General features: G+C 29.8%; 6 protein-coding genes across 9 annotated transcripts; 4 read left to right on the plus strand and 2 right to left on the minus strand.

Annotated features, from left to right (window-relative positions):
- Window positions 1-271: 271 nt before the first annotated feature.
- Window positions 272-6122, minus strand: LOC109795763 (uncharacterized). Of its 2 annotated transcripts, XM_020355299.3 has the most exons (8): window positions 5858-6122; window positions 5173-5618; window positions 4068-4251; window positions 3722-3946; window positions 3514-3630; window positions 2666-2899; window positions 2028-2219; window positions 272-440 (listed from the first exon to the last, which is right to left on the minus strand). In XM_020355299.3, the coding sequence occupies exons 1-8, from the start codon at window positions 5918-5920 to the stop codon at window positions 423-425; spliced, it is 1479 nt and encodes a 492-aa protein (XP_020210888.1). In that variant the 5' UTR covers window positions 5921-6122; the 3' UTR covers window positions 272-422. The 2 variants fall into 2 exon arrangements, with proteins under 2 accessions (XP_020210888.1, XP_020210887.1); XM_020355298.3 differs by lacking the exon at window positions 272-440 and having other exon boundaries at window positions 1787-2219; window positions 5858-6115.
- A 10360-nt stretch (window positions 6123-16482) lies between these two features.
- Window positions 16483-23504, plus strand: LOC109797677 (GDT1-like protein 5). 2 transcript variants are annotated; one of them, XM_029270751.2, is made up of 13 exons: window positions 16483-16681; window positions 16776-16844; window positions 17379-17438; window positions 17576-17623; window positions 17858-17946; window positions 18051-18087; window positions 18173-18220; window positions 18709-18777; window positions 18863-18907; window positions 18978-19039; window positions 19305-19377; window positions 19750-19835; window positions 23467-23504. In XM_029270751.2, exons 1-12 carry the CDS (start codon window positions 16664-16666, stop codon window positions 19819-19821), a joined length of 690 nt encoding a protein of 229 aa, XP_029126584.1. In that variant the 5' UTR covers window positions 16483-16663; the 3' UTR covers window positions 19822-19835; window positions 23467-23504. The 2 variants fall into 2 exon arrangements, with proteins under 2 accessions (XP_029126584.1, XP_020213374.1); XM_020357785.3 differs by lacking the exon at window positions 23467-23504 and adding an exon at window positions 20382-20608 and having other exon boundaries at window positions 16484-16681.
- SPD1 (P-loop containing nucleoside triphosphate hydrolases superfamily protein) lies at window positions 21635-26526 on the plus strand. Its single transcript, XM_020357784.3, has 9 exons — window positions 21635-22787; window positions 22872-23086; window positions 23467-23617; window positions 23702-23893; window positions 24027-24189; window positions 24285-24526; window positions 24717-24893; window positions 24978-25139; window positions 25986-26526. Exons 1-9 carry the CDS (start codon window positions 22383-22385, stop codon window positions 26274-26276), a joined length of 1998 nt encoding a protein of 665 aa, XP_020213373.1. The 5' UTR covers window positions 21635-22382; the 3' UTR covers window positions 26277-26526.
- A 4610-nt stretch (window positions 26527-31136) lies between these two features.
- LOC109796677 (glycine-rich RNA-binding protein RZ1C) lies at window positions 31137-36364 on the plus strand. 2 transcript variants are annotated; one of them, XM_020356423.3, is made up of 4 exons: window positions 31137-31294; window positions 31392-31517; window positions 35108-35601; window positions 35830-36272. In XM_020356423.3, the coding sequence occupies exons 2-4, from the start codon at window positions 31407-31409 to the stop codon at window positions 36065-36067; spliced, it is 843 nt and encodes a 280-aa protein (XP_020212012.1). In that variant the 5' UTR covers window positions 31137-31294; window positions 31392-31406; the 3' UTR covers window positions 36068-36272. The 2 variants fall into 2 exon arrangements, with proteins under 2 accessions (XP_020212012.1, XP_082916426.1); XM_083060300.1 differs by lacking the exon at window positions 31137-31294 and adding an exon at window positions 32703-34119 and having other exon boundaries at window positions 35830-36364.
- Window positions 36365-51409: 15045 nt separating this feature from the next.
- LOC145950108 (uncharacterized) lies at window positions 51410-54195 on the minus strand. The gene is made up of 4 exons (XM_083061041.1): window positions 54055-54195; window positions 53786-53908; window positions 53028-53246; window positions 51410-51988 (listed from the first exon to the last, which is right to left on the minus strand). Exons 1-4 carry the CDS (start codon window positions 54193-54195, stop codon window positions 51410-51412), a joined length of 1062 nt encoding a protein of 353 aa, XP_082917167.1.
- Window positions 54196-60856: 6661 nt separating this feature from the next.
- Window positions 60857-62866, plus strand: LOC109797557 (protein NUCLEAR FUSION DEFECTIVE 4). Its single transcript, XM_020357629.3, has one exon. The coding sequence runs from the start codon at window positions 60991-60993 to the stop codon at window positions 62746-62748; it is 1758 nt and encodes a 585-aa protein (XP_020213218.2). The 5' UTR covers window positions 60857-60990; the 3' UTR covers window positions 62749-62866.
- The last annotated feature ends 3766 nt before the right edge of the window (window positions 62867-66632 follow it).

Consider the following 66632-nt stretch of genomic DNA (forward strand, 5'->3'; position numbering starts at 1 on the left):
GACTCAGAAAAACTATATACAATATTTTACGCTAACTTTGGCCAATCCTAACTTCCCTCAAACTCAGGAAGAAAACCTCAAATTAGAAATCGTATAATTCATGCATTTATACACTTCAAAGTTTTTCCTTCTACTTCTTTTTCTCATATTTCATTTTATCGCAACTTCGATATCAAGTATTTTGCTTCTATAAATACGTAAAAAAATTATTATTTTTTTATTTTAAAACTACTGCGGTCAACCTTATATGAGAAGTTGTTTGAATATTATATATAAATAACATCACATGTTGTAATATTAGTACAATTTTCATTAATAAAAAATTGAAAGACATAATTGTGAGATTGATTCTAAAGTAGTACAATCAATCTTATCACCTATTCAAACATACCACAGAAGTTTGCAGCTGTTGCGTGCAGATATCAAAGCTCTGTCTGATTCTGAATAAAGCCAAAACACTGTTTATAGTAAATGATAATAACAAAACTGATATAAAAATGGGAATCATTTTGATCAAAAAGCGCGTCATATTAAAGAACCTTCTAAAAGGTAAAACAAATTCTTTATTTTTCAACTAAAAGAAAAAGGTAAAACAAATTCTGTATTTCTCAATCATGGACCACATATCAGTTTTTTTTTGTTATATATGTTTTTGAATGGCCAATATAGCAGTTGGTTCACTTCGATCAGGAAGTTGACTTGGGCTACTGGGCTAGCCTACACAACTAAAAGAATATGTAAAAAGCAAAAAAAAAAAAGTCTAGAAAATTTGCATAAGAAATATTACCCACAAGTTGACTTGGGCTAGATTACATTACACGACTAAAAGAACGTGTAAAAAGCTAAAAAAAAAGTCTAAAAAATAAAAAAAATTAATAAACAAAATATCAAATTATGTTGAAAACCATCATTTTAGACTAGTCATTTTGTGATAGAAAAAATAATTTTGTTTATATAAAAAATATTATGTGGATTAAGCAAATCGACTCACAAACTTATAAATCAGTTTAATTCATAGATTAAATTGGTCAAATCATTGAAGTTCAAGTTTATATGGACCAACACTTATAAAATGATGAGTTAAGTTAGCATGTTGAAATAACCCATTAAATTGGTCCCTTTTTTTTTCTTTAACTTTTACCTATTAACATTGACTCGTAATATTGTAATTGTGGTTCATTTGTTTTAATTAAAAATTATTTATGATTATTTATGAATTTATTTTATTATTATTAATGGACTTTATTTTTTATAAAATTATGATTATATTATAGACTTATTTTAATGTTGTTAGACTTACTTTATCAATAACTTTTTAAATATATGTCATATTGAATATGTCAATCATTACTAGTTTTATATTATTTTTGTCTCTTTAGCTATATTTAATCAAAAAATTTGATAGTTATTTATAATTTTTTAAACACTTGGTGGACCTAACACACACAAATTGAGTTAGCTTGAGATTTTTAACTCGAAGAAAAAATACGTCTAACTCAATTCAACCATAAGTTTCTACTGGTTAAAAACAAGACAAGTTAAATTGACTCAATTGACATTCCTAATTTCCAAAATCTTTTCTCAATTTTACATCTATTTCTGATTTTCTATGTTACCAGTGTAAAAGTAATTGTAAAAATTGTTTCAGTTCCAAATTTACAAAGCATTAAAATCTTTTTTTTTTTTGTGATTTCAAAATTTATAATATAGGTAAATGTTAATTATGAAATTGAAATTTTCAAACCAAACTCAACAACACTCACCCAAAAATTATGTGCCAGAAAAATATCTCAATACTGTAAATGTTATTTTATTTTTTGCCAAAAAAAGCTGTACATTTTGTAGTCTACACGTATCAAATTCATCAACGTTGCTGATAGATAACCACACTACGACCAGAGACTTTACCCTACTCCTATTAAATATTAATTTAACTGAAAATATGAAATGAAAAATATGGTTGACATGTAATGGATAAACAGACACAAAGTGTTGTAGCACCCTCAAATAGAAGCGTTTTGTTGTACCAGGTCATGAAGTCGATTGTGGGCTAAAACTTCCCTTGCTCGAGCACTCCTATATTGAAGTCGCTGATGAAGTGTCTCAGACATCTGGTTGAAAAATTCAGCATCCCATCTCTGAATCAATAAGGGGTCTTCTGCATAGCAGATATATATCGATGTAACAGCACTTTCCACCACAACCATTGCCAATCCAACCTGAATAGTTACATATTTTAAGTCACTTGTTCAACAATATACAGTATTGACTGACTCCCATAGTCAACATACCACAGAAAAGTAATATACCACCACTATTTAGATGTCATACATAGCTATAATTAAAATTAACATATTCAACATTGCACAGCTTGAATCCTTCTCATGGTCAACATTATAAGCCTTTTGATTTATGGAAAATGCCACATGATTCAAACTCTTGACAACTTAATTAAAAGACACAAATTATTATCACTCTTGTTCTTGTAAACTAGTGTTGGCACTAAAGCGATTATATTGATATGATCCAATTGATCAGAAGTGGGTTATGAACAATAACTTAACAATCATCACCATTTTTAAAGAATAAAAAGTTTAACAAGTAGCTTGTAATCCAAGTCCCAAGAACAAACTTTAAACAAGGAGAATGCATATTTTTAACTTACCAGTACCATCCCCATCAGCATGGACGTAGACCCAATCATAATAACTCTGTCCCCCCATTTAACCCATGCCCAAACACCAGAGCAAGTTCCAGTTATCAGTCCACCAAAAACAGTGCCCATTAGAAGGACAGCACCAGAACAATCATAGGCCACAAGTGCTTCAACCCCAGTTGACTGGAATAACTCCCATGCATCTCTAGCTGAGCGGTTAAAGCTTTTACCATGAACAGCAATCTGTAAGGGACATTACATAACCATGAAACATGTCAAAATTTTCCAAGAACTTGTACATTTAACAAACTTCAACACAAGTTGTCTACTGTTTTTAAAGATCCACAGTTTATAATGAATCTGGTGTTGGAATATGCCCCGCGCAGATCTTTATAATCATTCAAGAAATGCATTATCTTTGTCTCCTCTTGCAATGCTGAGTGGTGTCAGAGCATAAATGTTTTCCATATCTTTATAAACTTTTGTTTATTACTCGATGTTTAACCACTTTATATCCTTGACTTAGCTAAAACAATTAAAATATGATTTTGGATGATAATAAACTGATTAACTTGGACAACTCTGGCAATGGCATTTCCTTAGGAAGCACCAGAAGTCACATTTGATCCCCCGTTAGTCTCACAATAAAAGAACCTCACCCCAGTTGAACAGATAGCTGAAACTGAAGAAGATGCTGCAAAGAACCTCATTCCAGGTATTTTAACATATTCCTCATTTGTAATTACCAAAAATTAAACTAAATGTAAATCCACAATATCCCATATTTGATTGTCATATAGAAGATGTAATTTCTACCAAATAGAGGACTAGTTAGTGCAATGGACTCAGAAGTGAACCTGAACATAGGCATACTTGTTAAAGAAACGAACAAGAGTCTCCACAAGATGGAAAAGAAAATCAACCAAGCAAAGTAAACACTCATTATTGCCGATCTTTGACCGAAATCCCCGTATCTGAAAGACAATTCAAAATTTTAATAGAAGCAAAAAACGAAAAAGAAAAGCCTCCATAAATGACTTCAAGTTGGTCATAATGATTGGTTACCTCCCACCGCAGTGTCCTAATAGCTGCAGTAAATAATGAACCATAACAAATGCTGCCAAAAGATGTTGTTAAAGCATACTTTAGAGATTTCATTAAGGAGTTAGCTGGAATAGAAGCTGCATCTCTACCACCATGAAAAAGAACAAGAAACACCATCCCAGACACTATAACATGTACAGTATTACATAGTACTGCACCTGTCCAGAATAAGCTCACAGAGAGAACCTGAAAGCATGAAATGCAATATCAGTGTAATCAGATGAGAAAAGCTTTAGTAATCTGATGCCAAACCAAAACCAGCCCAAACAAGAACATATAGAATGAAGAGCAAAACTTGCCAGCTCACCACAAGAAGCCACCAGCGGCCACCATCACCCATGCTCGAAGCCACAACACCCGCTGCTCCAAATGACCATAAGGCCATCCATAAAAGCACGACAAACATAAATGCATATGCCACTCTCCTAACCTCAGGAAGATTCCAAACCATCTTCACAGCTTTTTGCAGAACCAACATCGTAAATGGAAGTCTGGAAAAGAAAAGAAGCCACAAGAAACCACCTCATGGACTCGATCAATTAAACAAAAAGCTAAAAAGAAGCAGCAGAAGAAACTTAACCATAAAATTATAAACTTGCATCATTAACCTGTGAAGACATACAAAGAAAAAACAATCTTCAAAAACTGAATGTAGCAACTGTTTATTTTCATTTCCAGGGAAGGGAGACTGTTGAAAACATAGGATTGGATGGCAAAAAAAAAAGGGAATATATTCAAACTAGGACATTGTATAACAGTGAAATTGTCCTATAAAATATACCAATCAACCACCACTGTTTAAACCAAGATGCTTTCTTGACTTCTACATAAACTTATATAGGCTCAATTTGGATAGACTTCTCAACAAGTCTATATAGAAGAAGCAAAAAAAAGGTAAAATGAGTCAATTTTTGGAGAAGTTAAATGAGAGAGGCAGGAGCTTTTATAACCAGCTTATGCATGAATTAATTTTAACTTATCGGAATAACTAACTTAAAGTGATTCTGTAAATCAACTTATGCATAAGCTAATTTTAACTTATAGAAAAAGCTAAATAAAATACTTTCTACAACTCAGCTTATGTGCAGATTAATTTTAATTTATGAGAGAAACTTAATTCATTTTACGTTATTATTTTCTTCTACAATAAGTGTTTATTGAGACATTAGAAATTTATCAAAACAGGACCATACTCGGAATAATTTGCTATTCCAATCCCATTTGCTGACATGAAAAACACACATTTTTTCCAGTTCTAAAAGAACAGTGAATTTCACAAAACACTGACCAAGTACCCGTACTCATACTAACATTCAAGGTCAATATGCACGTCCAGTGTCTCTACCAGTCATATAACAAACTTTATGCTACCAATCCAATACCTTATGTAAGAGAGAATTTGAGGCCAATACCTGTCTATGACTGATATGACATAAAGGAACTGGATAGAAGCTCCAATAGCAAAAGCAACCCCCCAGAAAATCTGGCCAGCCCAAAAACACAAAACACTGATGACAGCAAGGTAAGTGGTGAGTATGTGAACAGAAACCTTCATCATTTGGGTGGCCTGGGAACCCAACAACACCAACCAAATCCATCCAAGAACAGTCCCAACCCCACCAGCAGCAGCATACAGTGGCCAGTAAGTCTCAGTCAACCCGGATTCGTTCTCAGAAAACCGGGACGTGTACTTGTCAATGTTAAGCCTATTCTCTTTCTCAAACCTATTAAGGCCAAGAACCCCCAGAAGGAACCCCAGCCCAATCAAATGGATCAAGAATATTCCTAACCAGAATACGTCGTGCCACCGCCGTGATTGCTCCGCCGCCGCGCCTTCTCCGCCGCTCCGGGCCACACTCTGTCACAACACAACAAAGCAAGTAAACAACAACCCAATTTAGAAACTTTCCAACACTTCAAAAGAAACCAAGTGAGGTAGAACAAAACCAGTAATTGGGGTGTACCCAGATTAAAATAATAAATAAATAGTCCTTGCTGCCAGATAGAAGAACAAAGTCAATAAAAAAATGGTTTTGCACCCACTACCCAGATAGAGAAAAGGAGAGAACATGATTGATTCGAGAGAAAGGGAGGTACCTGATTGGCGGTGGCTATGGAAGCGAACTCGGAGGAGGAGGAAGAGAAAGAAGGAGAATCCATCAGTGGGAGCAATGGAGAAACATTGTGCTGTGTATCGTAATGATAAATGAAGAATTCGGTAAACGTGAGGAATGTGGTGAAACCTTCGAGGGAACAAGGTCAATGGGTGGGTGGAACCGGAATCGGAGGAAATGTAGTTGTTTTATTTTATAGGATTTTCATTTGAACACTTACACTGCTAATAATATTTTATGCTCTGTCAAACGGAAACACATGTACGGCAAATAGAAATGGATCAAAAATTCGATGAATTTTAAGAATGTTTAGTTTTAAAAATAAATAGAAAGATTATTTTGTAGTGTTCGGATGAGTGCCAGTAATATTTATAAAAACATTTTAAAGCAACAAATAATTATTTTGTAGTGGATTTATCATAATTTTGTATTTATTATGATTTCTTAACATAAAACCAAACACACTATAACCATGGGACAATTGATCATATATCATTATAGTTAAAAAAAAATAGTTGTTAATTGTACTAAGGGAATTGATTATTGTCAAAAATAATTAATTAGCATACACTTTGAAGCTGTTAGTTGTTACTTATAAAACCATCTCTATTTTTTTTAAATCTTTCCTTTTCACTTTTTTTTAAACCAAACGTATCATATAGAATTCAATAATGTTATAAAGAAATAAAAATATTTGTGGAGAAAAAAAAAGGTGCATGTAATTTTTTATTTAGTCTTGTTTATAATATGGTAAAGATGATGAGATGAATTGATGATTTTTGGGCTATTGATCTCAAAGAAATACTATTATGTGGTTATTTAGATTTGTAGAAGAGAATGGAAGTGGGAAATGAAGAAAATGGAGATGAAACTGAAAGTTAACTTCAAACAAAGGGAATGATTTATGATTTGGAAAGAGATGGGAGAAGACGTTGACTACGGCTAATTTTCTACATAAACAGTGTTATTCGGTGGGCTTTTGAAGACCAATTACAGTGAAATTTATCTGCGCCCCTGGCCCCTGGGTATCATTGTAGGATGTCACAAAACAATTCCAAACACATACTTGCAGATAAAATTTGTTCGAGGTAAAAAATAAATATTATGAATAAATATTTAAAAATAATAGATATGACTATTTTTTATATTCACATATTTAATGATTCCATAAAATATAGTGATTGTCACAAATTATTAAAAAATAATATTGAAAACCGATTTGATATATCTTAAATATTTTAATTTTTATTTATTTTTTAAAGTGAAGTAAATATAAATTTTCAATTCTATCTAAAATTGTAATTTATAAGTAAAGTCAAACTCATTTTTAATCTTAAAATTGTAAGTATAAAAAGTGTTTACTTATAAAGCTATTATCTATATAAATATTATATATATATATATATATATATGATTATAATTTTTTAAAATTAATAATTATAAAACTGAAAGTGAAACAAAATTTCATATACTTGTTGACAGAAATAAGTAAAGTGAAAAGGGATAAAGAGTTGACGAGCTTTTTATTTTTTTCAGATTTTTATTTTAGTAATGCTTTTAATGTGAAAATAGAAGCCTTATGATTCGAATATTGGATGTATTTATCTTTTCCAACACAAAATCGTGATTAAATGATCTTTTATAGAAAAAGTTTGTGGTATTACGAAAAAACAGATAGTACAGATTGCCGGCACCGATTTATAAGGCAGTGCATGTTATATTGTCTATGATGATGAATGCTATTTCCCCCAAATGAATAGAATTATCCAAGTGCTATTATATGTCTTTCATACCAAATCTATAAGTAATATATTCAATAGGGACAAGGAGATAATTCTTCGTGTCAAAATAATTTAATTCTTCAAATAATTACTATGGATTTCTATATTCTAAGCTATATACAATTATACATATATAGGGAACTATATATAGTATAGAAAAGGATGATTATCGTAAGAATATTTGGTTAATGTAATAAATAAATATTTATAAATATAATATTATATTATATTCAAATTATCAAAAATAAAAAATGCATACAACTTTAAGTAGTCATTTAATAATTAATTAATTTGTATTATTGATTAATTATATAATTCTATGACTATGACTCAAATTTTCAATTCTTATTATTTATAAAATAAAATATATAAAAAGTCATTTCCGATATGTGTGTTCGACGATTGGATTATTATATACTAAAAATTTATTAGTAGCTCAATTTTGACCATTAAAATTTGATTAAATGATCTGTATTTCATCACATTTTTACAAATACCATTGATGGTGGCCAACATTATTTAGTAACAACCATGTTTTTTTTTCTTATATATTTCAATTTGCTTCAGTCACTTTAATTTAAAGTAATAAAAAATAATAAAACGAAGGTCGATCCTATTAAAAAAAACGTGGTTTAATTGCAATTTTTTCTCCTTATCTTTCATATTTTTGTGATTTTGTCGCATCTTTTAATAATGTACATTTTATTGTTTAAATTTTAAAATTTTGTCATCTCATCTCTAAAAAAAAATATAGTAAATAATAAATTGAATTGTAACTTTAAAAAATATTAGAATATAATTTTAGACATAACTCATCTTATATATTTAACTTACAACATAAAAATTATCTCCACTTATATATTTTATTTTATTTATAGTTACTGTAATTATATTTTTTCAATACAAATATCATGTTCTCTGCTATTGTGTTTGGTGTATAACTCTTTTAATAAATTTGTGATATGATTAAATTCATTAATTAAATTTGACTTTATAAAAAATTATTGATTGGATATAACTTAAATTTAATGAACTTTATTATATTTAATGTCAAATTAAATTGATTTCATTAATATTATTTATTATACGATATTAATAAGTAAAAATTAATTTTATAATAATTTTGATATTAATAACATTATATTTTTATATAATGTTGATATTAACAATAAATATTACTACCTCTATTTTATAATATGTGTTTAGGGTTTATAATATGTCATACTTGAAAAACATGATTTAAATATATTTTTAATTTCTTAAATTTAGGATAAATTTATTTTTTATTTTTCAAATTTAAAATTTTTGCTTTTAGTTTATGTCATCTCAAAAAATCTTATTTTAGTTCTTATATTGAAATTTTGTTAAAAAAATGTATCAAAATTATTGTATAAAATCTATCTATTGGTATCCTTATTAGTGAAAATCACATTAAATTTAATTGATATTGCATAATCATCTTAATTTGTCACTTTTAGATATATTATTAATGATCTGAGAGATTAAAATAATATTTTTAAAAATTACAGGACTAAAAACAAAAAAATTCAATTTGAAGAACTAAAAATATATTTATTTAAATTTGAAGGACTAAAAATATATTTAATTAAAAAAGTTTAAATAAGTGTTTTTGTTAACTTTTTAATGTAGCATTAATTATTTTTTATTTGTATTTTTAATAATATTTTTAAAAAAATATTTATTATGTTGCACTTTCTGATAAAAAAGAATTGAATTATAAAATGAATTTTGTAAAATTGTTTTTTTTAAGCGCGTGTAAAATAACTTAATAACACTTATCATGATAGAAAGGACTATATTATTACTTTGATCATCGTTACACAGAAGTTACGTAATAGATTAAGTTCTTTCTGATTTTCACCGTTTGAACGTAAAGAGAGAGGATCGATCCACCTTAATGAAATTGTTCCAAATGCAAACATCCACTTAGTTACATGTTTTGTGCTTGTACATTCATCATTTTGATGTGTTCACACTTCTCACAAGTTCTTGAACGAGCATTATTTTGTTTTTACTTTTTATTTTTCACTTTTGTTTGGCGTAATTCTCTGTATGATTTTTTTTTTTCAAGATAAACTTTGTTAAGGTTGTGGTACTTTTAACTTTTCCAGCATTAAATTAATAAATTGTACTTTGAACTGATCAAAATGTTTTTGGGCCCAAAGTGAATAGCGGACTAATTAGCCATCAGACTTAGCAAACTTGGTCTATAGGAAATATAGTCCAACAATAACAAATTTCAAACTTTAATCAACAATAGCCTTTTTTTTTTTTACTTTACATATATAAAAGCAGTGATTTTTTTATAATCATATTATTTGATAAAAGTCCAATTCCATTGTAAGGAATAATATAATTGGATATAGATGTACTGCAACCTTGACATGCATTATTAAGTCACATGTGTAGTTAGCACACTAGCTATTCATAATGAACCATACAACTTTTCTAATAATTACTTAATAGTTGTAGTCTTCGACTTCACACTTTACTCCACATTGATTAAAGACCTAAATGAGACTTAACAAAATTTACTCAAAGAAGGTTTTGAACAATTACCCTCCTAGATTGCCAAAATAAGGTTCCCTTCAACTTTCTAAGGCTGATTGACTATTGTAGGGTAGTTTTTAAAATAATTTATATAAATGGGGCTCTTTTGAAACTATTTACACCTTTGGAGCAGTTTACAACGATGTCGCTATGGACCATGGCGATACCAGTGCCACGTGTAATTTTTTTATTTTTAAGAAGTCATGAACGCCACATTATTAAAGTCGCTACAGCCAGTAGCGACACAAAATGACTTCATATAAAGTCACTGTAGCCTATAGCGACACTAATTAATTTTATTTAATTAAAAAATTTATTTAAAACTGTAGCATATAACATGTTTAAAAAATATAATTTATTTAATTTTGTCATAGTGTATAATTTATAATTTATAATAAGATATAATATTTTTACAAAAAAATAACTGAAGCGAAATAATATAAAAAAATGGAAAAGGAAAAAATATGTAAAATTGATTTTAAAAATATATAAAATATAAAAGAAAAAATTAAGTGAAGAAAAAAATGTAAAAAAAAAAGAAGTATAAAATATAAATAAAAAAAGATACATTAAATATGGAAAAAGTAAAAGGGAGGTCGCTATGACCCATAGCGTCTCTCGTAATCCATAAAAAATATATAAATTTGATTTAAAAAAATATATAATATAAAATATAAAATTAACTGAAGGAAAAAAATGAGAATAAAACGGAAGAAAAAAAGAAGTATAAAATATTTTTTTTTTTTAAATTGTAAAATGCAGTCACAGAAAATAAAAAAAAATATATATAATTTTTAAAAATATATATATAAAAGGAAAAAATAACTGAAGGGAAATAATATAAAAAAATGCAACAGAAAAAAATTACAAAATTTTAAAAATAGTAAACAAATATTGTTAAAATATATCTAGAAAAGAAAAAAAAAGGAAAAATATAAAAGAAAAAATAATTAAAGGGAAAAATGTAGAAAAAAAAAGAGTTACAAAATAAATTTTTAAAAAAAACTGGTAAAATAAATCTGGGGAAAAAAAATGACCCAATGACCCAAAAAACTAAAATTTTGAAGAAAAAAACAAAAAACTAAGGTTGCTATAACGACTTTATTTTTTTTTTTTAATTTTTCAATTTTTTTGGTCTACCTAGAGTCGCTATGGGTTATAGCCACAAAAAAGACTTTATGGCCCATAGTGACTTCAGTTTTTTTTTCTTCAATTTTTTTTTTATTTTTTTGGGTCATTGGGTCATTTTTTTTCTCCATATTTATTTTACCATTTTTTTTAATATTTTGTAATTCATTTTTTTTTTCATTTTTCTACATTTTTTTCCTTCACTTATTTTTTCTTTTATATTTTTCCTTTTTTTATAGATGTATTTTAACAATATTTGTTTACTACTTTTAAAATTTTGTAATTTTTTTCTTTTGCATTTTTTTATATTATTTCCCTTCAGTTATTTTTGTCTTTTATATTTTTCATTTTTTTGTTTTCCACTTGTATTTTAACAATTTTTGTTTATTATTTTAAAAAATTTGTATTTTTTTATTTTGTTTATTTTCTCTGACTCAACTTTTATTTCAGTTTTTAAATTTAATAAAATATTTTAAAAGATCAAATCTTAAAATAAATGTATTTAAAAATATTTTTTTATACGAAAATAACAATTAAATATAATTTTTCAAAATAATATATAAAATAAATATAGAAATACTTAAAATAAAAAATAAAAAAAAGAGGTCGTTATGACGCATAACGACTTTGTGTCGCTGTGGGCCCTAGCGCCTCCAAGAGATATATAAATTTTATTTTAAAATATTTTGTTTTATTGTACAAAATTATTAATATATTTTTAAACATCAAGTTTTAAAATGATTATATTTTAAATTATATTTTATATTTATTAAAAAAATTAATTATAAAATTTAGTCATTTTAAATTGTTTAGGAGCCTATAACAACACTACCTAAGTCGCTACCGGCTGTAGTGACTTCTGCGTGGCTAAATTTAAGTCGTTTTCAATTTAAAAAAAAAAATTGACACGTGGCACCGTAGTCTCTATGGGCCATAGCGACACTGTAGAAAACAACCCCAAAGGTGTAAATTGTTTCAAAACAGCCCCATTTACGTAAATAGTTTCAAAAAATTTATGATTTTTCAGGATTCGTCACTTAAACTAAAAAAGTTCAATTCCATTGTCATGAATAATATAATTGGGTATAGATGTATTGCAACCTTTATTAAGTCAGATGTGGAATTAGCTCATTAGCTATCAGCAATGAACCACACAACTTTTCTAATAATTATTTGAGAGTTGTAGTCTTCGACTTCATACTTTACTCCACATTGATTAAAGACCTAAATGAGACTTAACAAAATTTACTCAAAGAAGGTTTTGAACAATTACCCCCCTAAATTGCCAAAATAAGGTTCCCTTCAACTTTCTAAACAATACATTCTTTTATAGTCCTAAGTCAATCAATATGTTTTAATCTCTGTAACATTCCTAACATCAACACCTCAACATGCATTTTCTATACACATTATCCAAAGTCAATGCATACAGAGATCAAATCACACAATCATATATAGTATACTAATGTTTAACACCTAAACCAAGAATAACATACCAATGTTCAACAATTCATCAAAGTATAACACATCAATGTTGAACATTTCATTCAATAATAACATACCAATGCTCAATAATTCATTTAATAATTCATCTAAATATAGCACATCAATGTTCAACATTTCATTCAATAATAGCACGTCAATGCTCATTCAACACTCCAACCATGCAATTTATAGTATATCAATCATACAAAACATATCAATGTTCATAACCATTTCAACTATACAAATATAGCATACCAATGCTTATTATCACCACTCCACACACAACATATTCATCATCATTTAGCCATAAAACAACTCTAACAATAACTGTTCATCACCTAACTCATCCATAAAGTAAACAACCAACTTAATTATAAGGGAAACAAATTTGAGTGAGTCCTCACGTTGAACATAGAATCTCACGCTCAGTCTTGGACTTCCAAAATTTTCAGCATCGATGAAGAATATCTCAACCTCCGGATCCTCTCAACTTATGCAATAATCCATGCATGCAACCCCAAAATCTTTTCAATTTTAACATCTAACTATGAAATCAAAAGAGAATACACATGCATCAACAACACCTTAAGAAAATCATCAATTTCACAACTTTTCATCAAGAACACCAAAACCCCAAATCCCTCTGTCACCCAATTCGATTTGATTAACACAATCATAAATCTCAAGGAAATTCAAGCAACATACACAAACAAATCCATCAAGGATTGTGTTATAGCTTCCTTAACATCGATTTTGAGCTTCTAAAGTGAGGAGAAGAAAGAGAAAAAATGCGACTTTAAGCTTTTGAAACCAGAGAATAAGAAGAAGGGGAAGAAAGGAGAATATAAGTTTCAAAGCTTTGCACTCAAACAAGCTCAACATTGCACCACTGATCCAAGATTCCCAAGTATCAAGAACACTTTAAAGAGATTCCAACAACAATGACCCCTTTTATATAACTTGTGGACCCAAACAAAGGAGAAGAAGACTTAAAATCTTAACTTGTCCTCTCTCTCTCACTCTCTCATCAACAATCCCCCAAAAGAATGTCTGATTTTCAATATTACATGATATTTGAGCGACTCCGCTCTATGATACTTCACATAGTGACACTAGGGTCGACCTTGAGTATTTTAGTGTTTTGGGCAAAGTGAAAAAATGATGCCTTTATAGTTATTTGAATACTACTTATGACTCCAATTCTAAACCTGAAAGTGTAAAACAACACAAACAACTAAATTTACATTTGCTTAAAAAAATGAGTAAACATATAACACAAGTTCATAATTTAATATTTTATTTGCAAATTATTATGATTTTATATGACAAAATACAATATTTGTTGTTTTTAATATGTAAATTATTATAAATTTATATCATAAATTAGTATATTTATTATATTTGATATAATTTTCTTTTAGTATTTGATGAACAAAATATGTGAGCAAACTTGGCGAGAGATTTTATTTATGAAGAAGACTTTGAGAAATTGGAATATGGAAATGAAAAAAAGTTTTAAATATGACATAAAAATAAGAAGTGTTATTCTCTTGTGTGATGATGAGATAATTAATTAAAATTACTTAAGTGCGCATTTATTTATTTTGTAATATAGTTGTTATTTTTATAAGTATATATCATTTGATTCAACTTTAATCTATTAGAATGATTTTACCAAAAATCTATTTAGTTTGGTGTATAAAATGACAATATTTTTTAATTGTAATTATTATTTGTTATGATTGTTTTATATTTTAAATTAGTGGTAACAACAAACTGAGAAGAAAATAACAAGTACGTTCAAATAATTTTTATCCTTAATTTGATATAAAAAAATTCACTCCGAAATAGAAGAAAAAATAAAAATTGAAAACCTGGTTTGAGATAAGAACAATTACGAAGGATACACTTATATGTGAAGCAATTAAAGAGAAAGTTATTTTTAAATGAACGAATAAAAAATTATAATATTATTTTAACTGTAAACTTTTTTTACATATATAACATAAATGTTTAAACTTATATGACAACTATTATGTTAAAAAATTAAATGTTATATGATACAGGTTATCAAAATAATTATTGTACGATACGCTTACCTATCTAATAATATTTTAAAGGAAAATCATCAAAGACATGTTAGAGTTTTTTTTTCTTTTCTTTTCAAATGTTTATAATTGACTAATGATAAGGTTGCTTTCTTAACCAGATCTGCACGTTGTTTATATTTTGATAATGTGATCTGTGTTTTGTCCAGCCAATACTCAAATCTATCTTCACCAACTTCGTCATTCATCCGACTTCTGACTTTCGGGAAAGAAGGAAGAAACCAACAAACTGGGGGTTAAATTTTTCTAAAACCCAACCCAAACATCTATTTCCACTGAAAGCTCACAAATTGTCGTATATGTTTTGGTTGAGCGCCGGGAATTACTATACATATACACATGTTTTGGATCCAAGTCCTCACGAATTTACTTTTAAACATCACCCAAAAAACTTCTCAATCAATGAAAATAATTATGTATATATAAACCAATGTACATCTTCTTATTTTGAACGATGTGAGATTTTGCTTTCATCCCACCAATTTCTATCGTACTTGCTTCAACTCTTAGCCTTAAACAATGTCCAATTACATCTTCGTCTGGGACTGGGCCTCTTTCAGTGATGCCCACACCCTGATGTGATTTAATTATACTGTTTTTTTCCAAATATAATTCCACAATTATTAAACCTATATAATTGCTTTACAATTACTAGTTGTATTTATTTTAATTAAAATTAATTTAACAATACTAACCCAAAAAAAACATTTGGTAAACTTTTTTGTAATTCAACTCGATAGCATCTATCCCGTAATCAATTGTGATTCAACTTGATAGCATTTTTTTTGTGTGTGATCAGTAACATGATATAGCTTGAAAACTACTACTCCTGAGCTCTCCACCCACGAGGAATCAATCAAAGGTGGTATTCAGGGTGAATATTATCCAATACTCTTCTTGTACCTTTGCTAAATGTTAACAGACAAATTATTAATTTATTTGCATTAAAGGCAACGTCTAAAGACAAACATGAAAGGCAACCTAAAATGTCTTTTATGCTATTCTTTTACAACTTTATTTTTTTTTGTATAATAATTACTAGTCTAGTAATGCTATTTTAACTGAGATGAATAACATCTAATGATTTACACAGTTAATCTCACCTAAGAAAACATTGATGTTGTTTTGTTCCGGTGTAAAAATTAAAAATCACCGCGAAAAGGTCATTGTGGTTTTTTTTTTTTTCCAATAAAATATAAAATATGTGTATCTAATAATCGTGTCTTCACCGTTCACCCTAGAGTTAAAAAGGTTCGTTGAAAGCACGTGTAACTGAAAAAAACTTTATTGTATGCATTTCTCTATTTTTTATAATACTAATTTATTGTTCGCGAAAAGAAAAATCAACTATGTTCAAAATTTTGTAATGTTAATTAATATAATTGGTTTTAAAAAATAATATTCTCTTATCTGAGGTGTTGTTAATAATTAATAAATAGTCTTTACTTAAAAAAGAATAAAAATAAAAGAGAGAATCGAAACGTAAAATAGGGAAAAACCGTAAAAAGAGAAGCATCTTTGGGAGTAAGGGAATTGAATCCCATTCGCATGGTCTGCACAAAATATTGATTTAAAAAAAGAAAAAGAAGGCACGCACTCACACGCGCACCTTTCAGTCTCACTATTTGTTTCCCTCTCCAATCTTCTCCGGTGACTTAAACCAACCAACACAAACTCAAACCTTCTCTCCAGCTCTCTCTTCTTCCTTCCTCCAGCATGAGCTCAATCGCTCAGGTGCTTCTCCTTTCATTCTCATTCAAGATTTACTTTCTTTCTTTCTTGATTTTCGATTTCCTTACGTCAAACCCATTCTTTTTCGTTTCGTTAGGGTTTCACCAAGTCGCTGGCCATGACCATTCTCTCTGAGATCGGCGACAAAACTTTCTTTGCAGCTGCGGTTAGTTTCTACTCTTTTTTTTTTTAAGTGTTTTTCCCCCTTTCGCCATTTCTAGATCGTGGTATCGGCTGCACCAGATTAATGGGCCGGTTTCTGCGGGCCAGGGTGTTGTTTGCCCTATTAGAGTCATGTTCTGGGCTGAAACTAACTTAGATATAGCTTTGTTTGTTTTTTCTTATTATATTTTTCCTTTTTTAAAATAGTGGTTGAAATTTTACTATGGTACTGCTTAAGTGTTTTAAGTTTAACTTGTTTTATTTTAGTGAATTTTACTGTGAATTTGGGAATATGTATTCGGTTGTGCTTTGTGTTAATTGAAAGTGAAGTAAAACACCTTTCATTGCTCTACTAATAGCAAACAAATGTTGGAGGCCATGTTTGGTGGAGTGAGTTTTAAGATATGTTTAGTGTTATTTATTTATTAACTCATTGCAAAGTTCTTGACAAAGAAGAAAGGCCCTTACTAGTTATCTTTGCAATCTTGAGAGTAGAATTAGAACTCTGACTGTTTGATATTATAATGCTTGTTTCAAGATACTGGCTATGCGACACCCACGACGCCTAGTTTTATCAGGTTGCTTGTCAGCTTTGATTGTAAGCATCTTCTCTTCTGTCTCCTTCTATCCTTGTTTTTGAAGGCATGCTAATTTGCTTACAGTATGATATAGTTTTTTTGTGTATTCTTCCTCCTTTTGAGCTTCATAGTACTTTGTAAACTTTTAAAATTCTAGGTGATGACCATTCTCTCTGTTCTTGTTGGTTGGGCTGCTCCGAATCTGGTGAGCATTCTTTGTTGCTTGTCTCACTTCACAGTTCTCATCATTATTTTTTTATTCTTATAGATATAGATACTTAAGAAGGTGCTATCCTCTATTAGTCAATATATTTTATATAATGAAATTAGATATTTCGCATGTATGTGTTAGAGATGTATTATCTAACTCTTTTCCAGCTATAATACTCTTTCTTCTTCCATGATTTCTGCCTTTGTTGAACTTAATATAATTCTGCAGATCTCTCGGACATGGACTCATCACATTACAACATTGTTATTCTTTGGCTTTGGACTTTGGTCCATAAAAGATGCAATATTTGAACAAGGGTGATTATTATTTATCAGTCGCGTCAACTTCGTAATCCATTTCTAATGAAAATCAGTTTGCATGACTTTTGGACTTGTGCTTGATGATTTTATTCAATGGACAGGGATACTGAAGAATTTGCTGAAGTTGAAGCTAAATTGGTTGGTTTTTCACTTCTATTTGATTTTCTTATTTTAAGTCATTTTTTTTAATTTCTTCTTGACAGTATCCTTTTACTGTGATTAGGATAAAGACTGGAAGGCTAACAATGGAGCTTCAAAAAATAGCAATAAGGTAAAGTAGCATCTGTTTAATAAAATTTGTATTACCTTCATTCTCTCTCTGTCCTCCATGTCATACTCTTCTGATTCTGAGCATGTATGGGGCACTTGGATAAACAACATAGTTAAGCACTTATGCAATAAGATCTTATTTAACGAGAGATTATTCCTAAGTTTGATCATGAAGTTTGCTGAAATAAGCTAAAAAGAGCTTATTTTGAATTTTTATAATTTCTCCATGAATTTACCAAAATAAGCTATGAAAGAGCTTATACGAAGTTAAAAGCCACTCTCATAAACCTACACAAGCTTCTCGAAACACCCACTATATATATGTATGTATATATATTAATTGAAGATATTTTGTTTAAGAGCTGAATGAGAATTTTATTCAACTTATTTCCAGTCTAGTTTATTAGGATTATGATATTATAAAAACAGAATTCTCAGATGCTATATATTTGTTCTAATACTGTATATTCTGGGCATCTCATCTCGCAGGTTGATGATGCCGCCAAAAAGCATAAACGGTCGTTTTTATTTCAATTTTTTTCTCCTATTTTTATACAGGTAATTAATTAATAATAGTATCTCTATACAGTTTGTTAGCTGAACTGGGTTAAATTTGATCCCCTTTATCATCTTTATTCTACAGGCATTTTCTATCACCTTTTTTGGTGAATGGGGTGACAAGAGCCAGGTGAGTTGTGTAAGCTTCATTATTGGAGACTGCTGCATCACTTAATTAAGCCTAACATTTTCTGTTTCAGCTAGCTACCGTAGGTTTGGCTGCAGATGAGAACCCATTTGGTGTGGTTCTTGGAGGGATTCTGTAAGTTTTGATTTTTCATTCATCTATCTTTATTCCGGAGTCAACCTATTTCCTTTGGGATTTTGACTATTTTTCCTTTGGTTACCATGGTGGCATTTGTTATTTCAATAATTTGTTGCTGTAATTCTGAAATCCGAATACACGTGTATGTTTCCTTGCAAATGCATTATTTGTTGGGAGGCATAAATATGTATCAAGGTTGTTACATGCCTATGTCCTGCAATTTTGTAGGAGAGGAATCTCAAGTCTTAATTGCTTTTCACAGGGGTCAAGCATTGTGCACTGCTGCTGCTGTTGTTGGAGGGAAGAGTTTAGCCTCTCAGATATCTGAAAAAATTGTAACAACTATTACTCTTTTTTATTTTCAGTGCTTGTTGTCTATCTGTTTTTCCCCCTTTGTCTTTTTCGTTAACTTTTTTCATACTCTATCTTGAAAAATGTTCATACATCATATTCAAATAATTTCAAAATAAGTTTCAGACTACCTGGAAACAATAGGAACAATAAAACAGAGTATATAAGAATTAATGGAAAAGTTGATAGAATAATGAAGAGTATGCAATATGTGAACACAAATACAACATTATAACCATGAGTCTTTAGAACACTTTTTGGGTTGTTGTGTGCAATTCTAGTTTATCATATTATTACTGGTATAGCATTAAGCTAAGCGTGTATATCATCTAAATGTTGTACTCAATACTTTGCAGGTTGCACTCTCAGGTGGAATTCTTTTCATTGTTTTTGGAATTCAATCATTCCTTTCTCCAGTCGAATCATGAAGGCTGTACAATTGGTTAGTGATTATTATTTCTGCATTTATTTATGGGATATATTTAAGAAATATGTCTGTTACAATTGTTGAGGTTGGTTGACAAAAGACCTGAACTTCGTGCCACCCTGGGTCAATGATTTCATTCTTTCGACCCTTTTAGAGTTCAAAATAAAGTTGCCATTGTAGAACCAAACCAAATTCAATATATAAAGTTAATTTGAATGGATTATTCTTTTTAAACATAAAACTTGCCTGCACTTGTTATATTCCTCCCTTCATTTATTAAATCCATGTGCAAGTTTCCAATTGTTATTTGCCGGAGGAAAATAAAGGACCAGTTTGGGCAAAAAAAAAAATTGTCTTCAGCTTTCAAGGTTGTTTTATTGATGTGCCCTTAGGCTGTCTAATTTGGTAACTACGAGAATGCCTCCATATTGGAGGAAGTGATAAAACAAGAAGGATATAGAAGGAGGGTTTGAGAGGAGGAAAACCAAGCTTGCTTGTATGCATATTTACACTGTTGGATCAATGCTCTTGGGGTGATTTTTTTTGTTCATGCTTGTGTAGAGGGGATGGAAAGCCTTTCCTTCATTGGAGCTGTAATTCAAACGGAGACTGGTAGGATGTCACAACTCATTATGTACTCAATTTGGGTGCACTTAGTATGTACAATAATCTCTCCCTTGTAAAGGGAAATTCACTTAAAAGTGGATAGAACCCCCCAAAGTGCTGTAACTTGACTGACTATCACGTTATTTTGTTGAATCTCACAAGGCTGATCTTTAGTTTAGCAAGTAGCAGTTTCGCACTGTTTCCCCCTAAAGTGTCAAGTACCATTGTTCAAGTTTTGCTTGATCTTGACCCTGATAATTTCAACGATAACAAGCTTAAAATCCTAGTTAACCGCCTCACCCCAAAATGAAAACTCTTTATGTTCGATGTTCATGAAGTTAGTGACGGTGACCTGCCATGATCTCCAACCTCTTGCCTACTATATATATAAAAAAATCCTTATATAATTAGAATTTCCAGAGACACCACAATCCAAAATAATTCATTTTCATTAAAAGTGGGCTTGTTTTGTGTTGTCATGCCACCAAACCGATGTTCGACCAGAAATAAGAACTTGTTCATGACAGAATTAAAGCTTTGAAGGTGTGTTTCTCCATACGAAATGTACACAATTAGTTAGGCTTAAAATATTTGGCCTAAAATTCAAAGATGCATTTTAGGTGTAAAGTGTGGAGCATAGTTTTAAATTCGGCCCGAATTGTTCAATTTGACTTGTTAAATTGATAATTAGTTAGGTCGTCCATAGTGTTGATGAGGTAAAAGAAGGATGAAATTGGGATGATGAAAACGTACACGACCTGAATAATTGTTTGCAACAATGTTAACTGGATCGTGTCATGTTCATTTTGAAAAAACAATAAGTTTTCAATATTTTGAAAGTTTCTAAAAATAAAAATATTTCTAAAATCCGGCTTTTGGGCTTGGGGGTAAATCACATTTGGATTAATTTTCTCGGGTGCGGTTTCAAATAATATTTGAAATATATAAATCTTTTACAAGCTAGGCCTAATATTAATGTTTTTGCCTTAAGATGGTAGCAATATTTCCATATGGTCGTTTGAAAATATAATTACCAGTGAACCAAACATCGCTTAGTGTTAATATTTGCTTTTTAAAACTTTTATAATTTGTACACTTGTTAAAATATGTATCTGATTGAAGTCGTTAGAGCTGAATTATTGATGAGATTATAGTCACACTTTTTATTTTTTATTTATTTAAAACTTAAGTTGACTTGATTGCAATCCAATCGCCAATTGAATTATTATTTAGTTGAGATTATCTAAAAAATCAGGTTAATTAGTAAAACACGAAATTGCAATACAGATGAAACGAGATTGACTGCAGGAGATTCAGATTCCTATAACAACGGATATAGATTTCCGGGACTGCATGATCTTACTATCCAATGGTTTCAATATTTTTGTGGGTTACCAAAACACTATTTGATTTTTCGGCTGTTGAACTCTTTTTTTGGGGGTTTATACATTTAATACCATTAATATTCAAGAAAACACTCTTATTTGAAGCTGCTTTCATTGAATAACAATAATAAAAGACCTTGATCATAAATAGCAAACTAAATAAAAAAATAAGAAAAAAAATTCAAGTTCTCTTAATGAGCTAGCTAATTAAAAAGAGTTACGTCTTTCTTTATTTAGAGTTGAATGAATGTGATGATTGAGAAAAAAGGAAAATGAGAAAAAGAAAAAGAAAAAGAAAAGTCTGTCCGAAGAAGATTTGCAAGAAGGTGCGTGAAGGCAAACACAATGCGTATTGTGTGGTGAGCAGCCTCTGACCACAAACCAAACCTTTAACGTCTCTCTAACACAACAGTTGCATGTGTAATAAAATCCCACACAATAGAATAGAAGAAGATACCTCGGAATCTTCGATTCTTCCCTCATATTTATCCTTCACACTTCCCTCCATAATAATAACAACAAACTCTGCATCTCCAATCTCCAATCTCCAATCTCCAATATAATAAAGAGAATGAGAGCGCTAAATTCGCACGTGCTGCTCATAGATCTCCACTACCACCACCACGTGCCTACCTCAACACTCGCTTACCTCAGAAACTCCCACTTCATATCCTCCCTCCGTCCACGTTCCCGAAAAGCCGGTCTCCGATGTTCCGCCTCGCCGGAGATTCGCCGCCCCTCCGATCGCTTCTACGCCTCCTCGCCCTCCACGTCGCGCCCGGAGGACCTCAACCTCTTTCTCGAACTCCTCCCTCTAAAGATGCGAAGGGAACTCTATCGCCACAGCGAAATCGGAGGCCTCATAGAGGTCGTCATGGACTTGGGCCGAAAGCCCCTCGCAAGGTTCCCCTCCGGGGATTGGGTCATCTCCGAACAGCCCATCGTGCACGAGGATTTGCGCCACGCCATTTCCAAGGTAGTAATGATTCGCGGACTCAAATTGTTTTTGTTGTTGTTGTGTTAGTTTAGTCGTGGTGAGTGATGTGTGGTTATGATTTAGGTTGGTGAGTTTGCGGATGACAACCGGTCGGGTATTGATAGGTCTTTGCATCGGATAAGTGCGATTCGGAATCGTAAAATGCAAATCATTGGGCTTACTTGTCGGGTGGGTCGAGCTGTGAATGGGAGCGCTGAAATCATACGTGATTTGGTTGAGGATGGAGGTTCTATTTTGGTCATTGGACCTCCTGGAGTCGGTAAAACAACCTTAATCAGGTTAAACATTCATCATTATTAGCCTACTAAACTTTAATGTTGTTACTGTGTAAAAGTATTTTTTTTACATTCTATATAATCACCGATTGTCATGTATAGTAAGTTTGTTAGATTTTTTTAAGTTGAATTTAGTAAGAATGTTGTGACAATATAAAAGGTTCTGATCACCAATTACTGTGTATGGTACATGGTATGGTAACTGGTAAGTTTGTTGATTTTTATAATCACTATTTAAAAATCTTATTTAAGATGATTTCTGATTGGTGGATGGAGTAAACATTTTTACACTGACAATGTAGGAAAATTAAGTCCAACTTTAGCCATTTTCTTAGGTGCTTTTTACATGATTTACTTGTCTGAAGAAGCTATTTTTTTTGCAGGGAGATTGCTAGGATGCTGGCTGATGAGTTCAGGAAGCGTGTTGTAATAGTGGATACATCGAATGAAATTGGAGGTGATGGAGATGTTCCTCATGCAGGAATAGGCACGGCCAGGAGGATGCAAGTTCCAAACGTGAATATGCAGCATAATGTTCGTACAAATCTCAGTCATTTTTGCCTTACACTTTTAGTTGATTGCTTCTTATTGGGACATCTTTCATGTGTATTTGTGCAGGTTATGATTGAAGCAGTTGAAAATCACATGCCTGAAACCATTATAATTGATGAAATTGGAACAGAGCTTGAAGCATTGGCAGCCAGTACCATTGCTCAAAGAGGAGTTCAATTGGTTGGAACGGCTCATGGAATGACCATTGAAAACATAATAAAAAACCCTTATCTTCAGAATCTTGTTGGTGGCATAGAGGTACAGAGCTGCACTTTTCATTTTCCTTTCACTTTTATTGTTCTGGCCTCCTCCTGTTTCGGAGAGTCCGGTCTTAAACTTTCAGAGTGCTTTTTCCACATTTGTAATATTTATTGAACATTTATTTGAATAGAGCGTTACCCTTGGGGATGAGGAAGCCAGGAAAAGGAAAGTGCAGAAAACAATTCTTGAAAGGAAAGGACCTCCTACTTTTACATGTGCAGTTGAGATGATATCTAAAACTGAATGTCGTGTTCATCATAGATTAGATGCAACTGTGGATGCCATTTTGGCAGGTATTCCTCACCTTCTATTATGGAGTATCTCAATTGACATCTAATGGATATAGTATTTGCATAAAGTGTAATTAGAAAATCTCCTTCATTAACAGGAAAACCACCATTATTTGAAGTCCGTCAATGGGATGATTCTGCCAATGATTTGCTAAAATATGCTCCAGAGCCTGAAAATAGTCTTGGAAAAACACCTGATTTAACTAACAATAATATCACGAGTTCTGACATTGCATCTGGTAAGGATGATAAAGACCATACACGTACTTGGTCCACAAAATGGAGTACTAGTGGATCTGTGATAAAGAGGAGTTCACCGATGCAAGTTTATACTTATAAGGTAAATTGTTTGAGGTTGCATGTAGTGGGTAAATTCTTGAGTAATTGGGCACTTTATCGGGATTCAGGAGCTTTATAATTGTCTCATTTTCCATGTTGCACAGATTTCATACATGAAAGAACAAATTGTCCAAAGATTTTCTTGATACTTTTTTTTTAATGACCACTGTTTTCTTGTTGAATAAATTTAGATTCTTGAAGCTGATCTATTACAAGTAGCAAAGGTAATGGGGCTTGAAGATGTAGTAGATGTGACTGATGACATTGGATCTGCTGATGCAATTCTAGCATCCAGTTCTGAGATACGACAGAACCCATGGATTCGTGGCGTTGCAAAATTCCATCATGTACCTGTATTTGTTATCAAGGTGCCTTCTTGTTGCTCGGCATCTGTAGCTATTTCTTCAATGTGAGTCAACTCATGTCTTATAACGAACTTTTGTTTCTTTCAGTCCAACACCATGGCACAAATGGTAAAGGCAGTTAGAATGATCCTTGGGCTAGAATCCTTTAGCCATACACCAAAGAAGCCATTAAATGACAGCTTGGATATTGAAATTGAGGATGATGAACCAAAACGAAAACCATCTCTGGAAGAGATTGATGCCTTGGAGGTACACACCCTTTACATTCATTTAGCTAGTTTCGGATTTCTCCTCTTCAAGTTTCATTTTTTGTTGCGGAATTAAACTATACGCTGTGTACTAGCAGTTCTTACCTTTGCAAAGATAATGCACTTGGCAATTGATTTAATGTCTGGCTTTCTGCATTGAAGGCCAATTGAGATTTCCCTGATACATTGCATTCATTCATATAATAGAAGGCCTAGAGTATTATATCTAGAAAAAATAATATATACATTGTAAAAGATTTGTATACTATAATCCAATCTTAACCTGTCTTGACTTTGATTGGATAATTTTCTCCATAAGTATTCATACGAGAAGAAAAATAAAAAGAAAAATGGAATAAATTTTTTTAATGTTAAAATTAGCTTATTCACAAGTTAAAATCAAAGTTTATTTTAACTTATGCATAAGCTAAAATAAAGGTCCTTTTCCTTCTGTTTTTATTTTCTATTTTCACAATTTTATTACAAAATTACCACTTTACTGTTTTTCAAAAATTGTACAAAAAATAAAGAGAAAAAAAAATATTTTTAGTGTTTCTATTCAATTCTTTGAAAACAGGAAACAAATTGAAACAAGGAGTAGTTTTGTAATTAAAAAAGTTGAAAGCACGAGTTAATGACCCTTATTTCAAATTTTCTTTTTCTATTAATGTCTATGGAAAAAACTTTATATGTATGATAAATTTGTTGATTTTTATAATAATTACTTTAAAAATTATATATCAGATGATTCTTGGTTGACAATGTAAATTAAATTTACATATTACATGTCTATTAAACTCTTATATCTAAATCTCTTTTGTGTTGGCATTATTTGAATTTCTGGCAGGAGGTCCGGCTTGCAATAGAGTACATTGTGATTCCTGGTGGAGAGCCCGTGGAACTTCTTCCTAGACGTTCTGAAATCATTGCCCGGCAGCTTGAACTTGTGCAAAGTTATCAGTTGGCTGCTGAAAAGTCAGGTACTGAACAGAACCCCAGGTTGCAGATTCTTCCCTTGAGGCTAAATACAAAAAAACCCTCTAAATCAACTTCTATTTCCCGCAAGAAAACAAGTCCTACCTCAGCCTCTACTGGCGCCAATGCCATTGTCACCAGGCTTCCTATTTTGCCTGAATAATTCATTTTTTTTTCCCAATTCTAACTTATTTCACTTCACTGGTACGTACATGTATGTATGCAACATGTACAGTCATGCAAGTGGTGTAAATAATTTATTTATAGCCAAAAGGCTTGTATTATAGCTCAATTGGGGTGTGACATTTATGACGGAAGTTTGATCCTCCGCCAAACTGCCGTTTCTTGTACCCAGGTATATATACTGAAAATATCAATCCACATAAATGTAATATTTCATGATTTTACTCCAATTATGTTCAATGTATTATGGTACACATGTATTATTTCGTTAACTTTGAGCATTAAAAATACAGAAATACTAAAGATCCTGATATGAAAATCCAAGTTAATTGGTTAAAAGTTACTTTGCTTTCTTTTTTTGTCATCTTTTCTGTTAACTTCTCTGGCGTCAGAATAGCAATATGCCAGATTGGAAATAAATGCTGTTGTCGCCCCAAAGGTTGATATTGGCCCTTGGGTCATACAGATTTATTTGGAACCTCTCTCAGGATGGAAATTTTACTACAAAATCTGCTTATCACCTAATTAAAAATGCTAGCTCCCTCAACCTTCAAATCTTGACTGGAAGAGTTTTTGGAAAGCCAAACTTCATCACAGGCATAAAATTTTTCTGTGGAGAATTATCCAGGGGGGATTACCAATTATGTCTCATCTTGCCCCAAAAAAGGTATCATTTCTGACTCTATTTGCCCAATCTGTCATTGTTCTGATGAGTCTCTGATCCATGCTTTAAGGGATTGCAATAGAGTGGCTGGTGTTTGGAAACACTTCAAACCACCCCTGAATTTTTTGGTGTGGATTATTGATTGGGTTTTACTAATTATGGCCAACCAAACCAAGTGGAGAATGGCATTCCTTGGCCAACTGTGTTTGCTGCTATACTTTATGAGGTTTGGCGCCTACCTAGGCTACTTTTGATGTTAACTTCATGTTTTGCAAAAAAACTCGCCAAATTGCTACAGGTTTCAACATGACTATCGGCAACATGCATGGGAATACCAATCACTCAAATAATCGAACTACCTTCTTCACAAAATGGATTCCTCCTCCCATAGGTTGGGTTAAATGTTACTCAGATGGTTCTGTTTTCCATTCCACGTCTACTACTGCATGTGCAGGTACCTTTAGAGATCACTATGAAAATTGGCTATAAGGTTTTCAGAGGAAAAGATAGGCTTCACTACAGTTCTTATATTCTAACATCTTTGGAAGTTGCTTGGACTATGGGAATTACGAATGGGTGCCATAAAAATCACCGAAGTTCGCCCATTGTTTACAGCATAAATGGGTACAAGCGATGTTTGCCATAAAAATCCTAAGTTCATTCTTTGATGTTTCTTCATGATTGTATTGCCATTCCAATGCCACGTTCTGTGTTTAGTTATTTTTTGTTTTGGGGCTTAGGCCCTCCTTGTTACGAAAAAAATAAAATAAAATAAAGTAGCAATATGCAGTGTTGGTTACTTAAAAAATCAATTAAAAATATCATTAGAGCAAATGAGACTTGTTAAAGAATTTGTTTGCATAAACATCAATTTCTGAATATTGTAATTTGTAAGTAAGTATATATATATATTACTTCTTAATTTTAATAATTTTCTTTTGTAAGGTTGTTGTGCATGTATTAAAAATATAATTAACATTTTAGATTTTATAAATTTCTTATTATACTCTTTATATTTCATATTAATTAGGTTATCTCTTTTTTATAATTCTTTTATATTTTCTCATTCCATAATAAATAGTTAAAGGTATAACAGAAAATATATATTTAATACGTCATTAATATTGTAAAATGATATTTTAAAAAAAAAAACATAACAAAACAGGACAGAAGGAATTCGTCAAAAATATTTTATAGATATTAAAGGACACATAATAGGTAAAAACATAAGAAGCGTGCACTCATTTTATTAAATTACTCGTATGATTTTGTTTGGTTTTATTCTTTATAATTTTTTTTTACTTAATTATGTTTCTATTCTATTAAATTATATATATATATCCCCAAAATTTGTAATTTTAATTCATGTAATTTTAAAAATATTATTTTAATTCTTTCATATATTTTTCCCCTCAAATTTAAAATTTATATTTTTTAGTCTCTAAAATATTAAAAAGTATTATTTTAGTCTTGATGTTTAATTGATGGTAAATTTATTAAATACAACTCACTTATTCACAAAATTCTCCTATAAGTGTCTATTAATGAAAACATTACACTAAATCTAAGTTTTTTTATATCTTAAAATAACTTTAAAAAATAATTAGTAATTATCTCAAACAAAGTTAATTTTGTATGCGCTGAGTATCCTGCCCAACACTCTCCCATGTAATTGAAAAAATGATTCATTTTTTGTAATATAAATATGGCTACCAAGCATTTTGCCTATTTTATATAAATAAATAAATAAAAATTAAGTACACACTTATTTTGATTCTTCGATTTATAAGGCATTTAGTTACTTCTTTGATTCCTCGATTTAAAAGACATTTAATTACTGAAATTAAAAAAAAAACAAAATAAATTATTAATATATATATATATATATATATTAATTATATTAGTAATAATAATAATACTATATATAAGGAGAATAATTAAATTTAAATTATTTATCATTCTAAAAACTTATTTGACAATATTTTTTTTTTGAGGGAAATAAGATTATGTCATTTCATTCAAAATAATTGGGACAATACATGAGGGAATAAATTCAAAAGTGTGAGAGTTAGCATAACGTCGTGACACCCTAGCTAAACAGTGAGTGACCCGATTGGCTTGCCTCGGAATGAACTTTAGTGATAAGTTCGGATGATTGTGTAGCAATCTTCTACACTTATTAAAAAGAGACCCATATTCTGAGTGGTGTGATTGAGTCCTAGATAGAGCGTCAAGGACAGATTTACAATCCGACTCAAGGGTTACGTGGGTGAGGCTCAAAGTTACTATCCATTGGATGACTGTAAGTAGAGCTGTAGCTTTAGTCTCATGAATAGGTGGAAGGCCATGAGCCCAACTAGTTTTGGCTGTGAGAAAATGTCCATGATCATTTCAAATGCACATGCTATACCCAAAACAGGATGAGTCCTAGAAGAGAGCAGCATCAATATTGCATGTCAACATCCCTACATGGGGCTTTTTCCACTGTAAATCGTGTACAAGAGGGATCCTTTGTGTTGACGATCTTGCTTGTGCCACTTGCCAATCCCAAAAATGTTGCTTTGCTTGTGAGATGGCTACACCTAAAGGTGGGTTGCCCTGATCCCAAATCTTAGCATTTCGACGCTTCCAGATACAACCAAACGTGACCACGACTTCAACAATATGGCTTTGAGATATGCTACCAAGTAAGGAAAAGATGACCTCTACAATTCCTTCACCTACATCTACTAAGGGTTTAATATGTTGCCATATGCCAGTTGCTTGCCATACGGTCTGTGCTTCTTGACAACCAAAGAAAATGTGTCAATTATTTTCTTGTGCAGCTTCACAGTGGGGACAAAGGGAGGTACAAGGGACTCCCTTTTGATGAAGGCGTTGGCGTGAAGGAAGACAGTCTCTAAGAAGTCTCCAAAAAAATATTTTCATATTATTAGGGATAGGTAGAGCCCATAAATTTTTCCAATCACCAAGGAGCCTTGAGATAGAGTTGCATAACAGAGACTCCATAATAAGATAATAAGCAGATTTAACAGAGTACGAGCATTTCTTGTTGAGATTCCACGTGAGTGTATCTACTTCGTCAAGCTGAAGGAGTGAGATATCTTTTATTGCATCAACGTCACGTTGGTTAAAAAACTTATATAACATCTTTAAACTCAAGACACAATAAGTGTTTATTCTATATAATAAAAATCGAAAGAAAAGATTACTCCAAATCTCGATTTTCCTTCAAAATCAAGACCGAAAAGCAAGGAAATAAAATATTGTAGGTCACTTATTTTTATGAAATCTCCTTAATTTCTTACTAAACAAATAAATGAAATATTAAATATTCTTTCTCTCTTAAATCTGTTTCTTAATTAATCATTAGAATTTTTTTAATGGAAAGTTAAGATAATATATACAACATAATTGTCATCGAAATTCTTATATATATATATATAATCTGTCTCTTTACTAAATAACTCAATGCCAGTATTTGTGATACTGATAGTAGTATAGTACTTATGTAACTTTTCTTCTATTGTCTATTCATCCACATTTTCGCTAGCGAATATCATTAACGTAGCGGATATTCGAACATACCAACGTGTTTTAAAACCATAACAATAAATTAAATCATACAATACAATCTAATTGTAAAAATATAATATAATATAATATCAAAATCATATAATATTATTTATTAATTAATTTAAAGCTTTTATGACTAAAATAGTATTATTATTAATATATTTTTATTTATATATTTTGTTATAATTAATTAATAAAAATTAAATATTTTACAAATATATCTGTATCATTATGTGCTTTCTTACGAAAAAAATATTATTAAATAAATAAAGATATATTTTATCTCATCTTAAAATGTTAGAAAAGCATAATATTCATGACATAATTACAAAGTATATATTTTGGTATCCATATCCACCGAATGAATATTCATCCTATTTCAAATAATAGGTATGGATATTTACAAATGTGAGTTTTTTTTTTTTGTCATTCCAGTCTTTTACTTTCTCTTTTTATTATTTGAATTTTAAAAAATATTGTCAAAGATATTAAATTCTAAACAAATATGTTTATAAATTTTTATAATCATTTGAATTTTAAAAAAATATTCTAAAAAATATTTGGTTTTAATGTGTTTATAATCCCCTCCGGTTATAGTTTTCCCAAATATCATTTTTCCAAACTTAAGAAACAAACACGACCTTAAAGTTTAAAATAAAAGAGTTTCATTTTTGCGTTTCGTGGAGTTGTTGAACTTCGAGGGTTTCCTTCACAACACTAAAAATCTCTCTGCAATTTCGTTTTCCAGTGCTACTCGTGTAAGTATCTCAAAATTCAACTTGCAGAAGTTTTTCTTCACCTTGCTTTCGTTTAATTGATTTTTAAACTGACGGCATTTGAATTGTGGTGGTTCAGGATTTGGTGTGAGTGATGGCTGGGAAGGAAGAGAATCGAATATTTGTGGGTGGTTTATCTTGGGACGTTACAGAGCGTCAACTCGAGCATGCCTTTGCTCGTTACGGCAAAATTCTTGAATGCCAGGTATCTCTCTTCTCTTCAATTTCCCAGAGAAATATGCCACATTTTATAGTTAATATGAAAAGGGGATCTTGTCTCTTAGGGTTTCCTGATGTCAGATATGCAGTTTCTCGAATTAAAACCAGAAGGAGGGATTTTACCTTTTCTATTTTTTTTTTTTACTTTTTTATCTTTGACGTCTTAATTGAATCTAACTGCTTATTGAAAAGAGAGGAAAAAAACAGTTATAATTATAATTTTGCATGATACTATTAAGAAGAGATCCTGTTCAGTGCTGTTGTCATGTAAGGATAGGGGCGCTTGTATGTTCTGATATTGGCTGAGTCTTCTGCTTAGGGATTTTTTTTAAAAACTTTTTATGATAGTGTTTTGTACTAATTTTATTTTTTTTCATTTCTTTTCTGTCTTTCTGGAATGCGGGTTTATGATCTTTGAGATGCTGTAGATGGATTTTTTAAAAGATCTTTACCAGAATGATTTCTTCATGGCTGAAGCTCGTCTTCAATTTTCTAATAAAATGATAGTTTGTGGTAACTATAGAGCTCGAGCTGGAGATTAGTGTGGTTTGGAATTTGGTGCAAGGAAGGTAGTTAAGTAAATATCAGTCTGACCCGTCTGATATTCAGCAGAGAGATTTCTTGCCTTTGTTGTGCTTTTGATTCATTAGTAAAATTGTTATAATTTGGAATGGGTTTTTGGCTGTATGGGCAGACAAGTGACAACTGGACAAAGCTAATATCATAACATGCACTTTGGAATTTTATTTTTTTTATACTTGTTTAGTACGGCTCACAGATCTATGCCTTATTTGCATGATTAATGAACTGAGAAGTACATGACATTTTTTCAATTGAGTTACACACTTACACAATTCTTTCGGGTAAAGAATTTTTTTCTCCTGTTCCAAGTCCAAACAAAAGAAACCATGTCTTGTCTCTGTACATGGCTTCCTTCCTATTGTAGTAGTAAATCTATCATGTGATAGCGATTGTTACTGGTGGGATATATAAGAAACTTCTTAAGCTGGACATTCCTTCTTTTGTTTCTGGCTCTATATATTATTCTCCACTATAGTTGTAGGAAATTATAAGAAGGGCATCAAAGATTGCCATCTCACATAATGCCTTTTCAATTTTTTTTGTCCCTTTGATATATTGATATGAACATTGCTTATACTGGTTTCTTTAGTTGTAGAGGCATGGGCAACAGACGTGCCATCTTATGAACTGACAATGCATATGCTAAGGTGGCATTTCTAGTGGTCCTGAAATTTGGAAAGATTCAGATACATCATACATAATGCAGTTCCTGATGAAGAAAGTAATGTACTCTGTTTTTAGTGGAAATGAGAATTGCCCACTAATGTATTGTTCCCCTCAAAGTATAGATAGATCCATTTCAATGGGCTGTGTTTGTGTGGTGCTCAGTAGACCAGTTAAAGTGATTTTGTTACGTGAGTTCAAGAAGTCTTGTGTATTTGCTTCAGTTAAGCAATCCAATCTTGCTGAACGTTTGGCAGTTTTCAATAGTTCCTCATAGCAATGTAAAGCTCAGGTGTCAGGTGTTTGGACATTGTTTTTGTGTCTGGTTGATGTCATCACTCTTGTAACATATACTTGTAGATATCCAATCCATGCGAGAGCTGAAAATTTTCATTCTGAAGCATTTGGAATCATAGACACTTGCTGCTCAGATAACGGGTTCCTCTCTTCTTGATGAGATACTGTATCTCACCAGTTGGTCTGCCTACTATAGCTAGCAGTGTTGAAGGTTGAATGGATGCCTTTGATTTAGTCATTACTTTCTACCTTGGAATAGAGTTCATTGGTTGGAGATGTTTTCTTTGGTTTTGAATGGTTCTGCTTTTGTCAGTGTACTGTGAGACTGCCCATCTGCTTAAGAATGGTTGTCTGCTAAAATGCCAGTGTGTTGGATAAGTCAGTTGAGAGGAACAGAATTATCTAGGGTGATAGGCATACAATCAGTATAGTCATTAATATGCATTGATCTCCTATGTTGGTGAGTATTATTTCCACATTAGATTGATTATTTTTTGCATCTGTTTGAGGTGAATAAATCACAGAAGGTAGATGAATTGCTCAAGAAGTGAAACATGATCTCCATAAGGAACGCTGAGCCTGAGAATACCTGTCTTGCATTTTGTCTTACAGAATTGTGGAAAATTATATGCTGGCAGAGAATTTTTTGTTTTGAAGAGATATCCAATCTGGAACTCGTCATAAAATTGATTACAACAAAATGATCTGGTGACTGCTGAAGTGAAAGATACAGTTGGATTTTCATGATATACCATTGATTTGTTGCTGCATATTGTGTAATGTTAGTTCTTGGGTCAGAAAATAGTAGTATCCAATATAATACGGTGCTTTTTTCACATAAGTCAGATGCTAAGATTATTTTGAGGGATTAGATTGTTAAAGGTCAATCATGAAGTCATGAACCAGTTTGGAACATGTTGAAATTCTAGCTCAGAATGTGGAATTGTTGTAAGAGAGGTTTGTTGTCAAATATGGGCTCAGAATTCCTCTGAATGGCTTAGCTATATGAAAAAACCATTCTGGTGCTTTATCATTGTAACAGAGAAGTAAGTAGTTTTGTTATAAGTTTCGCTTTTTAATTAAATGCTATTTGCATCTAGTAAATAAAATACTAAAATTAACATGCAACGGACAACTTTCTTCAGTCATATGGTCCCTTTTGTGTATGCATAATACTTTTTTGAAACTTAATGTCCATTTCAAATATTTTTTAATTCTTTTCATGTAAGCATCATTTCATTGACTATCAACAATTTGGAGTTATAATTATGCTGCAATTGTGTGATTTCTTTCTTGTGTTTTTATCTATTTTAGTTTGGGTGGTAGGTGAGGGGTAGTTTAGTGGATGGTTTAAAAGCCTTGTTTAATTGATGCCATCTGTGTAAATGTCTGAGATTATTTTCAGAGTAGGAGTCTTGGCATAAACTCACAACATTAAAAAAAACATATATCAGGCAACATTAATGGATGACACTTGTGTGTTTATTAGAAATTGGTAGATCAACATTGTGATCGACTGGGCTCCAAATTTTGTAATTGAAATCTTATAAATTGATACTTTTGTGATTGTTAACAAGCAATCATCAGCCACAACAGTTTCTTTTAGGCCTCCAATTTTGCCATGCAATTTGTAAAGCCTTTATTTTTGGCTGTGTGGGTGGAGAGTTTACCTTGTCTATCTTTTAGTTTTTATCTCCTGCGTCCTCATCTTGTTTGTATGATGTGGTTCTACTTGTTTTCTAATTAATTTTAACGGGGAGTAGCTTCATATATGCTGCACTTTCTTCTACCAACTCCAGTAACTTGGTGTTTCTTTTTTACTTGTGCTGGCTTAGCTAAATGTCCATTTCTAGTAGACATGTTCTGTATGTTGTTCTCAGTTAATGAATCTTACAATAATGGCTAAAGATGGTCATTTGCGTCAAAATAAGCATTGATATTGTTCATCCTCATAAATATCATTAAGCATTATTGGCATTAGTTGTCGGAATCGCTATTACTTTGCATGAGGTTCTCAAGTGGTGTTTCCTGTAGATCATGATGGAAAGGGATACAGGCCGTCCACGTGGATTTGGGTTTATCACATTTGCTGACCGTAGGGGAATGGAGGATGCAATCAAGGAAATGCATGGACGGGAAATCGGTGATCGCATCATCTCTGTCAACAAGGCACAGCCCAAGATGGGAGGTGATGATGTAGACCAAGGTTACAGAGGTGGCTACTCATCAGGTGGTAGGGGAAGCTATGGCACTGGAGACAGGATAGGACAGGATGACTGTTTCAAATGTGGGCGTCCAGGACACTGGGCCCGAGATTGTCCTTTGGCTGGAGGTGGTAGGGGTCGAGGTGGTGGTTCGTTTGCTTCGCGTCCTAGGTTTGCAGCTGGTGGTGGACATGTTGATCGCCTTGGTGGTGAACGTGATCGATACATCGATGATCGTTATGACGGAGGCCGTTATGGAGATAGGGATCGTTTTGACAACCGTGACTACAAATATGGTAGCCGTGACCGCTATGCTAGTGACAGGTATAAATATGATTACTAAAATATTGCTTTGGTTATTTTGCCATTGTTTTGAAAAACTACTTTTTTCTTACTTCACTTAATTGAAAATATGGCAATTACAAAGACTCTGATCGCATAAAAATTTACCAGTTATCTGGTTTTCCTTCATGTAACATATGTTGTTTCTTAATGAGTAAAATGGAGCAGTACCTACCTGTATTGGATATGTATTAACTGAAAGTGTTGTAGGTATGCAAGCAGCGGAGAGCGATTTGCAAGTGATCGATATGGAGGTGGATCAGATAGTTACCCACAAAATGGTTATGGGAAGGAAAGAGGGTATGAGCGATATGGTGGTGCACGAGGTGGTGGTGATAGGTATGGAAGTGGAATGGCAGGTCGAGATGAAGGAAGGAGTTATAGGGGCAGACCTGGTCCATATGACCGTCCAAGCAGGGGTTCTCGTCCATCACTTGATCGCTACTGATATCACTGGATGGATGCAGAAGAAGCCACATGATTAGAGAGATCTAGTTCTTGTTATTGTTACGTAGGACATCCCAGGATTCTAGTTTTATAGGTTATGGATTTCGTAGTCAGTTTCCTTATTTAGATCCTGTTGATTATGCCCCCGCGTTTGCTTGACGCTTTGACTACCTTCCCTAAGCATGATTTACTGCTTCGTTCCAAAATTTGTGCTGTTACACTTGTACTATCTGCCACAAACTATTTCTTTCTCAAAAGCATAAAACAAACACTTACACTGTGTTTGGTACGAATGAAATAGCGAAGAAACAATGAAGAGAGAGAGGAAATAAGTGATAAGAAATAAATTTTCACTTCTGTTGGTGGTTTATCCTAACTCAGGGAACACCACATTCTGCGACGCCTTTTTCACTGCGGCCATTTTCTTAAGCATTGCGAGAGTTAGGATACCTCACTGTCCCTTTACTGTAGGTGAAGTCGTCGAGGCACTTGTAGAGGTTGCGTTGAGGAGAGTCTGGGAGTTGTGTTAGCGCTTGGAGCCCACGGTGGCTTGGTAGAGGTCGGCACTTGAAGACGAAGGAGAGGGTTGAGACACAAAGGTGTGGGTTGTGTCTTCGTATGTGGAATTAACAACTCATTTCTCTTTCTTTTTTTTTATTATCTTATTTCTTACTTATTTTTCTTTTTATTTACGAAAATATTTTCAAAATGATTACATTAGGGAAGAAAATAACGCTTCTAATTGGGAAGTATATCCCACTAGCTGGACGAAGGTGCTGTGTATGGTGGGTGGTGTGATAAATTTATAGGCCAATGGAGTGGGCTCATGCACCTCTTTCATTGTTGAGTTGCTGAATGGATACATATAAACAAAATATTACTATTTTAATTTTAATATAATATTAAATACAAAACAACATATTCATATTTCTTGTAATATTAAAAATTATATTTATTTATAAATTTTTTCATTTAACTTTTAAGTCCTAACATAAATATTAAATCAAATGTTATCAAATTCAAACAAACAATAATATTTAGCCTTAATTGAACTCAGTTACAAAATTTTTGTTTTTTTTTGGCAAATTTTTCTTTTAGTTTTTTTTTTTTATGAATTATCTCCAAACTTTTAAATTTTGTCGATTTATATCATTTTGTGTATTGATTGTCAAAATATTAACAGTGTTGATGTGACATATTTGACGTAATAATGTGAAATGTTTTAAAGTGATTTAATTGCATTTTTTTTCTCATAACTTTCACTTTTTACCAAATTTTGTTTTAAAGTGATTTAATCACATCCAACGTCACAATTATCATGTTACTTTTAATAGTAACATGACACAATTAAAAGATATAATTGGTTGGCAGTGTAAAAAAAATTTACACGGATAATATATAAGTGATTAACTCAATTTTGTTGCCAAATATTTTTTTTTTACAATTTATGCTCTAGACTTTTAAATTTTGGCCATTTGTACCCTCCTCTCAATTGTTTGCTAAAATATTAATGAAGTTTTTATCAATTGTGTTCTCTAATATTATAGAAATTGATGGTTTAATTCAATATAATTGTGACCTTTTTATATACTTTGGAGTTTTTTTTTTGTATACTTTGTCTATACTTCTTATGTACACATTAACTTCAGTGAAAAGTTCAACTACAAAACCTAATTGCTATTTAATTAAGATTGTTCATAACGAGGGATATTTGTGGTCTTGCATAAAAACAAATTAGCAACTATAATTAAAAGTTAAACATATAATTAGCATATAACTAGGTTTGGAGCATTCAAAGTGTAAGTTCTCATTTTCTCTTCTATTAAATCAAAGACTTATATAATAACTTGATAGATCACTACATTTGATATAGCATAATTACTACGCAATGGAAAACATAAATTAATCAACTATACTAAGATTATCATGCAACAATCACTTGAATATTTATGAGACACACACACACACACATACACACATACACACACACACACACACACACACACACACACACACACACATATATATATATATATATATATATATATATATATATATATATATATATTTATGTGTGTGTGCGTGCATATATAAAGTGCAGAAAATATAAAATAATTCCTGCCAATTTAACTGAAAAACATAAAGTCCCTCAAGGGGTTACATATTATTCTTGTAGATATATATAATATACATCAAATATACAAGATTGTAAATAAGATAACCCTATCACCAATTAATATCTCTATACACCAATATTGCATCAAAATAGTATATTCAAAATTAGTCATCTCTAGCATGACCATCCACCAACAAGTCAACCATTCAAGCTAATTTTGTCCTACTCCCATATCAAACATGATAATTACAGTCTAATTATGAGGAAAGGTAAGTTTGTGAAAGAATCAATATCATATCAGTGAAACTACATTATACAACATAGACAACTAACAACATCAAGTGAGCTCATAGCATGATAACACCTTACTATAACTTTCAATCATCAAATATAACTTACAACATGAACAACATTCTCAACATAAAACAACTTTAATCACAACATAAACAACTTTAAACAACTAATGTATCATAACACATATCAACTTATGAAGATCTTTTACAAAAGAGGTGAGTAGTTTAAGTGACTTAACCTTACCAAATCACAACTACTTGACCTATCGCCACCAGATCAAGTATCAACAACATTAGGCCTTTCTGATCACCTAATAACAACTTAAAATGAATTCTTAAGTTTTGCCATATAAACTATGGAAGTTTAGTATTTTTGTCCGGGTAGAATTGCTTGAGTATGAACCTACCACAACCTTAGCATGTATATCTAAGCCTTGTATGACATTATTTGTTAACTACCTTCCAAATACTAACCACCTTTCCAACAATCAATTAAGAATTTTACTCATCGACTTCATATCTTATATCCACATACGACTCTACATTGATCACTTGATAATCAGTATGGCTCAATTGTGCTCCCATACTATTCCACATAAAACCTACATTCAGGAGCCAACTTATTCACTGAATGATTTTCAACTCTAAATTCTCAAAACACCACAACTTATATCCACATAATGGAATGTTTTAATTTTTAAAAATAATTTTACTCTCACCTAATTTTTATGTATCTCAACTTAGACATGTATTTCATCACCACATGTTTATACAACTTAACATCTTAATCAATTAACAACTTACAACTTCATCAACTCTCATTCATAAGCAAAATTAAGCATTCATTATAATTTTTTTTAGATCAATTCACAATGGACTATAATCATACAACATCAAAAATCTCGTGTAATCAATATATTGTACTCATTCTTAACACTTAGTCAAATAACAAGTTTTTCATTTAGCAATCCACGTCTGGCATCATTCTTGTAACAAAATCATCATTTAGCCTGACATCACTCATCTTGAGTTTGGCGTCATCAAGTTATAGAGCTTCTCGAGAAATCACATCCAACGTCTCTCATTTCATGTATAACGTGATCAAGTCAAAGTGCTCCTCACTAACCCACATCCAACGTTACCAATCTCGCACTCGACGTTGTTAGGATAGAAAGCTCTTAACTCAAGTCACGCCCAACATCATGAAGGCACATCTAACGTAATAAAAATTTCTACATTTGACAAAATCTTATTTTGACTCAACCTACAAATTTCATAGCCAAACCAACATGCAATACAAATTTTAACATATACACAACTCATATAACTCATTTCCAACACAAGATACCACATGTAACCACCAAAACTCAAAATCATCAAGTTTTTCTTCAAAACAACACTTGGAACAAAATTAAACTTCTAATGATTCAATCATATTTCAACCACTAAAAGGAACAATCTTAGACAAAATTAATCAAATAAATACCAATAATATCAACTAACAAACTTCTCTTATCTCAAATCGCTCAAAACTCAAGAAAAGGGAAAAAAAACTAGAAGCCTCTAGAATTGTCACACGACTTTTTCCAAGTCGGATTCTCAGCTCCCAAAGCCTTGAATCACCAATTTCTCAACTCAACTACATGAAGGGTCTAGAAGGAATTGTGAAATTAGAAGGAGAAAGAACTTCTCTAGCTTCAAAGTCTCTCTCTTTAAGTTTTCTTAAGATATAAACTTATGAAATTCATGTCTTAAGAAAAAATCCATATATCATCTCTAAACTTAATCAACTTGATCCTAACTAAAACTATCTTAACAACAACTTAACTCTTAAGGATTTATTAATCTTTACAACTCTAAAATATCAATAAATACAATAATTCAATAATTAATCAACAAAGCTTAAATCATACAATATTACAACTTATAGGTTTATAGGTTTGTGCACACAAATTGCAATCTCATTAAGCACTTATTTATACAAAGTTCAATTTATGCTGACATAATTAATAGGATTGGTTTGGTGACAATACTTAAATATTTTTTTGGAGGGTACAATAATATTGAATATTTTCAATTAAAAAAAATTCTACACCAATCAGTTTGAAGAAGTTTTTGTCGATTTATCCAATTTGGGATTTGTTCAACTAATTTAATATTATCTTTGGTGTCTTTTATAGGAAATAAATGATAATGTAGCTCATACCATCATTTGTTTATTACAAAATTTACCAGAGCCACTTCTTTGCAAGTCTAATTTTCACACTTAAATAAATCGAGGGTTTGGTGTCCGTTATTTAGTTTGACCAGGAGGCTTGGTCTACCTCATAACACTTGTATTTACATATTTTCTTTTTCTTTTCACATTCTCTTTCAATTCTGTAGTGTTAAAAAATATTATTTTCCGTAAATTGATTTTTGAAAATTTTCAATTAGTAAATGTGTCATATTTTAGTTTTCAAGTTATATTTTTATTACAAATTATAATTATTTTTTAGAGGTGTTAAAAATTTAATAATTTAAAAACAAAGCGTTAAATTTTTGACATTTTAAAAAACTTTAGTTTCTAAAATAAAATAAAATATAAAAAACTCCAGCCATGAACTTCACTCCTTTATCGTTCAGTCACCCACTTAGAGAGTATTAGACAAAATATGAAAGCTTATAAAATAGTTTAATTAACTTATAAGTTAGTTTCATCCAAAATTAGTTTATTTGATATGTAGATTTATTTTAGTAGCTTATAATTTTTTTTTTCGGAATTACTTGAAAAGTAGCTCAAGTAGCTTGTGAAAATAAGTTAACTTCTATGTTATTATTTTTTTATTATTTTTATTTTTGTTAATTTATTTGAAATTATATTTTTATCTCAAATAATTAAATCTGCTCTTATATTTATCAACTAATTTTATTAAATATTTTAAATTCAATAAATAGTGAAAAAAAAAATCAATCAGATGCTCAATTAGTGATGGAATGGATTGGCAATTTGACACCATGGTTGGACTTCTCCATCTTATTTGGATATTCAAATAAGTTGACTTTAAGGAAAATTGCAGCTATGAGCATACTGATCAGTCACACGTGGGCCCTCAAAAAAAGGAGTTTGAATTTAATTAGTTAATAATTAGCCCTTCATCTATAATTTCAAGTTTTCAACAATTACTAATTCCTATTTTGCATGCTCGTTTCAATGTTCACACCATATAGTGACTTGTCGTATCGTATTCCTTTATCTAGAATGATTAATACATATTTTACTATTTCACATGCTGATTTGAATCAACACATCATATATTAGTCAAATAAATAATAAAATGTTTATACACCGTGACAAAAAAAAAAAGGACTTGGTAAATCTTATAGCATGAATGCTATTCAAATAAAAAAGCATTTCCATAGTTTGTCGGTTGGTCCACACATGCACTTATCAAATTCTGCTGAAAATGATAATTTATGTATTAGTTAAAAATGTCACAAACTAGTACTAGTATTAGTAAGTAGTAATGGGACCATTCTTGCGTGGGAACATAGAAACGTGTAAGAGCATATCCAAGATCGATGCATTATTTGACCGGCAACTAGGCTGACTTTGTTGAATAGTTTATGATATATTTTTTGTATTGTCTCATTTATGTTGATATGATATAAATTAGGGATGACACATATCCGTACCCGCGCGTAATACTCGAACTCGTCCCGATTTTAACAAGAAATACCCGGTTTGACTGGGTACAGATACGGGTACGGTAAAACTTGATATATTAAATTGAGTACGGGTACGGGTACGGGTACGGGTATGTACTTACCCGTCCCGTACCTGTACCCGTACCCGTTCTCGTTCTCATTTTTAATTTAATACTCACTTTCAATTTAATTATATTAAAAAAATTTAATATTTTTTTATGTGTGATTATTTATTATAATATAAGATAAAGAAATAATTTAATTATAATTATAATATAATAAAAAAAATAATTTAAAAATATCATTTTTTTTTACAAAAAATAAAAAATAAAAAAAATTGACGAGTACAGGCCGATACCCGACGAGAACGGCGATGAGGATGAAAATCTATACCTGACGGGTATGGGGACGGAGACGGGGATGAGTTTAACTCGTGGGGACGGGACGAGTATCATGAAACCCGTAGCCGACCCGCCCCGTTGCCATCCCTAATATAAATATATAATTTTGTATTTTTGACGTTAAGTTTATTTTCCTAAAATTATCTTAAATTATAGAAATTAAAAAATTTAATAAAAATAAATATAAAACAATTATATGAACTAAAAAGTAAAATAAGTAAAATTATAAAATTAAAAAAAATATTTAAACCATAAAAACATTAATACTTTTCTATTTTGCGTTTTGATTCATTTAGATACTTTTCAAACATGGATTTGAAAGAGGATATTCTTCGCCGTGATTGGTAATTGGATTCGTAGATTTTTTTCTGTTCTTTTTGGTGAATAATTGACTTCATAGATGAAACCATCAAACATGTGGTAACAAGTTTCCACTTACGTGGACCGCCCATTAATATTCAAAGCTTCCTATCTTTAGATTTTGTTATTACCCTCATATGATGTATAATTTAATTTTAATTTATAAAATTATTATATTTTCTTGTCTGTTAATGTTGATGATGGAAAACTTTATCCGAATAAACTTTTATATATATATAACGGTAGGTAGCTTAGGCAATCGAAATGTGAATGGCGAGTAAGTATGTTGATCATTGCATGATTGGACAATTAAACTTCAAGAGTCATGCTTGGTCCCATTATTGATTCTTCAAGATATCTGAATATTACAACTTCTCAAATCTAACATTTTTTTTTTGGCTTGAGACAATTTACTAGAGAAAATAAATTATAGTTTGATGCCGGTCAATTAGTGCTATTGACCAATAACCAGTCTAGCCGTTGATACATGTACCAATTAATTATAAAATATATCATTTTATATGGTTTCAACTTTCAAGAAAACCGAATAATCCTGACCAAAAAAAATGAAAAAGAAAATCAGATAATCATCAATTTATTTATGAGCGTGAAGATTTGATAAGTCGAATAATTGACAAAAATAGTTATAAGAACGAGAATAGAAACTAAACAGGCAAGAGTATTATGAAGGCACACGTGGCTATAAGTGTGTACGGAAGTGGGAGTGTCCATCTTTTAGATGTTCACGAAAGCAAAATGGTCAGTTAGATTTTGCAAATATCATGCACAACTCACAACACTAACCGAAAGTTCAAAATATATTCAAATAATAATGAAAATTTTCAAAATTTATATAAAATTATTATAATATTATCCTTGATCTACTTCTATATAATAAATACGATAAAAGTATTTTAAGATTTTTTAATTAAATTTAATTTTTATTTATTATAATTATTTATTAATAAATATTAATATTTTAAAATAAATTATCAATAAATAATTTTTTTTATAATACAATGTAATTTTTAATTATTTTGTTTGTCATAATTAAGAGTTGTATATACATGCATATAAAATTTTATTTGATATCCATTTATATCGATAAAAATTAACACATATATATAGTTGGAATTTTTTTTATTAATTATTGTGAGTTACATTTAATTATAAATTTCATTTTATAAAAAATGCATCAATATTATGATTCGTACAATAATATTTAAATTCACTAATAATAATATAATGGGTCTTTGACACCTAATTTTGATATGTGTGAAAAGTAATGTAAGTCTAACTTTAAAGTTTATGATGATTATTGTCACGAAATATAATTGTTAGGTTTGTCTCGTTAAAAACTAAGAATATCAGAGTATATGATCATATAAAAGAAGACTTGACTTCTTGATTTCATGATTCATGTTATACATTGTTAATAATGAGCATTGGGCCAAGAGATTTGTTAGCTTGATGGTAAAAATTTGTTGAGCTTAGTATATGTTCATGAATTAGGTCATCTAAAGTTTTGGACAAGGTTGTGATTTTGGTTTGCGCATTCTATCCAAAGGTCAATGTGCTATTGTATTGGCCTCAACACAATAGCTTGCTTAAAAAATAAATGGAGTTATTGAAAAATGCATTAAGTTAAGGGACTTCTTTGACCAAGTGGACAATTTTTTAATCTCAGTATATGTTCATGGATTAATCTATTTGAGGTTTTGGCCTAGATTATGACTTCAGTTGGCTTGTGTATTTTGCACAAAGATAAATGTATTATTTTAATTGCCTTGATACGATAACTTGTTTCATTTTAAACTATATTTTATTTGTTACATACATCTTTGATTTGTTTTTACAATGATTTTTTTTGCAAACAAATTATTTTGCTTCCATTGAGATCGTGACTAGATCAAACTATGAAAAATGGAAACAAAGACTTTAATTCTCTTTAGGAATTGTTGATCTTGATTTTGCTTTGAGTAAGAATAAGCCTATGATCAATGTGGATATAAGACTAAACAAAAGAAACTTTTGGCTAAGTGAAAGAGATATGATAGACTAAGTCTTATTACTACCAAGAAGACTATTTTTAAACATCTTTTAAGTGTCTTTATGAAAAGAGGGATTACTAAGAACTTTCTCATTGTGCTAAGAGAGAGGTATCAACTATATGACAACACCAAATTTGGATGGTTAATATTTTAATATTTTTAAATCATATAAAAATAATTAGTATTATTTTTTGTTAGTTATATATTAAAAAAAATTTAAAAATCTCATAATTTTATTACTTTTTATGTTCATTAATTTAAAAAAAATTAAGTTAACCACTTAAATTAATATAGTTTATAATTTATGTGTTAAGTTAAACAGTATTTACTTTTTATATAAAAATTGTCGATAATATAATAATTGATAAAAAAAAGTAAACATCTGTTTAATTTTAAATAATTAATCTAAAAAAATACACATCATTATTATTACATGCATTGTGCATTAAGATAGGTTATATTATTATTTTATATTTTATTAAATTTGTAGTTTGTTTTTTTAAATCATTTAAACTTGTAGTTAAAAATGTCTTAAAAAACTAATTATATTCAACAAAATTGCTCTCATATGGTATACAAACATACATGTTTTTTTTCTTTCCTTTTTAATGGGTTTCTTTGAATATTCTTTTTTCTTCAAAAGATATAAAATAAAATAAAATAAAACAAAAAAATTCATAAATTAAAATAAGTTTATACGTAAATTAAAAAATTCCTGTTTAATAAGTTAATATAAGAAAGTCTATACAAATTAACTTATATATAAGTTAATTTTATCTTTTCATTTTTTTTAATTTTAATTTTTTTAATAAATATTTATAGAAAATTTTATTCAAGTAAATACTATATATATATATATATATATATATTATTTATTTATTTATTACCAACAACACAATATATATTTTTTCTCCATCACCGATGGCAACTTCTTTATGAAGAAACTAATAGGGAAAGAAGATCTTCATATTTGTCTATATTTATTATTTCCATGTATTAAAATAATTATAAAAAATTAAAAACAGATAACTACATAAAGTAAATTTAAAGATTAAAGATAAAATTGTTTATTTAAAATTTTAAAAAATAATTATTTTTAAACGTATTATATCCCTTTAACAATAGATATAGATAATGATAAAATTATCTCAAATTCTGTTTTTTTTTTTTTCCAAAATCACGGCTAGTCGAGAAGAAATGTATTAATTTGAGTCCCACACATTTTCACAACTTATCCCTCTTAATTTTCCACCAAACAAACAAAGAAAATAATTTAAATCTTTCCCAGACCCTTCTCACTTTAAACAAACAAAATGTTGGTGAATTTTCTACTCTATTTCTTTTAAAGGAAGTCTTAATTCTTTTTTACTCTACTTAAAACCCACTTGTAGTTTTTTAGCAATTAATTATTTGAGTGAATTTTCTGTTCTACTTATCTCTCATATTGACCAGATCTCATTGCACATATCCAGACGAAGGAAGAACCCAATGCATGAGGCTCGTCGATCCAATCTTAGCCATTGTTTTTGAAAAATTATATAAAAAAAATATTAATTAATTACGATAAGTTTGGATTCCCAGAGTGAATCATATGTTGTTGGATTAGGCATATTTGAGTCGGTCCGGTTGAGATTAAGGGGGGTGTATTGGATTAGGATTTTAAAGGACTTTTTTAGTTAAAAAAAATCCTACGGATTTTAAAAGATTTTGCAGGATTTTCATGACTTTTAAGATTTTGCAGGATTCTACAAGACTTAAAATCAGGATTTTAATGGATTCTGCAAGACTTTTAAATCAGGATTTTAATGGATTCTGTGGGATTTTGTAGAATTTTCATGGATTTTTGACATTTGATAAAATTTCAAAAAAAATTTCATACATTCAAATTTAAAGAGTCAAAGACAAAAATAATAAAAAAAAATAATGTCTAGAGAATTAATAATAATAATAATAATAATAATTCTCCATAATATCTTGTCCTCTTAAATAGCATTCACTCACATATCCATATCTATACTAGTCCTCCAAGCATTAGCGTATTTTCGCTCTTGTTCCTGGATTTGAATAATAGGTTCAAAAGTATGATCTTCATTAATTGGTAACGTTGAAGATGAAGGTTCATCCACCGCTTCAATTGGAAATTCATCAGAACGACATTCTTTACGTAGAAAATTATGTAGTGTTACACATACTAACACAAGTTCTACTCGTGTCTTAAATAAAAATGGAGATGCTGACTTAAAAATTGTGAACCTTGATTTAAAAATACCAAATATTTTCTCGATCACATTCCTTAAAGACGCATGACAAAGATTGAACAATTTTTTCTCATTTTCAGGGTGATTACCCTGACCTGCAAAATCTTGTAGATGATACCTTACACCTCGAAATGGAGCTAAAAATTGGCGTCGATTAGGAAATCCACAATCCACCAAAAAAATAGTTACCTAATTACATATGCAATATATATAATATTAGTATAATAATAATAATTATTATTATTATTATTATTATTATTATTTAAAGAATAAGCATTTAGATATAAGGAATATATATATATATATATATATATTATTGTAGTTATATATTATATGATAATTTTTAACGATATTTATAAATATAAATTATTCTAACAAATATTTTAACAATATTTCCTCTTTTAAAAAATAAGCTAATGAAGACATAAATTCTAAACCCTAAAAAATTAGATACTGCAACGTTTTATGTTAATTTTCTCTTTTAAAATATAAAAAAGTCCTAATTTCACAATATAAAAAGAAAAGAAAAATTCATAGTAAAAAAAATAAAATAATTGTTGAGTCATAAAAGGAGGAGAATAAGAGTAACAAACTTAAGGGAAGAAGATAAATCGCAATTTTTATGCTAAGAGGGTTCTTCCCCCAATTAAGATCAATTTTCATCTCATTTTACTCACAGAAACCCTAACAAATTCATCTTTTATATATATATATATATATATATATATATATATATATATATTGTAAAGATTATAATATCAATTTCATCTTTCACTTTTTTCTTTTCTTGATGTGTTATAAAAAAAATTACCACTTAAAAGTTAAAATTTTAAGCATTTTTTTGTGTTATATAAAGGAACAAATTCAACTACATAGAATAAAATAAAGCAAGTCAATTAAAGAGAACGAACAGAAAAATAGAACAAATCAATGACACTATCATTTATATATCAGAGTTTCACAAAATAGAAGAATGAGATGAGAACAATATTACAATATTATATATGAGCAATGAACAATAGTGCAGTATTATTAGCAAAGAAAAAATGGAGAAGACAGGAGCATAGAAAAAAAAGATAAAAAACTCACTTGAAAAGTCACTTCAAACAATCCTTCGAAATCCGATGGGTTTGGATGGGATTGTTTTATGAATTTGGTATTTATAGATAACACTAGAAAGTCCTTCAAAATCCCTCTCACACAACAATCCTTTAAAATCCTTATATTTTTGAATACCAATGGATTGTTTTTAATTTGTAAAAAATCTCAAATGAATACCAATGGATTTTAATGGACTCTTTAAAAAATCTTGAAAATCCTGATTGAATACCACTGGATTATTTTTAAGTGACATAAAATCCTGATTGAATACCAATGAATTTTTTTACTCAAAAAAAATCTTTTAAAATCCTACGAAATCCTAAACCAATACACCCCCCTAAATTAACTATATACAAAATCTAACATAATTCATAAGAAGTATAATTTTTTAAGCATGCTCACGAAAGTTTGTTTGCCTCATCACTATGTATACACAAGACTTGTTGAGAAACAAAATTTTGACAACCTTTATCAATTACAAACCTACAAATTTTAGACATAAGTTAGTATTCCAGTTATATATTATATATGACAAAAATTATTTGTATATAATTTAAACTAAAACAAACACATTTAATGTTTAAATTATATTATAATTAAAATTCATAATAAATTAATATATTTGTATATAAACTAAAGTTTGAATTAAAATAGAGTTAAAATATAGTAGATCGAAAGCTTAGGCAATTAAAATTTTGTTTATTCACATAAAAATAATATATATAATTTTACATAATTGAGAGAGAATTTTTTTTAGTGACAAAAATGCTGGATAATACATTGTTCATAACATATACATGCGGAGTAATAGGATTTATTTTCATATAAATTATAGTAATTTGTGATGAATTTTTTTAAATATATTTGTTATCGAGCTGTTAAATCATAAAATTTCTCCTTATCAATGAGAAGAGTATCCAAGTGTGCCCTCTATAGCTTCTCTTCAATAATGTGAAGATCTTACATGTGTCAACACCAATACCAATCTCTATTTTTTAAAATATTTGAAAAAGTGAAATAAAAAATAAAATGCTTAAGAATTATATATGAAAAAGGAGGTAAAAGAGATAGTAGAAAAAAGACATATTCTTTATGTGCAGTAGAAAGTCATACTTATAGCGCAATAAAGATTTTCTTTTCCTAAAATTAGGAAACTAATAACATATTTTATTTTGTTTTTTCAAATAAAAACAATATCAATTATGTATATTTTAAGAGATTGCATCCTTTTTTATAAAGATTCATATTTTATTTTATTTTTCGAATAAAAACAATATCAAATATGTATATTTAAGGGATTGTATCTTTTTTTATTTTATAGAGATTCATATTTTATTTTATTTTTCAAATAAAAAATAATATCAAATATGTATCTTTAAAGATTTTCATCTCCTCTTATTTATCAGTATAAACAACATACTTTAATCATATATTCTTTATCAACTACTTTCTCCAATTTGAAATTCAAAAATATTTCAAAAAAATTATATTATGTATACTCTAAGTGCTAGCAAAGAATATAATAATATTTCACTTTAAATTATTTAATTTAATCGAATTAAATACTCTTATTTAATTATCAAATATTAAAATAATTTCTTTAACATAAATTAAAACACTCGTTTGTGTGTGACCCTGTAAGTCTAATACTAAGCTGGTAATAAATTAATCAAATTAATATATTAATCAAAGTAGGCATCTAACAATACTCCTTAACGTTCAGATAGTATAAAGTGATATTTTACTTTCAAGAACTTAAAAGAACATATAATATTTTTCTTTCATCGTTATAGCTCTTAGTTAACTCTAGAGTATGGTATTATCGTCAAATTCCATTAAGTTAACTTATCACAATTGACTTAAGAAATTCATTTTTTCTTTCAATCAATTTTCCTTATCATGATATTATTTTATTAATAGGCTCAAACTCATTACCAAGATTTTATAGATTCCTTCTTGATTTATCATTAATTCTACAAGGATTTGATTATATCCAATATTCATTCAACTAGTACTCTAAGGCATTAGGTGTCCAAAATTAAAATATAATAAATTATTTATAAATCACTATGATAATCTCATGTCAAAGAAAAACATTTAGTTTCTTCTTGAGAAATTTCTGTTGACGAATTAAGATAATGTAAACCATTAGAAATTCTCAATTAAGTCGTTCAAATGATCATACTCACATATGCATCATCTATGTATCTATATATGTAATTAATAAATGAGATCTATTAATTTTTATCCTATAAAGACATTCACATATATATTGATCTATCTAAATTTATTGATGTCCCATATACAATAATCCTATGATAAAAAACAATTTAGATTAAAACAATAACAAACTTTTACTTCTCATTATCATAATCTTTATTATGAAAACAAGTATAATTTTAATCAAGGACTTTATCTATTTAACAAAATGAAAATAATAACACTTTATCAATTTGATATAATTACATGATGAATTGGATCTTTAGCATATTTAATTATTCTCCAACAATCTTCCACTTGCACTAGAGCCAATTAGTCATGTATTTCATTCCCATTTCCCATTTGTGTTTGTCAAACTCTTTTATACCAAGTGCTTTGGTAAAAGGGTCTGCTGCATTCTCCTTTCCATCTACTTTTTTGATCTTAACGTTGTGACGTTCAATGATTTTTTCTGATCAAGTGATATCTCCGTAAAATTTGTTTGGACCTTTGGTGTGACCTTGGCTCCTTAGCTTGAGCAATAGCTCCAGTACTATCACACAATAATAGAAATGGTTCCTCTACTGAAGGGACTACACCAAGTTCAGATAAAAACTTTTTCGTCCAAATTGCTTCTTTAGTAGCCTCGTTTGCTGCTATATATTTTGCTTCAGTTGTCGAATCTACCATTGTAGTTTGTTTGGAACTTTTCCAACTTACTGCACCCCCATTCAAGGTGAAAACACATCCTGAAATAAATTTGCTATCATCTTTATCTAATGCAAAACTTGCATCACTATAACCCTTTAACTTTAATTCACAATCTCCACAAATAAGGAATTGGTCTTTAGTTCTTCTCAAGTACTTAAGGATGGTCTTAACCACTTTCCAATGTTCTTGCTTGATATCGACTAGCTACCCTTAGTGCATATGCAACATCAGGACGTGTACAGATCATCGTATACATGATAGCTCCCACTGCGCTAGCATATGGTATTCTAGTCATGTGTTCTCTTTCTTCACGAGTTTTAGGACAATCCTCCCTACCAAGAGTAACTTCAGTTCCTATTGACAAATAGCCCCTTTTGAAGTTTTTCATGTTATACCTTTTTAAGATGGTATTAATGTACATAGATTGGGAGAGCCCAAGAAACCTTTTAGATCTATCTCTATAAATCTTTATTCCTAGAATGTAGGTTACTTCTCCTAAATCTTTCATGGAGAATTGTTTTGATAGCCAAATCTTTGTACTTTGCATTGTTGGTACATCATTTCCAATGAGTAATATGTCATCCACATATAATACCAATAAGGTGATTATGCTTCCACTAACCCTTTTGTAAACACAAGGCTCTTCCTTACATCTAACAAAATTGAACTTTGCAATTGTTTTGTTAAAGTGAATGTTCCAACTTCTAGAAGCTTGTTTCAACATGATTGGACAATGATGTGAACCCTTCAGGATGTGTCATGTACACATCCTCTTTTAACTCACCATTAAGGAAAGTTGTTTTTACATCCATTTGTCATATTTCATAATCTTAGTATGTTGTTATAGTAAGAAGAATCCGAATTGATTTAAGCATTGCTACGGGACAAAAGATTTCATCATAATCTATACCTTCTCTTTGACGATACCCTTTAGCAACAAAACGAGCTTTGTAGGTCCGAACCTTCCCATCTACTCCAATCTTTTTCTTGTAAACCCATTTACAACCAATTGGTTTTATATCCTTTAAAGCTTCAACTAAATTTCATACTTTGTTGACCTTCATTGATTATATTTCAAATTCCATAGCTTCTTGCCACCTTTTAGAATCCAAGCTTCGCATAGCCTCTTCGTAACTCCTAGGATCATCATCATTATGATAATCCTCATCAGAAGTGTTATCTTACACCAACAAGTTTAATCTTTATGGTACACGATGTGTTCGACTAGATCTTCTAAGAGGTTGTTGAGTTTGTTATAAGATTGGTTCATTGATCTGTTCTTGAACTATAATTGGTTCTTGAACAACAATTGTTGGAGGTGATGACATTTGTGTTAACTTTAGGACATCAAAGAAAGGTCTCTCAGTTTTCAACTTGTGGTTCTGAGTTGTTTCATTAGTGAATTGAGTTTCATCAAGCTCAATTTCTTTACCATGACTTCCTCCTGCAAGGAATTCCCTTTCTAAAAAGGTAGCCCCTCTTGCCACAAACACTTTGTGGCTGGAAGGTTGGAAAAAATAATATCCCATTTTTTCTTTAGGATACCCAATGAATCTACACGTATCTGACCTTGCCTTGAGTTTATCTGTTAGTAATCTCTTAACATAAGCATAACATCCCCATATTCTAATGTGTTTGAGTATTGGTTTACGCCCTTTTCATATCTCATATGGAGTTGTAGAGACTGCTTTTGTAGGAACTTTGTTTAGTAAATAGGTTGCAGCTTCTAAAGCATATCCTCATAAGTTCTCTAGAAGATCTATGAATCCCATCATAGATCTTACCATATCCAATAAGGTTTGTTTCCTTCTTTCAGAAACACCATTGTGTTGTGGTGTTCCTAGGGTTGTCCACTGTGAGAGAATTCCATTCTCTCTTAGATAATCAATGAAATCACTAGAAAGGTATTCTCCACCTCTATCGGATCTAAGCATCTTGGTACTCTTTCCAGTTTGTTTTTCAACTTCACTACGAAATCTTTTGAACATTTCAAATGATTCTGACTTTTGTTTCATCAAGTATAAAAAACCATATCTTGAAGTATCATCAATGAAAGTTATGAAATAAGAATATCCTCCTTTGGCTTAAATTTTCATTGGTGCACAAACATCTGTGTGAACTAATCCTAATAATTCATATGTTCTTTCTCATGTTCCAGTAAAAGGAGATTTAGTCATTTTTCCTTTGAGACAAGACTCACAAGTTGTATATGATTCATAATCATAATTATCAAGGTAACCTTCCTTATGTTACTTATTGATTCATTTGTCACCGGTGTGACCAAGCCTACAATGCCAAAGATATGTTTTATTTATTTGATTATCTTCTTTTCTTTTACAACAAGAAGAAACATGTAAAACTAAATTATGATTTACATCAAGTAAGACATATATGCCATGTTGGAGATAAGCATTCACAAACAAATCACTATCACGATAAATTGAGCAAATGTTATTATTAAAAATAATACGAAAACCTTGTTTGTCCAACATAGAAATTGAAACAATGTTTGAAACAAATTTTGGAACATAATAACAAGCACCAGTACTTCACCAGTGGGGATTTTTAAAGAAACAAATCCTAAAGCTAAAGCAGCAACATTTGCTTTATTCCCTACTTGAAGATTAGTTTCTCCTTTCTTTAACCATCTACTTATTTGCATCCCCTGCAACGAATTGCAAATGTTAAGGCTACTACCCGTATCTAATACCCATATTGAAGAAGCAATAATTGTTAAAGATATCATGAAAACATTTTTCATTAGTGGCTCACCTTGTTTCTTGTTTTTCACAAAAACAAGATATTTCTTGCCAATTCTCTTCCAATGTCCTTTCTCCTTACAGAAGAAACACTCAACATCACTTTGGTCACACCACCCTTAGGTCCAAGTGGCTTCCTTTTTGGTGCATACTTTTTGTTGCTCTTCTTCTTTGAGTTTTTACCAACTACCATGACTCCTTTTTTATTTTCAGAAGTAGTTTATTTCTCATAATCAATCAGCCAAATTTAACATCTCATGTAAATCACAATTCATTTTATTCACGTTGAAGTTTACAACGAACTATGAAAATGTATCAGGGAGAGACTGCAAAATCAGGTCCTGTGAAAGTTTTTTTCCCAAGTTTGCATTCTGATTTCTCAAGTTGCTCTATCAAATGAATCATCTTAAGGACATGTGGTTCAACTTGAGCACTTGCAGGCATTGAGGACCTAAACAAAGTCTTAGATAACAGGTATCTTGTAGTCCTACTCTGACCACCATACATCTTCTTAAGATGTTTGATAATTTCTTGAGGATCCATATCATCCTCGATGCCAAAATGATACATTTTGCACGAAGGAATTGTTTCAAATACTTCTGATAAGCATTGGTCGTCTGTTCATCATCCAACTCAGGTGCTTCCAAAACAAGCTGATCAATAATATCGATAAGCTTTTCATGCATGAGAACAATTTTCAGATTGCGATACCAATCATCGTAATTGGCTCCATCCAATTTTCCAGATTCAAGAATTCCACGGAGTAAAAGTGAAGACATACTGTTAATCATAGAGTAAAACATAATTAGAAAAATATTTAGTACAAAGATAAAATAAAACAAGTTTAAAACCATGAATAAAAAATATTTGATTGTCAAGTCATTCATTATGCATAGTCTATCATAAATGTATCACATACATTTGAGAAACAAATTTCATTTAAAAAATATACCTTATAAATTTCTGGTTGTCAGATCATTTTTATTGGTATCTTATCATAAATTTAAATTAATTTTAATACTCCCTAGGTAATCTAGGCGTTTAGTATATAATTAATTTCAAGACATACATCATATGCTATAATTAATTATTAATTACAAGTCTCCTGTTTATTAGGCCATTCCTCATTATTAACAATTTAAAGAAAATTATATCATATATAATTATTAAAATATGATATCAAGTTAAAAAATCAATCATATCAAATATGTCGAAAAATATCATATGAAAAAATATAATTAAAAAAAAATTGTGCATCATATGCCACAATTAATTATTAATTATAACTCTCCTGTTAATGATCAAGTCGTTCCTTATTATTAACAATTAAAAAAAAATATTTATATCATATACTATTATCAACACATGATAATATATATATATATATATATATATATATATATATATATATATATATATATCGAATATATAAATATAAAATTACAATAAACACTATTATATCATAATATAATATTTTATGTAAAAACATATATATTTACAAATACTATATTACACATAATATTTTATATTTATGCACACATTAATCAAAATTAATACATTCATGTATATATTGTTTTGAAATATTTATTAATAACACACAAATACTATGTAATCAAAGTTAACATATTCATGCATATATTGTTTTGACATATATATAAACAACACACAAATACTATGTAATCAAAATTAACATATTCATGCATATATTGTTTTGGCATATATATAAACAACACACAAATACTATGTAATCAAAATTAATATATTCATGCATATATTGTTTTGGCATATATATAAACAACACACAAATACTATGTAATCAAAATTAACATATTCATGTATATATTATTTTGGCATATATATAAACAACACGTAAATACTATGTAATAAAAATTAACATATTCATGCATATATTATTTTGACATATATATAAACAACACATAATAAATGAGATCTATTAATCTTTATCTTATAAAAACATTTATATATATATATATATATATATATATATATATATATATCCGGATTTATTGATGTCTCATATACAATAATCATATGATATCAAGAACAATTTAGATTAAAATAATAATAGACTTTTAGTTCTTATTATTACAATCTTTATTATAAAAACAAGTTTAATTTTAATCAAGGACTTTCAATATTTAACAAAATGAAAATAATAACACTTTATCAATTTAAATATGATTACATGAAGAATTTAATTTTGAGCATATTTAATTATTCTAAAAAAAATGATACGTAAAATTCATATTTTTAAAAAGAGAAATAATAATAATAATATTTAATTAAAATAATAAAATAAAAGAGAAATATTTATATAAAATATTTTTTAACCACATTTCAAATTATTTATAATTTATAATCAGAAATACATTAAGTTTATAAGTGGTAAAATATAGTATAGGATACAACTTTAGAAAATCCGTCCTTGATCTTTATGTTTGAAAAAAAAAAATTTTAGTCTCCACTATTGATCCAGATAATATTGGTTCACGCTAAAAGAAATAAACTAAAAACTTGAGAAAAAGTTATTTTGGACTATAATTATTTTAGTCAAGTTAAAATATAGAGTTTGTAGTCTTTAAATTTTTATTAATATAAGTTTTCTTCTTTAATTTTTAAAATAAATAATTTTCATTTATGTATTTTTTTGTTAATACTGTAACTCTAGTTTCTACAGCTTTTTTTTTTCCTCCCACATAAGGATATTAAAAAATATAAAAACTGAATTAACATTTAAAAAAAAAATATAACTTTTTCAAAAACTAAAAGCAATACTAATTCAAATATTTTTTTTTTACTATTATCTTTGTTACCTTAACTGATGGAATCATGTCAAGGTCAAGAAGACCAAGAGGTGATACATTGAAGGACCTAAGCAGAATGAGTTGATTTTAAAGACCTTTCATACCATTTGTATATAATATTTCTTGTATAGGTTCGTTTTGTATTTGTATTTGTAAGACACTTTCTTTCATTTGATATATGACATTTCTTGAAGAATTTAGGGTAGTCTACTTGGAGACTTTTGCTCTATTTGACATTGTATTAAAGATCATTCATTTTTACATTTTTCAATAGTAGAAGTGGAGTGACAATTAGCAAGGTCTAAGGGTGCAACTAGTAAATGGGCCAGAGTTGGGCCTAGGCCAAATTTTACATATTGAGCTTATTTTGCTCCATATTTTCCAGCGAATTGATTTAGCTAGGCCTCACCATCATTTGGTGAACCTAACTTACCAATTCCAAGATTTTTGGATTGGACTTAGTATGGAATCAAGCCCATGGTCGCTCACTCCCAACTTGGCCGGATTCGCTTGCTCACTTGGTTTCTTTGGGAAGCTTGTGCTACAAGCTTCTAACTTAGCTTGCTCCACAAGCCTCCCAAACCAAGGTGGACGGTCAAGCTAAGTTAACCTTGGTTCTCTTGAATTATGGTTAGCTTAGCTTGCTCCATAAGCTTGTCTTAGCCGAATTTACTAGTATACCTTGCACCCTTGGGAAGCTTGTGCTACAAGCTTCTAACTTAGCAAGCTAAGTTAGAAGCTTGCTCCACAAGCCTCCCAAACCAATATGAATGGTCAAGTTAAGCCAACCATGGTTCTCTTGAACCATGGTTAAGCTTAGCTTGCTTCACAAGCTACCTTCTTCTATATATTCATTTTCTTAACATTTGTAATCACTTTTGGAATATATGAAATCATAATTTTCTCAAATTCTCTCTTTCCAAGAGTCTCTAAAATCGTGGAGAACACTTCTCCCTAGAAACTTTCACAAAGGAGTTCGTCCTTTGTGTCTTGTTCAACGTTAAGTCTCATTTATACATATGTTATTATGTTTAGATAGGAATTATTGAACAATTCCACTCACCCCATGCACTCTTGCAATATAATTGTCCTCTTTTTTATTCAATTTTGTGCAGATATAGCTAACCCAAAACTCATTTAACAATACCTTGGTACACCTTATTTTTTGTGCAAGTATTGAGTGAAGAGTTGAAGTTGAAGACTCATTAGATTGGAAACTAAAAAAGCAAAGGAGCAGGACAAGTAATATCACGCTGGGCGCAAATAGTCAATAAATGTTTATTTTACCTATTAGTTCCTGTAAATACGATTTAAATTTACTTCTTGAATGGCCGGTATACTTGCTATGTTTGAGTCCGTTGATAGAATAAAACAGATTTACAACAAAGACAGAAACTAATATCAACAGAAATCTCAACATTCAACCTTCTTCCTACTTCTCAAGGAAGAAACTGAGCACATCTTAGTTGCTTCTACAAATTTTGGAACTTGTTTTGCTTTGTCCAAAACCTCCATTGAGACTTCAAGAGAACGATTGGATTTGAAGATGAAGAATAGAAGAGGACAACAATCATTTCTTTTACTTCCTTCCATCATTAACTCAATTAATTTATTCAGTTATCCTAGAGAAATTTGAAGTAACGACTAATTTTAGAGGTGGAATAATTTTTGTCTCTAACAGAGACTTTAGAAACTAGAGAATCAATACACATTTTACAGATTATATATCAAAAGCAAAATCATGTCGAGATTTTACCTTTTCAAATAAAACTAAGCAACATCATTTATAATACAACAATCCGAATGCTTTTTGAAATCTTTAAAATCATAAATAATTTAATTATAAATATTTTTTTTTATAAAAGTTTAATTTTTGTAATTATAAAAAGTTTATTATATAATTTTAATTTTTTTACCTAATAAAAGTTTAAATTTTAATTAGTCTAAAAAATTAAATTTAATGTATGAATTCTGTTAAAAAGTGATTTATTTTAATTTCATTAAATAACCCTGTACAAAGGCAAATAATAACTTTATATAAGTAAAATAAAATTCTAATAAAACAGATTTTGCGATGTTTGATTGAATTTTTAAATCTAAATAAAAAAAACTGTATGGGAATTAACTTAAAGACTTCAATTTTTTTTTCAACATCCCAAACAAAAAATTTAAATTATAAAGTGAAAGTTTTGAATACTCCAAACAACTCTATATAATAAAAGAATAATCTTTGTAAATCATTTTTCTTTTAAATATAATTTTCTTAAATATAATTTATACAGTGTTTTAAAATTCATAAATAACAATTAAGAACTAATTTATTTTCGTGTATAATAATTATTATACATCCAATTCGATTTTCATCAAAGTATATAATAATGGTGACTTAATTTTTTCCCAGGATGATGTCAAATCTCTATTAACTCCTTAATAATCTAACCTTACTTTTTTTATACCATGATATTTTGATATTCAATTTATTTCATTTTCATTGTACCATGTCTATCACTTTCTTTTATTTTTTCCTTTGTCTGATCTGTCTCTTTTCTTCTTAACTGTATACAGTACTATAATAAATTTTTAATATGAGTATAAACAACAGTAACGAAAAAAAAGAGGAAAATGTTCCATGGAAACACGTGAAGAAACAAATGTTCAAAGCTAATTAAATTGCTAATCAATACCCAAAGGGAGGCAAATAGAATACAAAATCGACAAGCAAGACATCTTATGATTATTTTAGAGAACAAATCGGGAGACATTTATGGGATTTTTTTCAAACAGTGATAATAATACAAGTTTGTAAATTATTATGTCTTAATTTTTTTTTACTCAATATCTTAATTAATTAATATAGGATTATCTGCAATAAAAAAAACATGTTCTATAACAAAAAAAATTCTATTAATTAATACTCACTATTTTTTTATTATGTTATATATCTTATTATGTATATTATTTTCTTTCTCTTTTCGGGTATACACTAGCATTGAAATGTCCATGAAACACTTTCTTCCGTATAACATATTAAGTTACTCTTTTATAGTCTATTTATTTATTTAACTAATTTAATTCAATGTTGTTATTATTAAAATGTTGAATTTAATAATTTTGTTTATTAATTTTACAAGACGATTTAATGTTGTCATTTAATCTAATTAAAAATAGGGATTACTTGCTTATACATGTGACCAACATATTTTTTTTATTGAGTCATGTGTAAATGTAATTAATCACGTTACTTTCAATTAGAAAAAAAAAAAGATACCATTATATTGTTGTTGAAAATTAAGAAACTAAAACTAGTAAATTAAATTAAAAATATGATTGAAAAAATACAATATAGTATAAGATGTAATAAAAAAAATTGACATTTGTAATAAAAAATATTAAAAAGTAAATTTTCACAATAATATATGTATTTGAAAATAAACAAAAATTAAGAGTTATAATTACGTGTAATATTTATCTATAAAAATGATTTCTATATAGAATTATTAAGAGAACCCCTTTTCATTCGGATTCAATTTAATGATCGATCAAAATCCACTATATCAGGTAAAAACATGATGTCAGTCCCCCTTTTTAAATTTAGACAAATTTTAATATTTCTATTTATTTAATCTCTGTGAAGATAAGGAGAGATTCAAAGTTCCACGTAATCATGTTAAGAGTTATAATTACGTGTATAGTGGATTATTTAATCTCTGTGAAAATAAACAAAAATTAAGAGTTATAATTACGTGTAATATTTATCTATAAAAATAATTTCTATATAGAATTATTAAAAGAACCCCTTTTCATTCGGATTCAATTTAATGATCAATCAAAATCCACTATATCAGGTAAAAACATGATGTCAATCCCCCTTTTTTAAATTTAGACAAATTTTAATATTTCTATTTATTTAATCTCTGTGAAGATAAGGAGAGATTCAAAGTTCCACGTAATCATGTGACCTGAAAATTCAATATGAAAAGATATCATTGTGTATGGTTGTTGAAAAAATAATTCTTAGAAAAATGTCGAAAAGACAACGTAGCTTCCCCATGTCTATATAATATATACTGAGACACACACTACTGACTTTAATTTCCACGCATCTGCAAGTGCTAGCTATTTGGTAACAAGTAACAAGCAAAAATAAAGCGTGGCACAGAAACATGGCGGTTGTGGGAGGTGTTCGTGGATGGGGAGACATGAAGAGTCTCACCGTCCAAGTCATCACCGGTCGTTGGTTTGTGGTGTTTGCCTCCTTTCTTATCATGGCAGCCGCAGGAGCCACCTACATGTTTGGCCTCTATTCCAGTGAAATCAAAACCACCCTTGGTTACGACCAAACCACTCTCAACCTCCTCAGTTTCTTCAAGGACTTTGGCAGCAACGTTGGTGTCCTGGCAGGCCTACTCAACGAGCTCACCCCACCCTGGGTGGTTCTAGCCATTGGTGCCATCCTAAACTTCTTTGGCTACTTCATGATATGGCTATCAGTGACCAAAAGAATAGCCAAACCCCGAGTGTGGCAGATGTGTCTCTACATCTGCATAGGTGCCAACTCTCAATCCTTCGCCAACACTGGTTCCCTTGTCACTTGTGTCAAGAACTTCCCAGAAAGTCGTGGGGCTGTGTTAGGCATCCTCAAAGGCTATGTGGGTCTTAGTGGTGCAATCATCACACAGCTATACTCTGCTATTTACTATGATGACACTAAGGCTTTGATTTTGTTCATAGGTTGGCTCCCGGCTGCTATTTCCTTTGCTTTTCTTCTAACCATTCGATACATGAAGCCAGTTAGGCAACCTAATGAACTCAAGGTTTTCTACAATTTTCTCTATATTTCTCTTGGCCTTGCTGGGTTTCTTTTGGTCATGATCATTGTACAGAAAAGGGTCGACTTCACTCAGAGTGAGTTTGGTGTGAGTGCTGCTATAGTGCTCTTCTTGCTCTTCTTCCCACTTGTTGTTGTTTCCATGGAAGAATATAAGACCTGGCAGAGTAAAAGGCTTGCTTTAGTTGATCCATCTCCGGTTAAAATAATAACTGAGGCTGAAATTGTCAAGGCAAATGAGAATGGGAATAAAAATTCAGTTTCACCAGTTTCCAATGACATCAAGTGGTGGCAAAATGTGTTTAGTCCACCTGAAAGAGGTGAGGACTATACAATACTTCAAGCGTTATTCAGCGTTGACATGTTTATACTTTTCATAACTTGCATCTGTGGTGTTGGGGGCACGTTGACCGCAATAGATAATCTGGGTCAGATAGGAACATCGCTTAGGTACCCCAAGAAAAGTATAAGCACTTTTGTGTCTCTAGTGAGTATTTGGAATTATCTAGGACGGGTTTTCTCAGGATTTGTTTCTGAACATTTTCTACAAAAGTACAAGTTCCCTCGTCCTCTTATGCTTACTTTAACTCTGCTCTTGTCATGTATTGGTCACCTTCTGATAGCATTTGATGTGCCAAGCGGTCTTTATGCGGCTTCGGTTATAATTGGGTTTTGTTTTGGCGCTCAGTGGCCATTACTTTTTGCCATTATATCCGAGCTTTTTGGACTTAAATATTACGCAACCTTGTATAATTTTGGAAGTGTAGCAAGTCCCCTAGGGCTATATGTGCTTAATGTGAAAATGACTGGGCATTTGTATGATGAAGAAGCAAAGAAGCAACTTGCAGCATTGGGGATTAAAAGAAAGGAAGGGCAAGAATTGAATTGTATTGGGGTCAATTGTTTCAAGTTATCCTTTATTATCATCACTGCTGCAACTTTCTTCGGTGCCATTGTTTCGCTCATTTTGGTGGCTAGGACAAGGAAGTTTTACAAAAGTGACATATACAAGAGATTCCGGGAAGCGGCGACGGTGGAGAACGAGAGCAAGGCAGAGAAAGATGCCAACCATTCTGTGCCAACTCAAACATAACTACATAGGATAAATCGTAAAAGGATTGTTGTTGTTTGTATACGAAGGTGTAAACAAGAAATTAATAAATTAATAATGTGGTCATACATGTCATACAATATAGTATATTATTCTCTCCCTCGCTCCGAATCCCAGCTTGTCGTTTGATTAATGCATAACGATTAAGAAATATCATATATATATATATATATATATATATATATATATATATATATATATTAAGAAGACATTTTTTCTTCTACTAAATTGGTTCTTATAGAGATAAAATGATATTTTAGTCTTTGATTAAAGAAAACAAGAGTAGTCCAAAACCATTTTTTTTGTTTAAATTTTAAAATTTTAAAATATTCATTATAAACATAAATCATAAGATGATTTTTGGGATCCAATTCTTATTTAATGATTCTTTATTAATTTGTGAAGTTTTTAATAACTTTTAATTCATAATAAAATGTTTCAAAATAAATATAAATGTGTTATTGATTTAGTATATCTATGCAATGTAATAATACGATAAGAGAAAATAAATGGTGGTATAAAGTAATTTTAGAAAATCATTCAATCATAAAATTATAAGGTGTTAACTTTTAAAAAATATATATAACCATTAAACTCGTATTAATATGTGACATGATACTTTACTATATTTTCTTCGACGAGACGTATACTTTTCATTTTCTTGGTCATAAAAAGCGACTTGCCCTCTTTTCGCGTTTAATCTAGATCGAGTAAAAAAACTAATAAAATTAAAGAAACAAGATTGCATTATTATTGTATAGTTGATGTAATTTGATGCAAGTTAATTAGCTCATTTGAAGGGGGAAATGACTAATTCTTGTGAAAGTTCAAGAGAATGAAATTGATTAGTTAGAGAAAGCGAGGGAGAGAAGAAGGTCGGAAGAAATGAAATGGTAGAACGGAAAAGTGAGGGAACCGATCAAAATTAGTATAAACAACATTGAATCCATATGGAAGATAAGATTAACACTGAATTTGGTAAAATAGAGAAGAGTGAGTGAAAAATAAGAGGTGAAAAATATTATTATATCTTTAATAAAATTGAATTGTGGCAGGTGAAAATCTTACAGACGTGGATTCAACATATTTTTTTATTTCTTTGAAAAATATAAGAAAAATACCAATGAAAATTGAGAAGAGAATGTGTATAAACCACTATTATCTCATAAGTTTTCTACCAAATAAGCTATTTGGCCGGACAAGCAAGTGTAAAGAATGGTTTACAAAAGAAACTACTTAGAGACCGAGCTCTCATTGAACGCACTCATACCCCCAACTAGCTCATGGGCCTGCCTACGTACACTTCTCTTCTGTCAGGTAAACTTTTCGTCATATCATTTTTGTTTGTATGTTACACTAAGCCCTAAATAAAATTTTAGATAATGTTTTTGTTGTTGGTTGCTTTTGGCTAATTTAGTTGTTGTTGCTTATCATTAAAATTGATTATTTGGTTTTTTTTTGGTGTCAATTAGAGTTGGGTTTCAAGTATTTGGTCTGATTTGGATTCTAAAATGACAAATATGTATATTTTTGGGACATCATATATTCGATTTAAAGCATTTGTTTAATCGATCGTGATAGTTGAATTAATATATACAGAAGGTCAAATCTGTTTGTTGTGTATTCAAATGACATTTGTTGTATTTCCAATGTGCTTGATTTCTATTCGATCGTGCATTTATTTGCATTCAAATGTTTATCATTTTTTATTTAAATATGGGTTTTGATTGTATTCAATTACAACAATTTTCATCTGATTACCAAATATGTTGTAATCAATTACAACAAAGTTTGATTTGATTACAATCAACATAAGAAAATCGGTGCCAAGTTGCTATATTTGAATGAGGTTTCAATTCAATCAATTACACACATAAAATTTAGTTGATACTACATAGTTAATTTTGAAAGGGTAAAATATAACTTTTTCTTTCATTATAATTTCTTTACTTTTTATCCATTTTAAAACCAAACAATTCTGTAATTATTTAAACTTAAATATATTTTTAAATACTTTAAATGAAAGGAAAATTAGTTTTTTGATCTTTCAAATTTAAAATTTTTATTTTTAATTCTTTATAAATTTTAAAAAATAATATTTTAGTTCTTCAAGTCATTATTAATATATTTGAAAGTAATAGATTGAGGTAGTTATGTATCATCAACTGTATTTAATATAATATTTTTTATAAATAAAAACAACAATAATAAATTTTTATACAAAATATTTGATAAATCCTCTAACAAAAATTTGAATGTAAAGATTAAACAAGATTTCTTTGAAATTATAAAGACTAAAAAAAAGCTAGTTTTAAATTTGAGAGACTAAAAAATAAACTTTACCTTAAATTTGAATGACTAAAAGTATATTTACGTCTATTATTTATCTTCAATTTCTTACTTATTTCTCTTAAACCAAACAAACTTTTTTTTTTATCCTATTCTTTTTTTACCTATTTCTACTCACTTATTTTTCTTTTATTTTTTCTCCACCTATTTTTTACATTTTTTTCTTCCCCACAATCAAACATAATGTAAATTGAAATTATGGGAAATGAAAGTGAAAAAGGGGATGAAGTAAAAATTAATGAATTCATTTTTTTTTGACAGAATAAAAAAAAAATTGAATCCATACTATAGAAGCAACTTTCAATCACTTTAAATGATCCCACTGTATCACGTCACTCATAAGCAACTCATACTATATTTTTACAATTTTTTACTCCAATAAAAATTGCTTATAAGCACCCATACTTTTTTTACCACTCATACTATACTTTGTAACACCTCGCACTACACTTTTTGCTAAATCTCTGTACACTTCCACCTTGAATCAACATTAATCAATCAAACCTCTCCATTTTTAATTTTTAGGAGTGCTAAGCATAGTTGTTTTTTCCAAACAACAAAAGCTAAAAAAATTTAGAACTTGTTTTACCATGTATGCTCTAGTGAGAATTTATTGTAAGCACTGTTACTTAAAAATAAGATACACAACAAGTACCCCCTTTGAAGGTGCTCTCAATGTTGGAAATGGTTATTATTATTTATGCCTCATTATTTACCGTTTGTGAAATGCCTATTATAATAAGTTGTCCTAATTGATTAGATTTTGTGTAAAATTTCTCAACTCGTACAACTATTTGTTATTGTTCTTAATTTCAATTTCAAGTTATGTATGGTTAATGCATATTATCGTTTAGATTTGGTGGAAGCCTTTTTGGTTTACATTTGATGCTAGGAGGTCCCTATCTCTGAATTAAAATATTAAAAATATTTATAAATTAAATATATTATATATATATATATATATATATATATATATATATATTAGCATTAACGTATTATTTTTTAAGAACTAAAATTATAATTTACTATTTAATTTTGAATAAATTACTGTTGTGGTCCCGCAAAATATACAACATTATTATGGCTACCCCAATAAATTATTAGCATCATGAAATTTTTGTGAAATTATATAAATATTTTTATTTTTTTTTATTCCTATAATAAACCTCCTTTAATTGTTTGAAAAGATATTTCAATAGTACTCTTTTATATTGTTATACATTATTTTAGCTCTTTTAATTATTTAAAAAAATATTATATTGTGATTTTTTTTTAAAAAAAAAAGTTTATTATAAACTTTAAAAAAACAGACCGTGTTAGTATAATTTCATAAAAAAATTTAGAAGGTATCAATATAATTTATTCTATATTTTTTCTCTGCTTAATTTTTTTTTTTTGGTGGTTGGCAGCATCTATTCTGTCACCAACATGGTTTGTATTTTGCCACTAGATAATTTGTATTTTGTCAGAGATTATTTTATTTTTACATATGAGTCAAACTTGACAACAATTTTTAA

The sequence above is a fragment of the Cajanus cajan genome, chromosome 7 (genome assembly GCF_000230855.2).
Source record: "Cajanus cajan strain Asha chromosome 7, NIPB_CcT2T_4, whole genome shotgun sequence".
In the NCBI taxonomy this organism is placed as follows: Eukaryota; Viridiplantae; Streptophyta; class Magnoliopsida; order Fabales; family Fabaceae; genus Cajanus; species Cajanus cajan.

Coding starts and splice junctions, on each gene's coding strand:
- LOC109795763 (XM_020355298.3), bottom strand. CDS start 5,920: ATGGATTCTCCTTCTTTCTCTTCCTCCTCCTCCGAGTTCGCTTCCATA. Junction 5,619..5,857: donor CCATAGCCACCGCCAATCAG/GTACCTCCCTTT, acceptor GTGTTGTGACAG/AGTGTGGCCCGGAGCGGCGG. Junction 3,631..3,721: donor TTAGGACACTGCGGTGGGAG/GTAACCAATCAT, acceptor ATTGTCTTTCAG/ATACGGGGATTTCGGTCAAA.
- LOC109797677 (XM_029270751.2), top strand. Junction 16,845..17,378: donor AAACTTTCTTTGCAGCTGCG/GTTAGTTTCTAC, acceptor GCTTGTTTCAAG/ATACTGGCTATGCGACACCC. Junction 18,778..18,862: donor TTTCTCCTATTTTTATACAG/GTAATTAATTAA, acceptor TTTATTCTACAG/GCATTTTCTATCACCTTTTT.
- SPD1 (XM_020357784.3), top strand. CDS start 22,383: ATGAGAGCGCTAAATTCGCACGTGCTGCTCATAGATCTCCACTACCAC. Junction 22,788..22,871: donor TGCGCCACGCCATTTCCAAG/GTAGTAATGATT, acceptor GTTATGATTTAG/GTTGGTGAGTTTGCGGATGA. Junction 23,618..23,701: donor ACGTGAATATGCAGCATAAT/GTTCGTACAAAT, acceptor GTATTTGTGCAG/GTTATGATTGAAGCAGTTGA.
- LOC109796677 (XM_020356423.3), top strand. CDS start 31,407: ATGGCTGGGAAGGAAGAGAATCGAATATTTGTGGGTGGTTTATCTTGG. Junction 31,518..35,107: donor GCAAAATTCTTGAATGCCAG/GTATCTCTCTTC, acceptor TGTTTCCTGTAG/ATCATGATGGAAAGGGATAC. Junction 35,602..35,829: donor GACCGCTATGCTAGTGACAG/GTATAAATATGA, acceptor AAAGTGTTGTAG/GTATGCAAGCAGCGGAGAGC.
- LOC145950108 (XM_083061041.1), bottom strand. CDS start 54,195: ATGGTAGTTGGTAAAAACTCAAAGAAGAAGAGCAACAAAAAGTATGCA. Junction 53,909..54,054: donor AGGACATTGGAAGAGAATTG/GCAAGAAATATC, acceptor AATTCGTTGCAG/GGGATGCAAATAAGTAGATG. Junction 51,989..53,027: donor AACAAACCTTATTGGATATG/GTAAGATCTATG, acceptor CACATCCTGAAG/GGTTCACATCATTGTCCAAT.
- LOC109797557 (XM_020357629.3), top strand. CDS start 60,991: ATGGCGGTTGTGGGAGGTGTTCGTGGATGGGGAGACATGAAGAGTCTC.